This window comes from Prunus persica, chromosome G8, assembly GCF_000346465.2.
Source record: "Prunus persica cultivar Lovell chromosome G8, Prunus_persica_NCBIv2, whole genome shotgun sequence".
Taxonomy (NCBI): Eukaryota; Viridiplantae; Streptophyta; class Magnoliopsida; order Rosales; family Rosaceae; genus Prunus; species Prunus persica.
Genome location: NC_034016.1, coordinates 11317089 through 11378452, shown reverse-complemented (window position 1 = coordinate 11378452; position 61364 = coordinate 11317089). Strand labels below are relative to the sequence as shown.

At 42.4% G+C, this 61364-nt stretch overlaps 7 protein-coding genes across 7 annotated transcripts; 3 read left to right on the top strand and 4 right to left on the bottom strand.

The window, feature by feature from the left end:
* LOC18767433 (indole-3-acetic acid-induced protein ARG7) lies at window positions 9565-10041 on the top strand. Its single transcript, XM_007201716.2, has 2 exons — window positions 9565-9861; window positions 9931-10041. Exons 1-2 carry the CDS (start codon window positions 9565-9567, stop codon window positions 10039-10041), a joined length of 408 nt encoding a protein of 135 aa, XP_007201778.2.
* LOC109950859 lies at window positions 14140-15940 on the bottom strand. The gene is made up of 4 exons (XM_020571004.1): window positions 15721-15940; window positions 15580-15635; window positions 15274-15314; window positions 14140-14368 (listed from the first exon to the last, which is right to left on the bottom strand). Exons 1-4 carry the CDS (start codon window positions 15938-15940, stop codon window positions 14140-14142), a joined length of 546 nt encoding a protein of 181 aa, XP_020426593.1.
* LOC109950858 lies at window positions 32930-36961 on the top strand. The gene is made up of 4 exons (XM_020571003.1): window positions 32930-33287; window positions 33496-35225; window positions 35288-36365; window positions 36483-36961. The coding sequence occupies exons 1-4, from the start codon at window positions 32930-32932 to the stop codon at window positions 36959-36961; spliced, it is 3645 nt and encodes a 1214-aa protein (XP_020426592.1).
* On the bottom strand, window positions 46694-50075 carry LOC18766182 (putative disease resistance protein At1g50180). The gene is made up of 2 exons (XM_020570006.1): window positions 48972-50075; window positions 46694-48600 (listed from the first exon to the last, which is right to left on the bottom strand). Exons 1-2 carry the CDS (start codon window positions 50032-50034, stop codon window positions 48386-48388), a joined length of 1278 nt encoding a protein of 425 aa, XP_020425595.1. The 5' UTR covers window positions 50035-50075; the 3' UTR covers window positions 46694-48385.
* On the bottom strand, window positions 47218-48375 carry LOC109950857 (putative inactive disease susceptibility protein LOV1). Its single transcript, XM_020571002.1, has one exon. The coding sequence runs from the start codon at window positions 48373-48375 to the stop codon at window positions 47218-47220; it is 1158 nt and encodes a 385-aa protein (XP_020426591.1).
* LOC18766569 (indole-3-acetic acid-induced protein ARG7) lies at window positions 56182-56611 on the top strand. The gene has a single exon (XM_007199339.2). The coding sequence runs from the start codon at window positions 56251-56253 to the stop codon at window positions 56530-56532; it is 282 nt and encodes a 93-aa protein (XP_007199401.1). The 5' UTR covers window positions 56182-56250; the 3' UTR covers window positions 56533-56611.
* On the bottom strand, window positions 57544-58316 carry LOC18766962 (auxin-induced protein 15A). The gene has a single exon (XM_007199523.2). The coding sequence runs from the start codon at window positions 58204-58206 to the stop codon at window positions 57931-57933; it is 276 nt and encodes a 91-aa protein (XP_007199585.1). The 5' UTR covers window positions 58207-58316; the 3' UTR covers window positions 57544-57930.

Here is a 61364-nt window from a genome sequence, read left to right as displayed (position 1 = left end):
GCAAATCTCCCCAATTGATCGAGTTATCCAGTTTGCTGATAAGTTCCCTGATCAAATTCTTGATAAGAGTCAACTTCAGAGGTTTTTAGGATCCCTAAATTATATCTCTGACTTCTATCAGAATCTGAGAAAACAGTGTAAGCCCCTATTTGATAGGTTGCAGAGTAATCCTCCTCCTTGGTCGTCTACTCACACTGAAGTTGTTAAACAGATTAAATCCCATGTCAAGACACTTCCCTGTCTTGGTATTCCTTCAGTTGATTCATTCAAAATAGTTGAAACCGATGCCTCTGACATAGGTTATGGTGGCATTCTTAAGCAAAAAGTCAGTCCTAGTTCTCCAGAACAAATTGTTCGATTCCATTCTGGAACCTGGACTCAGTCGCAGCATAATTACAGTACTATTAAAAAAGAAATTTTAGCTATTGTATTATGCATTAGTAAATTTCAAGATGATTTGCTTAATCAAAAGTTTTTAATCCGAGTTGATTGTATGTCTGCAAAACATGTTTTAGAAAAAGATGTTCAAAACATTGCATCTAAACAGATTTTTGCACGATGGCAAAGTATATTAAGTATATTTGATTTTGAAATTGAATATTTGAAAGGCAGTGAGAATTCTGTTCCTGATTTTCTCACTCGAGAATTCTTGCAGGATGCACAATGGCTCCCAAGAAAGACAAACAAAAAGCAGTAGCCAGTCAACCCAAGTTGCCCAAGTCGCCCAAATCAACCCAGTCATCCCAGTCGCTCAGAATCCTTCCTTCCTCCATGAGTCAACCTAAGCCAGAGTTGCCCAAGCAAATAGTTCCATATCCGGGTCACCCCCCATTATCAGTTGCCACTCCAATTTCAGTTGCAAACAGATTTTCCTCTTTAGGATCCACAGTTGGCCAAATTCGCCCCAGTTATCAATCCACCTTAATTTCCAGTTATGACCCCTTTGCAGTTGAGATCCCTGCAGGGCCATCAGTTGTGCCATCAGTTGTCCACAAAAAATCGTCTCCTTATTTGCCTAAAAGTAATTCTCATTTATTTATCATTGAATCCATATATGATATTCATGCAAATCCAGTAGAAATTGCCAAACACTATTTCCCTCCTGGATTTCATTATATGCCCCAGAGTCCATATAAGTCCCTCAAGTACTATAGAGATATATTACTTGAGACACAATCAGTTGAAATTAAGCCGATAAAGGATCGGGATCATCCTGAAACCATTCTTTATCATTCTTTGTATATTCATAAAATTGTAAGCCAAGAATCTTTTAGTAGCCATCCTTATGAGTTGAAAACACTTAAGTCAAAATTACAATATAATTATTCTGATTATATTGAAGCCTGGTATACTATTTTCCTTCATCAATCTGAAGACTTTAGTCATTCCTGGTTTATTAATTTTGATAATAAGTTCAAAAGTCCTTTCCCCTACTGGTTTCTTCACTGGTGGGAAAAATATGGTCCTGCTGAGGAAATCTTGCCAGCCTCAGTTCTTGAGTTAATTCAACATTATGCCAAAAAAGCCAAGTTTTCTCAAGTTGACAGATTCTTCCAGTTGCAAATGCTTTTTATTGCCAGGTATAAGGTGCCTTGGATCCTCAAATGGGGTTACAGAGTCACCAAGGATACCCGAGTACTTGCCCGCCAGTTTTCAGTTAAGTGGTGGGACAAATTTGAAGTTGAACGAATTGCTAAAAATGTCTATAATGACCTCCCCCGGGAGCCAGTTCCTCGCCATGTATCCCCTACAGGTTCAGTCCGATCTTCCTTATCAGTTGAAGGAAAATCCAAGTCAGAACTTCAGGAGATTGCACGCCAGCTGATCATCCAGGCCTCTCAAATGGATGATGATGAGGACAATGATTCTCCCTCGTCATCTAGTTGCCAGCCCATGCAGAGCCCTGCCAAGCCAAAGACTTGGTATGATGACAGCCAGGATCCCTATGACGGCTATGACCTCGGGTCTGATTAGGGATTCCCTCCATAATTGCCCCACGTGAAAGCAGCAGACAAAGCCCTGTTTGCTTTTGCCGAAAGCAGCCATCACATGAAGCATTTTCTAAAGCAGCAGACAAAGCACTGTTTCGCTTTGGTCACTTCATCGAAAGTAGCCGAAAGCAGAAGATTCCCTGCCAGCTGACAAAGCCCAGCCGACAAGGTTGATTTCTGAATTCACCACAAGAAGACAAAATTGAAAGTTGAATCGGGTTGCATACCCGTGCTCCTACAGTTGCTTACCCGAGTTATTTGTTATCCTAAGTTATGTAAACCATAGTTGCTTTTCTCTTTATAAGCAGGCTTCGGCCTTAGAGGCACGGGTGTTCAACCTGATTCAACTTTAGCAACTGTAGAGGTAACTTTGACTCCTGCAGATGCTTTCGGCTATTTTCGGTGGATTGTCAAAAAGCAAACAGTGCTTTGTCTGCTACTTTTCGGTGATCTGACTAAAGTAAAAGCAGAGATGCTTTGTCCGCTGCTTTCACGTGATCTGGCGTCTTCTTTTGACAGAGTGGTCTGTCGGCAACTTCTTTTGACAAATTGGCAACTTCTTTGACGAGGCTTGTTTGTCGGCAACTGAGGCAATTATGGAGAGGATTCCCCTAGATCGTAGGCATCGTAGGGGTCCTGGCTGTCATCAAACCATGACTTTGTCTTGGCAGGACTCTGCACGGGCTGGCAACTAGACGATGGGGGAGAATCATTGTCCTCATCATCATCCATTTGAGAGGCCTGGATGATCAGCTGGCGTGCAATCTCCTGAAGTTCTGACTTGGATTTTCCTTCAACTGATAAGGAAGATCGGACTGAACCTGTAGGGGATACATGGCGAGGAACTGGCTCCCGGGGGAGGTCATTATAGACATTTTTAGCAATTCGTTCAACTTCAAATTTGTCCCACCACTTAACTGAAAACTGGCGGGCAAGTACTCGGGTATCCTTGGTGACTCTGTAACCCCATTTGAGGATCCAAGGCACCTTATACCTGGCAATAAAAAGCATTTGCAACTGGAAGAATCTGTCAACTTGAGAAAACTTGGCTTTTTTGGCATAATGTTGAATTAACTCAAGAACTGAGGCTGGCAAGATTTCCTCAGCAGGACCATATTTTTCCCACCAGTGAAGAAACCAGTAGGGGAAAGGACTTTTGAACTTATTATCAAAATTAATAAACCAGGAATGACTAAAGTCTTCAGATTGATGAAGGAAAATAGTATACCAGGCTTCAATATAATCAGAATAATTATATTGTAATTTTGACTTAAGTGTTTTCAACTCATAAGGATGGCTACTAAAAGATTCTTGGCTTACAATTTTATGAATATACAAAGAATGATAAAGAATGGTTTCAGGATGATCCCGATCCTTTATCGGCTTAATTTCAACTGATTGTGTCTCAAGTAATATATCTCTATAGTACTTGAGGGACTTATATGGACTCTGGGGCATATAATGAAATCCAGGAGGGAAATAGTGTTTGGCAATTTCTACTGGATTTGCATGAATATCATATGTGGACTCAATGACAAATAAATGAGAATTACTTTTAGGCAAATAAGGAGACGATTTTTTGTGGACAACTGATGGCACAACTGATGGCTCTGCAGGGATCTCAACTGCAAAGGGGTCATAACTGGAAATTAAGGTGGATTGATAACTGGGGCGAATTTGGCCAACTGTGGATCCTAAAGAGGAAAATCTGTTTGCAACTGAAATTGGAGTGGCAACTGATAATGGGGGGTGACCCGGATATGGAACTATTTGCCTGGGCAACTCTGGCTTAGGTTGACTCATGGAGGAAGGAAGGACTCTGAGCGACTGGGATGACTGGGTTGATTTGGGCGACTTGGGCAACTTGGGTTGACTGGCTACTGCTTTTTGTTTGTCTTTCTTGGGAGCCATTGTGCATCCTGCAAGAATTCTCGAGTGAGAAAATCAGGAACAGAATTCTCACTGCCTTTCAAATATTCAATTTCAAAATCAAATATACTTAATATACTTTGCCATCGTGCAAAAATCTGTTTAGATGCAATGTTTTGAACATCTTTTTCTAAAACATGTTTTGCAGACATACAATCAACTCGGATTAAAAACTTTTGATTAAGCAAATCATCTTGAAATTTACTAATGCATAATACAATAGCTAAAATTTCTTTTTTAATAGTACTGTAATTATGCTGCGACTGAGTCCAGGTTCCAGAATGGAATCGAACAATTTGTTCTGGAGAACTAGGACTGACTTTTTGCTTAAGAATGCCACCATAACCTATGTCAGAGGCATCGGTTTCAACTATTTTGAATGAATCAACTGAAGGAATACCAAGACAGGGAAGTGTCTTGACATGGGATTTAATCTGTTTAACAACTTCAGTGTGAGTAGACGACCAAGGAGGAGGATTACTCTGCAACCTATCAAATAGGGGCTTACACTGTTTTCTCAGATTCTGATAGAAGTCAGAGATATAATTTAGGGATCCTAAAAACCTCTGAAGTTGACTCTTATCAAGAATTTGATCAGGGAACTTATCAGCAAACTGGATAACTCGATCAATTGGGGAGATTTGCGACTGACAAATATTGAAACCAAGAAAACGAATATTGGTTTGAAACAACTTGATCTTTTTGGCAGAAACAACTAAACCATTTTGTTTGACAACTTGAAGGAACTTATGCAAATGTTTCCAATGTTGTTCTATTGACTCAGAAAAGATTAGAACATCATCAATATAAACAATCGAAAACTGACTGTAAGGATTGAATATATCATTCATGATATTCTGGAATTCACTAGGAGCATTTTTCAAACCAAAGGGCATTACATTCCACTCGTAATGACCAAAGGGAGTGACAAATGCAGTCTTATATCTGTCTGACTCATCTATTTGGATTTGCCAGAAACCACTTTTCAAATCAAACTTAGAATAGACAACTGCTTTTTCTAACCGATTAATGAGATCTCTTTTATTAGGTATGGGATACCTAATCCATTCTAGGACCGCATTAAGGGGCTTATAATTGATAACTAATCTGGGAACACCTCTTTCTAGTTCAGCATTTTTCTGGACATAAAAAGCAGGACATGACCAGGGGGACTTACTCTTGCGAATTATTTTCTTTTGAAGCAACTCTTCAATTTCTTTCTTACAGAACTCCATCATTTCTTGACTCATTTGGATTGGCCTGGCTTTAGTGGGGATATTTTTCTCACTAAAGGTTTTGATGTAGGGAAGACGGACGACATGCTGCTTCCTATACCAAAAGGCTGTGGGCAACTCAGAACAAATTTCTTCTTTTAATCTTTGTTCAAATTTTTGAATTTGCAACTGTAAGGACTGACTGGCAAGTTGTTGTTCAACTCTCTTAAACTTAATTTCTTCCTTAAGAAATTTCAACTGGTTAGTTTTTTGGACAACCTGAAGGGACCTAGAGACAGACTGTTTCTGTAAGGCTTTCAGATTATGCAACTCAGGTTTAGAAAGGAAACTAAACTTAACTTTCTCACCTAATTGGGTAGAAATGACACCGTCGTATTCTACCTGGAAGGGATAAAGCAGACTTATGAAGGGTAATCCTAAGATAACCTCATCAGTAATATTTTTAACTAAAACAAACGAAGTTTTAAAACAAACTCTGTTTTGGCAAATATGGGCTTTAGGCAACTCATAATTCAGCTGAAGAGATTTTCCTGAAGCAGTGCTTAGGGTTTCTCTAGACTTCTGGTAGTACTTAGTAGGAATTAGACCTTCCTGAATACAGTTAAGGTCGGCTCCTGAATCAAATAAGGCAACTGTGGTAAACTCAAAATCTTTGACAACTATTGTAACTTTCGAATACCATTTTCGGAAATTGACTTGTTTGATTAGGTTGACAACTGGGGTTTCTTCGTCAGAACCAGCAGGGCTGTCTGACTGGTTACTGGGCTCTAAAGGCATTTTGCCTTTTTGAAGACTTGTTAAGTCTTGCCTGATTGTATGGTTTTCAACCTGCAACTGGTTACTAATCTGTCTTAACTCGGCTAATTCTTGTTTGACTAATTTGACTTCTAACTGGAGGTCTTGTAAGGTAACTTCTTTCTTTTTCTGAGCGAACTTTTCTATAGTAGTGGCTAAACTGACTGGCTGCGGTTTAGGACTACTAGAGCTTTCTTGACTAATGACTTTTCGCAATTTTTTCAAATAATCGGACTTTAACTCAGGGTTTTCTACTCGGCTGATTAAGTCGATTAACAACTCTTCTTGTTCTTCCTGTTTGGTAAGAACAAAAATAGATTTTAATCTATTACAACACTTATCGGTGCAACCAAATTGGACATCAGGGGAACTAGGCTGGGAATCTGAAGCTTGTTCAGAATCATATCCAGAGCTGGCAACTAAGGTTTCGGGACTGCTAGTTTCAGAGTCTCGCAACTCTAAAACTTGGATCAACTTTTCTCTTTCAGCTTCTGAGATCTGCAACTGCTTAATGGCATCTTTAACTTTACACTCAGAGGCATAATGACCAAATTTTTGACATTTAAAACATTTAACTTTGGACTTATCGGTTTTGGGTCGACTCTTCTGGGCTTTTCTGGGGGCTTTAGACCAATTTTTTCTTTTAAAACTTTTTCTTTTCTTATAAAACTCATTATCACTTTTAACTGCAAAATGTTTTCTTTTAGAGGAAAACCGACGTTTCCTAAGGTGACTTGGCTTAGACTTATTTCTTCTAGAGGGCGGAATGCTACTGAGACCGTATTGTTCACAGAAGTTTCCTAACTCATATTTGGCTGATTTCCTATCGGACTGTATTTGTTTTCCGATTTTGTAATCAACACACATTTTCATGCCAACTTGATTAATTGTGCTTACAATGTTACCATAAGTTAAACTATCCCAATCAATATGACCTAATTCATTACTGAGGGTAGTTCTGATCTTATGGGCAAATAGGTTTGGCAAACCATTAACAAATTTCTCTTTCCAGAATGGTTGGTTACTATCGTCTCTAAGCATGACTCTAGAGATGAAGACATCCTTATACCATCTGAAATCGGACAACTTTGGGCATCTAAGATTACTTAACTGGTCATGGATCCTAGCAGTTTGATTACTAGGGGTTCCTATGAAGTGATCGATTATGGTGTAAAACAGGGTGTTGACACCGTCTTCTATACCTTGACCTATTCGTTCGTCAAAGATAGGGTGACCGTCATCATTCAGTTTTACAGCAAAGGTTATACGGCTTTTAGACTCAGGACTCAGGTGTTTATCCCACCAACTTCTGAGAGTACCGGTGAAACCTGTGACTAACAGAGGGACAATTTCAGACTGTCTGAAACTGTGATTGGTGATATAACTATTGGCAACCATGGACATATGTTGTAACTTATTGAGGATCTCTTGCTCAGAGAGACCATCAATATTCCATTCATACAATTTGTCGGAAGAAACAGAGAACTGGGTCTGCAGGTTTCTTTCTTCAAATTGAATGTCAGGAGGTGTTGGTCTGGGATACCAATTTTTGGTCAGACTACTGGGGCTGACAAACTTTTCTAATTTCTTAACTTTGGGTTCAACTTGGATTTCTAAAGTTTGAAAGGCTTTTTCAATTTTAGAAATATTGCTTACTTCTGAAGACTCAGACTCAGAGGTATTTTCTACTGCAAAGGCATCCAGTGTTTTAAGACCAGATTTCTCAGTTTTTTCAACTTTGGCAGGGGTCAACTGGGCTAACATGTCTTCTATTTTCTTTATTGTAGGTGTGATCTTAAGGGTCGGGCTAGACCTAAGATCCTGGAACTGGACAATTGGTTTTTCAATTTTCTTTTTAGACTCTACGTCTGTAGAACCTATCTTATCAATTTTAGTTTCAATTGTATCCAACTGTTTTCCTATAACAATTAGACTCTGGTTGGTATAATTATTTTGCTCAAGAATTCTTCTATTACTGTCACTGCTTTCAAATGTTTTGAAAGGAGTAGCAGGAATAAGAGTATCTTTATGCTCAATAATTATGGTTTCTACTGGAGGATGGCTAGACTCAACGACAGACTTATCTGCCATTTTCCATTTTTGCTGAGTTAAGGTTTTTAACTCATCATTTGACATATAACGGCTTTCAACAAAATCAAGGTAGAAAATTTCAACTTGGGCTGACCGCATGTAATCTTTCCATTCACTAAAGATTTCTAAGCGGCGGCTACTATCAGGAAAGGCTTGGTGATAACTATCTCGTCTAGACAGGTTCTCAGGGGCTTTGAGATGTTTGTTTAGACGTGACCAATCAATTTTAAATTTTCTATTAAGGGTTCTTAACTGGTTTTCAACTATGAAGTCAGACTGGGTAGGTGACTCAGGGGATTCTGACTTTTCTTCTACTGGAACCGTGCCGTAGCAGGGTTGGGTTACCTGAGAGGATCTTCTCAGGGACTCAAGCTTTAAATCTATCATGGTTTTTTCTAACTCTAGGTCTCGTTCTAGAGTTGAGGATGAGGCAGTAAAGGAGTGCCTAGCTGGGGCATGCCTTTGTGACTGACCTGGGGTTGGTAACTGGTGTAACTGGACTTTAGACTTATGTAGAGGCTGGCTATCGAATCTAATCTTAACCGTGCCATCTAAGTACTGCTGGATGTAGTCTAAATTGTTTAGACTACGTTGAATCGGAGCTGGTTGGCTCTCGGTAACTAAGGTCCAATCTGTTGGAAGGGCAACTTCTGACCATTTAATGGTCTGGGGAACTTGAATATGGGCGTCTGAGGTGTGACTCTGGATCAGGACTGTCTGATCCTTTGGGCTTTTGTTTAAGGCCTGGAAGTTCATATTGGTTCCTGTGACCTTATAGTAAATTCTGTAAACTAATGCTAAAGGTTGGGTTCCTGGGAGGACATTATAACCTTCAGTCTTAATATTGAGAGTTAGGGTTCTCAATATATGTGGATCACTAAGGCTTACAGTGAAGTCTGGGTAACAATCAAAATGAACTGGACCGTTACACAAACTGGACTCAATAACTCCTAGCGTACTGTCACTGAACGCGGTGAACCGGGCATCGCGTAAACAGAGCAGTATGGAGGCTTTCAAACCTAACCTGGTTAGGGGCTTAACGGCGACTTGAACAAGACCAATATGCAGGAAATTGTTTCCATCAGTCTTGTGCTTTTTGATTGACTCAAGATTAAGCAACTCTTCAATTTCTTTCTTACAGAACTCCATCATTTCTTGACTCATTTGATTGAGAATTGGCGGGCAAATACACGGGTGTCCTTGGTGATGGCATAGGACCATTTAAGGATCCAAGGTACCTTGTATCTGGCAATAAACAGCAACTGTTTGGGAAAGAATAAATCAACTAGGGAAAACTTGGCTCTTTTAGTAAAATGGCGGATCAACTCAAGAACTGATACTGGAAGAATTTCATCAACTGGACCATATTTTTCCCACCAGTGAAGAAACCAGTAGGGGAATGGGCTTTTGAACTTATTATCAAAATTAATAAACCAGGAATGACTAAAATCTTCAGATTGGTGAAGAAAGATAGTATACCAAGCTTCAATATAATCCGGTTGTCCTTTTGAGAATACTAAATCATGGGTTTCCGGTTGCCCGGAATTGTTAACGCCAAGAGAAGTCTCATTCGATCTCTATCTAGTTCAAGTCAGACAGCTGATTCAAAGACCTTAGATATCCCAAAAGGCTATTTTGCAGTCTATGTTGGGGGGAGCCAAAAGACGCAGTTTTTGATTCCAATATCTTACTTGAATGAGCCTTTGTTCCTGGATTTGCTGAGTCAAGCTGAAGAAGAATTTGGATATGATCATCCCATGGGTGGTATCACAATCCCCTGCAGTGAAGACACCTTCCTTCATCTCACTTCCCGCTTAAGTGTATGAGTGAACACTAAAGAAAAGAAACTATGATCCAAATTCATTCATGTATAAGCATCCTCATTTCAGAACTCACTAAGTAATGATGAGAACGGGGCTATTCTTGATCGTCCACTGAGTCGACTTACATCTTGTGCTGAGAGGAAGCAATCTGTAAGCCTGAGGCTGCTTGTGATCTGAGCATAAAGTTAAAAAGTTCATGAATCCGACAAACGAAGACACTATGGACGTTGAAAAACTTTAGTCCAAAATCATGATCGAAATTTTGAAATCATTGAGAGTACATTCGGAGCATTGTAGTATAAAAGATGTTGGTCCTCTCCATATTTGGGTTGGATGCTATGACTTTCTTGTATGTAAATTTAAATCCCGATCCACTTTCTTGTCTTATTTTTCATTATACTTGTAGCTCTGTCATAAAATAAAATCATCAATGGTTTACTATAAAAAAGAAAGTATAATGGTTTACTTAGTACTTCCTATATCCACGGTGCCTCATGCCAAATGGAACCATGAACTTGAAGTACACCACTTTTTAACATTCCTTCCAAAATAAAATATTATCAGTTCTATTGGGAATCTTTACCCTGAAAGAATAATGAGAAGGAGAGTCATCACGAGGGAATAGAACGAGGCACTGAGCCGAGCCACTAAGGTTCTTTGGTTAAAAAATTGCACAATATATGTGCAAGAATTCCCTGCACTAGTGAGTGAAAGCCAAGTTTACATCGGATCACAAATAATACACGACTATTTTCTTGATTTACTCCATATTTATGTATGTCACAAAGAATAGGTGTATGATACTAGCTCGATCGTGTCTTTCATAAAAAAGAATAGATGTATGATAAATATTAATCCTCTAAGATATCTTCAATTGTTGCCATAAGCAAAGGCAAGAAGAGATTAATTATCAACCTAGCAATGGAAAATGGTTTTTTAGTAGGCTCTTGGCCGAACTTGCCTAAACAAGACTGGCAATGGAAAATGGTTTTTTAAAAATTGAGTATAGAAAGAGTACCTTAAGTTCAATTTATTAACTTCAGTTTTCTTGATCAATTACTGTCAACTATTTAAATGAATACTGTTTTCTGGTTAAGTCCGGATTGGCCTAACAAAATGAAATAAATACCTCCTTTGTTTGCTGAGACTGAAGATCAGAGACGAAACTACAAAGCCACATGATAGGGTGCATTGCTGCTCCCACACAACACAATTGTATCAGTGTTGGGTAGGACCACGACATATGCAGTGTTGTTGGTCTTTTGATGAAGTGAGAGGGCAATTCATTAGCAGACCTAATCAAGAAAATTTGTAGTAAACTAGTCCGATTATGTGGTCAGTTGAATTAGTGTGAACAAAGAGAAGTGCATGTCTCAAGCATAAATGCTACTTACCTAACAGACATAATTCTTTTGGATTGAATCATCTCTGGTGGTCCTTTTGTTGTCTGTTACCTAGAGCAGGTAAGGAAGAGTTCCGGGAGAAATCTTTTGGGGACAAATTGCGTTAGACGGACGACAAACCCATGTGATTTCTCACAATCAAGTGTCCCTCATTGGAGCCCATCTCAGTGCCTCTTCACCAATTGTTTCATGTAGCTGTTGATTTTCTGGATACTCTTGATCTATATATACACATGACCAAGTTCATCATGAGCAACTCAAGTCTTCACCTTCTCAAGCATAGCTTTCTCTGCTTTCCAAATTCAGGTCCTTTGAATTCCTTTCTTCTTCTTTTGTACTTTGAGCATGTATAAGACCATGGGTTTCCGGTTGCCTGCAATTGTTAATGCAAAGAGAAGTCTCATTCGATCTCTATCTAGTTCAAGCCAGACAGCAGATTCAAAGACCTTAGATATCCCAAAAGGCTACTTTGCAGTCTATGTTGGGGAGAGCCAGAAGAAGCGATTTGTGATTCCAATATCATATTTGAATGAGCCTTTATTCCTGGATTTGTTGAGTCAAGCTGAAGAAGAATTCGGATATGATCATTCCATGGGAGGTATCACAATCCCCTGCAGTGAAAACGCCTTCCTTTATCTCACTTCCCACTTAAGTGTGTGAGTGTACATGAATCAGTCATCCAAGCCATCCGAACCATCCTCATTTCCCAGCTTACCGAGCCAAGATAAAAGAATTTAGATATGATCATATCCAAAGCATCCTCATTGCAGAACTCACTGAGTTGGGATGAAGAAGAGGCTACCACTGATAATCCACGGAATCAACTCACATCTTGTGGTGAAAGCAAACCTTCTCAAATCCTGAAGCTGCTTCATGAGCAGAAACATATAAATTTATGAAGCAGACAAGTGATGATATCATGAACTCCCTAGAACCATTGGTCCAAATATCATCCCCCCACCCAAAGGCAGTCAAATTCTGTCTTTTAAACATGTGTAAACTTCTTTGTTGTTCTCCAGGAGCATGTGGGAGTAATACAATATATTTCAAATCCTCATCCTTTCTAGTCTTATGGTTTGCATTATAGTATTATCTTCTTGTAGTTAATCCCCAAATGGCAGCAGATTTGCACAAGAATTTGACTAAAATGCTTACCATATAACTTTTTACATGGTTCCTCATACAGATTGGGACCTTGAGTTATATTGATATTCCAGTTTCTCAAAATTAAAATGATTAGGGGGTCCTTTCCCAATAAGATAGAGTCTTATAGGGGAAATATCATGCCCATTTCAGTGGCATTTAATGCTTTATTGATCCTAAGTTATCAAATTAAAGCAAATTTTGATGAAACACACATTCTTGCAAATCAACTCCTGACACAAAAATTTGTTTCATGACCTTAATTTTCATCTGTGATGCAACTAGCAACTAGCAACTAGCAAGTAGGCTGGTTTTATCTTTACAAATTACAATTACCTTAATTTTCATAATTGCCAAAGTCTATTTGGATAATTGCAGAGCCCTTAATTCTTTTTTGTTTTCGGGTGGTGGCTAAAGATAGCATGATCTCATATCCCTATTTAGATTTATAAGCCCACACATTCTTGCAAATCAACTCCTGACAGAAAAATTTGTTTCATGACCTTAATTTTCATCTGTGATGCAACTAAGTTGAGGTTCCACCCCAAAACCATTTGCCAATGAGAGGAGTGGCCCAACTCCTTATAAGTCCTTGCTAGGTTTCTCAACTTTCCAATGTGGGACTCTTTACCTTCACATTCTCACACGCCTCCACATGTGTGGCGAATTTTCAAGTCTAACACGTGGACAACACATTTTGGGTAACGTGGAGCACGTGTGGCTGTTGGGCTTTCACACGTGGGCAACCCGCTCTGATACCATGAAGGAAGTTGAGTTTCCACCCCAAAACCAATTGGTAATGGGGGGAGTAGCCCAACTCCTTATAAACCCAGGCTTGGTCCCTTAACTTTTCAATGTGGGACAAACACTCTCAACAGTGACACCCTAGAGCCATGATCAGTGTAAGATCAACTAGATAGCTAAATCAAGTTCTCACATTGTCCACTAGAAAAATCTTCTCAGCAACCCCACAATGATAAGTCACTACTACATTTTACTCTTTGCGCGACGAATAACAAAACGTCGCGCAAAGTCTCATTTAGTCGCACTAATTTCAGCGCGACAAAACATTCGTCGCGCACATTCCGTCGCGCGAAGATCGTGAAGAAAGCCTTTGCGCGACGAGGTACAACCCTTCGTCGCGCATAACCGTGCGATGGGTAAACCATCGTTGCACCAACGGTGTGGAGATGAAACAACTATTCGTCGCATAAATATTTGCGCGACGATCAAGTATTCGGCTCACGTATATTTGCGCGACGAAAGGAATAGCGCGACGAAATCTAATTCGTCGCGCAAAACTTGTTCGCGAGATGTATATGTTCGTCGCAGAACTATTCGGGCGATGAGAAAGTTTTCGTCGCTCATATATTTGCGCGACGAAAATCTCAGTCGTCGCGCAGTAAAATGTTGCGCGACGAAACATTTCGTCGCGAAAAACGTGTTTGCGAGACGTATGTATTCGTCGCGCAAGAATTAAAAGTAATAAAAAACTTGATTTTTTATTTTTTTTAACATGTGGGTTTGCGCGACGAAATGTTTTCCGTCGCACAAAAATAATATTACAATTTTTTTCGTTATTTTTTTTTATTTTTTTTAAATAAAATTAGTTTTTTTTAATTGATTAAACAATGAAATTGCAATAAAAATAAATTAGAACAAAATTTTGTTATAAAATAAAATAAATGTATTACAAATAAAATAAATGTTTGTGATGAAAATAAATACACTAATCAAATAATGAAGTAAAATCAACCGGTCGTCGCCAGTATGCGGCTCGGAGGTCTGGGCGTCCACCGGGGCAGTGGTCTGGGCGTCCACTGGGGCAGTGGTCTGGTGGGCATGCTCGGGGTGGACGGGCTGGGAGGTCGACGCACGAAACTGCGGGATTGGAAAGCCGCCCTGTGCAAGGGACTGTAGAATCACCGACATCTGACCCTGAAGCTCGGCCACCTGTGCTGTCAAAGCAATCACCTGACTGTTTGACTGCGCCAATGAACGAGGTCTAGGTTCCCTCCGCCGGGCATTCCCCATCCCTCGACAATATGTCCCCGGCCTCCTCCCGAGAGTTTGATCCAATGTCTCCGTCAAGATCTGAAATCCAGCATCCTGTGGAGGAGCCACAGACTCGATCGGAGTCTCGGGAGGAAGCTGGGAGGCGGACTCCTGAAGAACCAACTGGCTCCTCTCCACCATCGTCGTCTGTTGAACATAACATAAAATATAAATTAAAACATGCATATAAATTGAATGCGTAACATAAGAATTAAAATTAAATAATACTTACATGAAGGGACTCGGCCAACTCATTCCCGGGTCGAACATAAACGTCACCAAAGACGTCGATCTCTGGGAACTTGGACCCCTCCTAAATTGAACAAGAGAAGAAAAATATTAGTATGAAAAAAATAAATTAATAAAAATGACATTAAAAATGAAATATAAATTATGTGATTATTACCCGTCGCCGTGCATCCATCCTATACGAAAAGGGCCTGGAGCCGGAATAGTGGAGAAGGGTCTTCTTCTTCCTATTACCCTTATTCACTTGGGCTTTATTCTGTTATACAAAAAATGAAACGTATTAGTTAAAATATAACAAATTAAATAATAATGAAATAAAAAAATGAAATAAACATTAATAAGAAATAAGTAATAATTAAACAAATATTATTACAAAAATACCACATATTCGGGCGCTTGAAAATGAGCGCAGAGCCACTCCCAACTATCCTCCCGCCCCTCAAGCTCCTTCGGGCAACCCTCCTGAAGAGCGACTTGCAGATCATCAAAGGCCTGAAAATGATGGTGCAAGTCGCTCTTCCACTGCTTGTACCTCTCAGCGAAGAGTCTGTTGACGTACGCCAACGACTCTTCATCGAGGTCCTCCAAGTTATAGTTCGTCTGCAATCAATCAATTAGATACGTTAAGTAATAGAAATATACACAATTTTAAAGAAAAATAATGAAAATGTAAGGTACATACCGACAACTGGCCGCGAACCTCCACCTTGATCTTGTCAGGCATGACCCTCCAAGACTTCCATTGCATCGGGCAATGGGTCCGCACAACGTGGCCAATGTCGTGGGCCAAGGAGCTATGCAACTCCGGCGTCGGTGCAGCCCGATGGCGCTCGTCGTATCCGATGCTGATACGACTGTTGGTCACCCGGGTGACCTTCGCCGTCTTCAGCTGACGACACGGCCCTCGGGTGTTCTTCTTCGCTGCAAAGAAATAAGATATTAATGTTAAATAAACAACATTGTCAAATTTCAATATAAAATTAACAATACAAAATGGTAGTTATACCTGGCTGTGATCCCGATGCACCAGTACCGTCGGTCGATGTCGTGTCGGTGGTGTCGGCGGGCCGGTGCCGCCGCCTAGCACTAGCTGGCTGCGCGACGGATGACGCAGATGACGCATGCGCCTGGGACGCCCCGGGACCAACCAGCACGTGCTCCATCAAAGCTGGAGCAGTGGAAGCAGATGCCGACGGAGCCGGAGGATCCGAACTCGGTGCAGTCATCATCGACCTACCACGTCTAATCAAGTCTGACATCTGCACATATAATTTCATTAAGAATTTAAATTAATTAATTAAAAGCATAGCATGACCTAGGGTTTGGAATTTCGGAGTATCCGGGACTCCGATCAACGATCGGTCGAATCCTAAACGATCCTAGAAACACAAAGGTACAACTACGTGAGTTTGAGTTCGATCCAACGGTCCGAACATATCAAACCTGGAAATCGCACAATATGCGAAATCCGATCAAGACTCAAACGGTAATCAAATTCAAATCCGAGCAAACCTACGAGCTCGTGACAAACAGGGGATTGCTCTGGGACCCAATGCCCCACTGCCATAGCATCCCACGCGCCACCACACGCGTCGGCAGCGCGTGGGTGCCAAAGCGTTAACATTCGCCGGAAAATTCTAAAAACTAAGGGCCAAGGTTCCTACCCTAGGTTGAAAACATTAATTGGAGCCACTTTTGTTCTCGGACCTACCCCGAAAAATGGCCGGAAGTGGCCGGATTTGAAATTCCCAAACTGGCCAAAACCTAGGGTTTTAATTCCTATTTCCTATAGCGAAAATTCAAGAAATCCTAACCAACCATCAGCTAGAGCACAAAAAATAGTCGAGAAATCATACCTCAGGCGTTGGAAATGGTGGCCGGAGGAGAGAGAAATCGGCCGGCGACGAATCGGGAAAAACGGACTATGTGCGACGGCAGGCTCGACGGCGATGGCAGGGGAGGCTACGGAACGAGCGGAGGTGGCTGAGGTGACGGCGGAGAGAGAGAGCTGAGGTGACGGCGGAGAGAGAGGGAGAACGGAGGAAAACCAAGAAACTGGGGAAGAAGGAGGCATCGGGCCGTTTCTGCAAATTTATTCGACTTTGCGCGACGAAGAACAAAATGCGCCGCGCAAAATGGTATTAATGAATCTTGCGCGACGAAAAATTCGGCGCGCAAGGTCTCCCAGAACGCAAATTTTGAATGGGGATTAGGGTCTGTGCCTTTTGCGCGACGAAAAATCATGCTTCGTCGCGCAAAACGCTGTCGTTCCGCCAAAATTTTGGGATTTAGGGTTTAGCGGAAGGTTGAAACTGAAGAGTTTGTGCTTTTGCACGACGGAGGTAGTAAACGTCGCGCGAGGTTAACCTTGCGCGACGGAAAACAATATATTCGTCGCGCAAAACGCTGTCGTTCCGCCAAAATTTTGGGGTTTAGGGTTTAGCGGGAGGCTGGAACTGAAAGGTTTGTGCTTTTGCGCGACGAAGACAGTACACGTCGCGCGAGGTAAACTTTGCGCGACGGAAAACAATATATTCGTTGCGCAAAACGCTGTCGTTCCGCTAAAATTTTGGGATTTAGGGTTTAGCGGGAGGCTGAAACTGAAAGGTTTGTGCTTTTGCGCGACGGAGGCAGTAAACGTCGTGCGAGGTTAACCTTGCGCGACGGAAAATAATATATTCGTCGCGCAAAACGCTGTCCTTCCGCCAAAATTTTGGGGTTTATGGTTTAGCGGGAGGCTGAAACTGAAGGGTTTGTGCTTTTGCGCGACGAAGACAGTACACGTCGCGCGAGGTAAACTTTGCGCGACGGAAAACAATATATTCGTCGCACAAAACGCTTTCGTTCTGCCATAATTTTGGGGTTTAGGGTTTAGTGGGAGGCTGAAACTGAAGGGTCTTTGCCTTTTGCGCGACGAAGAGTTCAAACGTCGCACAAGGTTCGCTAACAAAAATGAAAGGTCTGTGCCTTTTGTGCAACGAATAGTTGTTATTCGTCGCGCGAGTTCAAGATTTTGCTTCGGTTGAAATTTCCACTAAGTGTTCAAAGGGGATGGAGGGGTGAAAAGTGTGGCCCAGATTGCGCGACGAATATAAGATTTATCCGTCGCGCAATCTTTTTCACTTCCACTTTGCGCGACGCATCTATGTTGTTCGTCGCGCGAGTTCAAGATTTTGATTCGGTTGAAATTTTCACTAAGTGTTCAAAGGGGATGGAGGGGTGAAATGTGTGGCCCAGATTGCGCGACGAACAGAAGATTTATCCGTCGCGCAATCTTTTTCACTTTCACTTTGCGCGACGGATATAGTTTATTTGTCGCGCAAAACCTAAAGCCTAAAATGTAAACCCTAAACCCTAAGCCCTAAACCCTAAACCCTAAACCCTAAAATAGTTTCAATGATCCAACCGGCAAACTTTCAGATATCAGGGAACGGGACAAAATATTTCGACGGTTATAAATGAAAAGTCATGATTTAACGGTTATTTTAACTCCGATTTTGATCATTTTTTACAGCAATATTTGTTGACCCTATATGAATACAATGACTGAATTTGATCTTCAATTTTAGATTTTTACACTAGGGGATACCACATAAACGTTAAGTTATATTTTCACAAATGTATGAACAAATTTTTGGGTTTTTGGTGAATATATGATTTTGATAGCACACGCAGTCTACGAAACTAGTTTCAGTCATCCAGCCGTCAAACTTGTTTTTTTATACTTCGAGATCATAGACAGCAAAAATCGGACAAAAAAAACATTCAGAGATTAAGTAACGGGGTAAAACTTTTCGACGGTTCTAAATAAAAAGTGATGATTGAACGGTTATTTTAACTCCGATGTTGAGGATTTTTTTGCAGCTACAGTCCTACACTCCATATGAATACAATGAACTAATTCGATCGCCAATTTTAAATATATATGTGTGTATATATTATACTATAACGTTACCCTAATATATATTTGCGCGACGAAGGGCTCCTTATCGTCGCGCAAAAAGACCGTACGGTACGCATATATATGCGTCGCGGAAACTATGCGCGACGAGGTATATTCGTCGTGGAAACTATGCGCGACGAGGTATATGCGTCGCGTATGGTCTTTTTGCGCGACGATAAGGAGCCCTTTGTCGCGCAAGGATTTGGCGCCATAAATCCTCATTTAGTTCAAATTGTGTATCCTTTGTATTTTTTGGAAAGGTTTTGTGTTCATCATTTTTTAACTTTGTATAAAGAGGGTTATATTATTTGTTTTACCGATCTTGTTTAACTAAATATTTTTTCATTTTTGATTTTGTTGTATGTTTTAACAATGTCTCACGCGAAGGAATAAACTTTAATAAACTCATGAAAACTTTAAGAAATTTTAACAATATTTTAACAATGTCCTTTTTGTTTTATAAAGTGAAGGAATAAACTTTCATAAACTCATGAAAACTCAATCAAATTTAGAATTGGCCCTAAACCTCATTACGTCAAATGTTTTGTCAATAAAATTTGGGACGCATTATTATTAAAAGGGTTTTATAAATAGATTTATTTAACAATGTTACATATGTTGACATATATAAGGATTGGATATAACAACTACATATATTCAAAGATTTGTATTACACAAAATGAATACACTAACATAATAAATTTACAAATAAATTCATTATTCATCATCTGAACTATAATAACTTTCGTTATCGTCGCTATCATCACTCTCGGTCTCCCAATCTTCTTCCTCCTCCTCCTCTATAACTGCATCATTGGCGTTGCTAGGGCCCACTGCAACATCGTATCGGGGAAGATCACCGAGGTAAATTGTAATTGACTGAATAGGTATTTCGACTGAAGACACTCCTTTTATTTGAAACGGTTCTTGTATAACATTTGTATCTCGAAGTGTTTCCGCATCATTTTCCATTGAAGATTCTAAACGTTGGTCAGCCACATTATCGACGTCGTTGTCACTTGGGTCTAGTTCTAGTATATCATACACGTTCCTATGATCCATCTTCTGCACAACTTTCCATCCGTTCCCGGCTTTAGGGTCATCTAGATACACAATTTGGGACGCCATGTTTGCCAAAATGTACGGGTCGTCATCATACCAAGTTCTGTTAATGTTCACAGACAGTACTCCATGGTCGATTTTAACACTTCCCGCCCTATTTGGGTTGGTATCGAACCATCGACACGTAAACATGATGACTTGGTATCGATCTTTGTAAAGCAATTGCACGACAGTTGTCAGTTTGCCATAGAAATCAATGTCCGTACTTTCGCCTCCACCTGGGACATGGACACCGTTGTTTTGCGTACACAACTTGTCATCTCGTGCGGCCCCCAAAAATTTGACGCCGTTAACATTACAACCCGAGAACAATTCAGCGCGAATTGGGCCGAACGCCAAGTTATATAACTCATCACTGTAAGTGGGGGAATTCGATGATTTCAATTTATTCACCTAATAGTATACAAAACCATTTACATGTTAGTCTGACAAAATTAAATACTACAATTTATATTTGTCAATTACAAAACACTTATAACTTACAGAATCCAAAAACCATTGTGGAAATAATTCACGGTGTTTCTGGCAACCAAATGTGATGGATGTTCTCGCTTCATCATCTGTTCATGCTCATCTAAGTAGGTCATTATCTCATCACAATTGTTCAGTACGAACCAATGCGCTACCTCCATGTCATTTCTAGAAAACGACTCTCCTCTTCCAGGATCTCCAAATGGTCGTGCGCTTTGGGCAAAAACAGAAAGTTTTTCATTTCTCATACCTCCGTCATTATTGCGTTGAGGACGATTGAAAACCGTCTCCACATCTTTTAAATACATTCCACAGAAAGTAAGCGACTCATATTGAACCCAAGCCTCTATAATTGATCCTTTGGGCTTTGCCCTGTTGCGTACACTTTTTTTTAGCTCTCCGAGAAGCCTGCCAAAATAAAACGATATGATACAAATTAGCAAAGTGTCGATAATGATGCATACACAAATGATAAAGATTATATACCTTTCTATTGGATGCATCCAGCGATAGTTGACAGGACCAGCAAGCAATGCCTCTTCTGGCAAGTGAACCATCACGTGCATCATACTTGTAAAGAAAGCTGGAGGAAATATCATCTCAAACTTGCATAGGACTTGGACAATGTCATGGCTCAACTGAAACATGTCTGTCCTTCGCAATGTTTTTGCCGTCAGTTGGGAAAAAAATCTGGATAACAACATGATTGGCTTCACCACATCTTCCAGCAGTAGGTGTCGAATACCCACAGGAAGTAGGCGTTGCATAAACACATGGCAGTCATGGCTCTTAAGTCCAGTAAATTTACCCCCATTGACATTCACGCAACGTGCGATATTAGAAGCATACCCATCGGGAAATTTGAGAGACGATACAAACTTTAGAAACTCTTTTTTGTCATTCGGTTTCATAGAAAAGAATGCAAGATCCCTTCTAGCTTTATCACTGTCCCTATTCATCCATAAACCCCTTCGTATGCCCATTCTTTCCAAATCAAGACTAGCTTTGATCGTGTCCTTCGTCTTCCCCTCGATATCTAGAATCGTGCCCACCAATGTGTCGAATACATTTTTCTCAACATGCATCACATCTAGATTGTGCCTCAATTTCAGTTTCGACCAATATGGGAGCTCAAAAAACATAGGCTTGTGCGTCCAGTTCAAATGTGTAGAAGGTCTGGTCCGACTAACTGTTTTCCCGAATGGAGCAAAATCCAAACGGTTCAGCTGTTCCAAGATCTCATCACCGGACCATTCTTTAGGTCTGAGGCGACGCTCTGTGTTCCCGTCGAACTCTTTATCTTTTTCTCGCCACTCGTGGTCCCATGGCAACCATCTCCGATGACCAAGGTAACAAACTTTTACCGCGTGCCAACCAGAAGTTACATCTTCCTTGCATACAGGACATGCCATATAACCGTTTGTGCTCCACCCAGAAACCATTGCATATGCTGGAAAATCATTCACAGTCCACATAACTGCTGCTCGCAAAGTGAACATCCTCCCAGTTGATTTATGTACGTGCGAACACTGTTTGTCCATAAATCCTTCAGCTCATCAACCAGAGGCCTTAAGTACACATCAATTGACCTGCCAGGATCCTCAGTTATCAAAACAGTCATCATCATGTATTCTTTTTTCATGCATTTCCAAGGCGGCAAATTATATGGGAATGCGAAAATCGGCCAAGTGCTGTGGTGTTGGTTTAGAACCCTATACGAATTGAATCCGTCAGTGGCAAGTCCCAATCTAACATTTCGGGGATCAGCAGCAAACTCGGGGAACATTCGATCGAACTCTTTCCATGCCTCCCCATCTGCAGGATGCCGCATCACATCATCGTCTACCTGTTTTTCCTTATGCCATCTCATGTCTGTGGCAGTATGCGTCGACATATACAATCGCTACAACCTAGGTTTAAGGGGCAGATAACGCATGACTTTTTATGGTATCTTAGTCGTTCTATTCTGGGATGTCATTTTGAACCTCGACTCATTGCATATAGGGCATGTATCCAACGTTTCATGCTCTTTGTAGAATAACATGCAATTGTTTTTGCAAGCATGGATTTTTTCATAACCCAATCCAAGACCAAGCAACACCTTCTGTGCATGTTTATGGTCTTTCAGCAAACAATTGTCCGTCGGAAGTATTCTCTTGAAAACCCCTAAAAAGTAATCGAAACACAAGTTCGACATACGATACTTTATTTTTCCGTGCATTAGCTCCACAATGGCAGTGAGAACGAAAAAGCTCTCGCACCCCGGGTATAACTCTTGGTTGGCATTTTTTAACAGTTTTTCATACTGTTCAAACTCCGCACTGTCTATTGGTGTAGGCACGTCATCTTCCCCTTCCTGATTGATGTTGGTCGATGCAAATGGAAAAGCATCCTGTATAATACCCATGACTTGATCATTAGGATCCACAATAGGTTCAACATTGTCCACTCTTGGGGCATTTGAAGACGAAGCATGGTCTACTTGTTCGCCGTGAAGGTTCCAAATGTAAGATCCCACATCAACCAACGGAGAGGGGGTGATGTGCCTTATATGTGCATATCCGCATCCATCTAGCACGAGGCCTTTTGGGAGCTCACTGGCTTCGAAGTCGTAAGAACTCCGAAGTTAAGCGAGTTGGGGGCTAGAGCAATCCCAGGATGGGTGACCCACTGGGAAGTTGCTCGTGAGCTCCCAGAAACAAAACTGTGAGGGCCAGATGGGGGGGCCCAAAGCGGCAATATCGTGCTACGGCGGAGTTGATCCCGGGATGTGACAATTTGGTATCAGAGCCACTCTGCCGTGTGGTGCGAGTGTGCCGACGAGGACGTCGGGCCCTTAAGGGGGGTGGATTGTAAGATCCCACATCAACCAACGGAGAGGGGGTGATGTACCTTATATGTGCACACCCGCATCCATCTAGCACGAGGCCTGTTGGGAGCTCACTAGCTTCGGAGTCGTAAGAACTCCGAAGTTAAGCGAGTTGGGGGCTAGAGCAATCCCAGGATGGGTGACCCACTGGGAAGTTGCTCATGAGCTCCCAGAAATAAAACCGTGAGGGCCAGATAGGGGGGCCCAAAGCGGACAATATCGTGCTACGGCGGAGTTGATCCCGGGATGTGACACCAAATGCTATATGTTTCAATCATTCCATTCCTTACTAAATGAAATCCAACATTTTCAATTGTCTCCCACAACGTGTTGTTACACCTCCTACAAGGACAACGGATTCTAGTTGCACCTGGGTTGTGTCTACGTGCAAACTCAATAAAATCCTCGATTCCATCCAAGTATTCGTCTGCGCATCTATTCACATGAGATTAGATTTCGACGTGGATTAATTTCGGCAGCATCTCGACACAGTTCTTGAAGTGGGCATAGGTATAAATACCTACGTACCACCCGAAGAACGTACCGAGATGACACCGAAATCTCCACAATCAAAACCTAATCCTGTAGCCGAAGATTATGTGACAACACTATGCATTACCAAACTGTCCAAATAATGGGACAATTCAAGAATTAATTGGACCGCAGTCATGCCTTACGCATCCATGCACGAAATCCAACTAATCTCGAACGGGAAACTACGTGTTACTAAACATAAAAATAAAAGTACGAAGTTAATTTCAATTAACCTCGTACATCACAACACATTGTGCTATGTCACGCACAATTTCACAACATTATACACATATAACTTCACAAAAAAATTACAAACATAACAAACAAATTTTCATGAAGAAGGACTTTGCGCGACGAATAACTGAATCCGTCGGGCAAAATGCCGTCGCGAAAACCCACTTTTCCGTCGCACAAAATAACATTTCCGTCGCGCAATTACGTGTCGACATCTGCTTTTTTGCGCGACGAAGTATATTATTCGTCGCACAAAATTTCGTCGCGCAAGGTTTAAATTCCGTCGCGCAAGAACGCAATGGCATTACACTTTACGCGACGAAGGTAATTCCGTCGCACAAATTTTTTTTTTATCCACCCTGCATTTTGGCGCCGAAAATAAGTATCCCTCGTTTTCCTACGCGACGGTACATTTTTCCGTCGCGCTAAGTTGTCTTTTGAGACGAAAACTCTCGTTGCGCAAATTTTTTTACCGCAAAAAAAAGGAGCCAATGTTCTGTACATCTTTACGCGACGAATGCTTTGAATTGTCGCGCAATATTGTCATGCGCGACGATTTTTGTCGTCGCGCAAGATTCTGGCGAAAAAAAAAACCGGGTTTTTATCCCCTACCTTTGCGCGACGAAAGTAATTTACGTCGCGCATAGATTTTTTGCGCGATGAAACTATTTGTCGCGCTAGTTTTCTGTTGTTTGCGCTACGGTATTTTTTTTTTCGTCGCAATAGTGCTTTTTGCGCGACGGAAAAATGTTCGTCGCGCAAACTTCCGTCGCGCAAATAGTAAATCGTAGTAGTGAGTATTGACAAAAATGATCAAATTTCATTATTATTCTATGAACCATTGTGTATATTTTATATTTTCCCTTTTCCTCTGTGATATATCTCGGCCTTTATTTTGATTTTTTAATCTTAAAAAAATCTAAATTAGGCCCATAGAAACTCAAAAATTCTCAATCTAGTAATAATTGAAAATTTGAACACAATGAATGAGGAATTATTCACTAGTTAAGAAACTAGATTTCATATCTAACATACCTGTAACTTTCATTTTAAGTTTCATGCAATTGAATTATTTAGTGGAGCAAAAACTGGTACTAATATCCCCAAAATCCAAAATCCAATTTTGGAAAACAAAAAACGTAACTTCCTCGCCAACCTGTCATGGTTTTGGATTCTTTTTTTTTCTGTTCATGGATGTTAGATATAACCGGTTTCTCTTTATCTCTCTCATCGCGTTCATCATGTGAACTAATAAAAGAAATGATTTATTAGATACATCACAACTGTATTTTACAACGCGTGGAATGCATGCAAGAATGCCAACCCAATTGTCTTTATCCTTCCTCATGAAAATTGCCAAAACATGTGGTTAAACAACTACAGTGGCACACAGATTCCTCACCATATGGAAACCATGGGCACTATAGGTTGTTTTCTTGAACTTATGTACCCTTGGCTTCCCTATAAATAAAGGGATCTCTAAATCTTGAGAGCATAACACACTCTTAGAATTGGCTGACTTGAAATGGGAGATAGGCCTCCCAGAGGCCAATGGAGATGGGTGGCTGGGAAGGATCCTCATAATTTCTCTACATTTTATTAATTGAAAACTAAGGAGGTGACAAAATAGGGGCTCCCTCCCATGCCACGCATTTCTATTGTTTCTGGGTTTCTCTCCCTTTTCCTTTCTTGCCGGCAGGTTGAAATTTCAATCTCTGCCTGTTCCATACCTATATATGCAGGTATTTCTAATTTTTTCCATTCATTTGTTATAATCTATTTGTCAACATATATTTCCTAATCACAAAGTATTTAACTACAATAATGACACTCAATTTTACCCTCATGCACTCCGAATTGGATATTTCCAGTGATAGGACATAGTGTAGGAAGTTAAAACTGAAGCCTTTTGGTAGTAACATTTTAGATCTACTAGGTGTACGAAACTGACCTAGCTTATTCTTACCGATGTATATTACATGGTTCATGTATTCATTAAACTTGTAATCTACAATTTTTTTTTAAAACCCTCCCAACGGTGGAAGAGATAGAAAAAGGATCTAAAAGATGACAACAACCAATTTGGAATCTCATTTGTTCACTTTTTAATGTGCTTATACGACGGAGACACGAGGGTAGGGGGTCCCGGAGCAAAAGAAGGTAACTGTTTCGCTTCTCCAATTCTTGCTTGTCACTTCTGTTGTCAAATTTGATGAGATCTATGCTTGTTCAACCTTCTTTCCATGTGGGACTCTAGCATCTGAATTTTAAGAGTCCGTGCTAGCTCTATATTCTTCCCATGACTATTGAAGTTGTACGCGCCATGTACATATGCCCTTGATCAAGATAGATCGTGCTTTGCGTTCAGATACAAATACAAGATAAAAGACAGAAGACTCATCACAAATTAAATATTTGGTTGTGAGCTATATCAGTTCAGTCACAAAATCTGTTAAGAACTGTTAGCACATGAGAGCTACATAAGAACTGGTAGCACATGAGAGCTACATAAGAACTCCTTAAATATTTGGTTGTGAGCTATATATTTCAGTTGGTTTTGCAACTAATAAAAATTGTGACAACAAAGATAAGTTCCTCAAGCATGCCCCTACTGGAAAGGAGTAGGAAGGCAAACCCCTGTGACCTCTTGAATTCTCACCAGCCAGATTGTCCCTCATTGGTGCCCACCTCAGTGTCTCCTTACCACTCATTGCATGTAGTTCATGATTTTCCGCAGGTCCTTTCATCCATATATAAGCACATGACCGGTCCATGAGCAACTCAAGTCTCTCCTTGCAAAGCATCAAAGCCTTCTCTGTTTCCCAACTCCATTGAATTCTTTTTTCTTTGATGTAGAACAGCCCGTAGGTTTAGAGTAAACAGCTCGTAAGTTTAGAGTACACGCTTTGAGCAATAGAACAGAGAAGAAATAAGGGATCGAGGAGAAGAATTAGAGATCGAAGAGACGAAGGGAAAGGGAAGGAATCAGAGAGTTTAAAGCAAGGAAATTTATCATTAATCAAGTCTGCCTTAAAAGATTACAAACAACTCTATTTATAGAGGCAAAACCCTTTTTAATCTAGGAAAAGGAAAAGTAAACTTTAAGAAATATGAAAGCAAATTGACTAATAAGAGATCCTTTTAACAAGAAGGAATCTTTAAGAATTAGGAAAACAAATTAACTAATAAGAGATGGGAAAACTAATCCAAGTAGAATTAGGAAAACTAATAATATGCATTCTGCATCATTCTCCCCCACTGAAAAGGAACTCGACACCGGCGAGTAAACCAAGATTAAGGATGACGACGATGTTTGTAAGGATGGATGATGGAAGGACGGGAGGCAGCCAAATCAAGACCATGAAGAGAATCCTGATAATTGTGTAGAAGAGTGGAATCCAACTGCCGAAATTCAACTTCTGTAATCCAAGTATTCGCAGTAACAGGCCTTCCAACCCAACGAACCAGAGAGCGGGTAGAATCTCCAGGAGACGAGGCCACAACTTCATGATCTGAGACGTCCTCAATCTGATATGTAGGGTCAGAACTAGGAGAAGGACTACGCGGCATCAAAGGAGGAATGAAACCTATAATATTATTTACGGTGCGGCTATCAACACACCTTCGCCAGGAACCATCCTTTTTGGGGGTAAGGAGAACTAGAACAACACAAGGGTTTAAACTATGATGAATAAAGCAATTATCCAGCAACATCCGAATTAGTCGATTCAATTCCGCTCGCGCAGACGGATTCATACGATAATAGGGAAGGTTAGGAATTTGCGAACCAGGAATAAGGTCAATGGCAAGCCAAATCTCTCTCGTTGGATGTAGTTCATCTGGTAAGTCATCATGTATGATATTAGAGAATTCATTGAGGAGTTGATGTAGAGGTTCAGGTTGTTGATAGGAAGGGGCCGCAGATATCTCTTTGATCATGAGAGCAAATACAACTCCTGTCTCCAAACTTTCTTTCTCAAATTTGTCATAAGATAATAGAGCCAACCGATGACCTGACACATTGCCTGTCTGCAATGGAGAGGAGGTGGTAATATTAGTCTTGGTAGGTTTGATCGCAGGATTAGTTGGGCGTAACGTAATACTTTTGCTTTCATGTTGAAAAGTGTATGTGTTTTCATGACCACAATTCTGCACTCGATGGTCATAGAGCCAAGGTCTGCCAAGTAATACATGTGCAACATTCATAGGCAGTAGGTCCAAATAAATGTCTTCATAGCAGGTCCCGAGCTTAAGGGAAACAAGACATCGCTCAGTGACTGGGAGTTTAGTTTTATCAACCCAAGCTACGTGAAAAAGGTGGGGATGTGGTTCGGGCTTAAGATTAAGACGAGTAACGACAGACTTGGAGATGACGTTCATGGTACTACCACTATCAATAACCAGTTTACATGTTTGGTTATTGCATGGAACGTAGGTATGGAAAATACTAGTGCGTTTCCAGGAATCAGGCAATGTGGGTGCAGAATAGATACAACACATAACAGAAACCTGATTGAGTATGTCATCATCAAAACAATCGTCAATTTCTGGGTCATACACACCCTCAAGAGGATCCACAATCTCTACATCACAATGGTCGTCTGTGCTAGCGCTGATAGTTAATGTGCGTTGTGGACAACGAGAGGCAATATGTCCTATAGCATGGCAATGGAAACATTCAATGTGGGAATTATTAGAGACGATCGGTCCTTTGGTAGGTGGCGCAGTAGGATTAGATGGTCCAGAAAATTCAGTCTTCAGACCCGGAGTGGTAGTGCGGGCTTCGTTGGTGGTCGTAGGCTGACCAGGATATCCTGGGTAATGACGTTGTGGACGTAGATAGGTCTCAGCTTCCAAGGCTTGGCAATAGGCATCTTCTAATACATCCGGACGTGACCTACTCACCTCGCATTTGATATCAATCCGAAGGCCATGAATAAAACGAGAAACTGTGACTGCCAACTCTTCTTGTAGGGCAGAACGCAATTTGTGCTCCACAAAGTGAGAATAATAGTCTTGGACTGTTGAAGTACCCTGGGAAAGAGTCCATAATTGATCTAACAATTGGTGACGATAAAAAGATGGAAGGTATTGTTCCCGGAGTTTCAATTTCATCTCATCCCATAAAATCACAGGGGTTTGTCCCAGTTGTTGGAGATGATGCTCAGTAGCCTTCCAGTACTGTTTTGCGGCTCTTACGAGTTTGAGTTTGGCGAACCGGATCCGTTGTGCATCGGACATGTCGTACCATTCAAAATAATCTTCCATAGCCGATATCCAATCAACAAAGAGAGTAGGATCCCCGCGACCATCGACGTCAGGGGCAGTAGGCTTGGCATGACGGGCGATCTCAAAATCCAAGTTTCGGTGGACGACGTGATGTTCGTGGGGTCGGGGTGGGATAGTGGCATCCACGAGAGGAGAAACCATCGTATGTTGGGTATAATAGGGTTTAGGTGCAGATCCTGCGGAAAAATTTGGTTCAGAGTGAACCAGAGATGTCCCCGCCGAAGATGATGGAAGGCCCAGGTGGCCTTGAAACTTGGAATCCTTAGATGGATTAGGAAGGAGACCAGCCTGGAGAGAAGGTGTGCACGAACTAGAGAGAACAACAGATGTGGAGGATGGTTCAAGAGTCACGGTTGAGAGGTGGGTGACGAGCAGCGTCACGGAGGCTTGTAATTTGGCAATATCTGTGGACATGGACGAAAATTCAATCTTTTGAGCAGCCATCAATTTGGTGAACTGAGTTTCCAAATTGGTGACATCTGTAGAAATTTTCGCCTTGAATTCCTGAAATTGGTCCGCCAAATTGGCAACGGTGATGTTGGGAGCCATGACGACTAGTAGAGGCAACGAAGCAGAGGAACAGCGGCGGAGCAAGAGGCTCTGAATACCAATTGATGTAGAACAGCCCGTAGGTTTAGAGTAAACAGCCCGTAAGTTTAGAGTACACGCTTTGAGCAATAGAACAGAGAAGAAATAAGGGATCGAGGAGAAGAATTAGAGATCGAAGAGACGAAGGGAAAGGGAAGGAATCAAAGAGTTTAAAGCAAGGAAATTTATCATTAATCAAGTCTGCCTTAAAAGATTACAAACAACTCTATTTATAGAGGCAAAACCCTTTTTAATCTAGAAAAAGGAAAAGTAAACTTTAAGAAATATGAAAGCAAATTGACTAATAAGAGATCCTTTTAACAAGAAGGAATCTTTAAGAATTAGGAAAACAAATTAACTAATAAGAGATGGGAAAACTAATCCAAGTAGAATTAGGAAAACTAATAATATGCATTCTGCATCATTCTTGTTTTGATTCCTCTTGAGAATTTAAACACCATGGGGTTCCGGTTGCCAGGAATTGTTAACGCCAAGAGAAGTCTAAGTCACATAGCTGCCTCAAAAACCTTAGATATCCCCAAAGGCTGTTTTGCAGTGTATGTTGGCGAGAGCCAGAAGAAGCGCTTTGTGATTCCGATATCATACTTGAATGAGCCTTTATTCCTGGATTTGCTGAATCAAGCAGAGGAAGAATTTGGAAATGATCATCCAATGGGTGGAATCACCATCCCCTGCAGTGAAGACTCTGTTTACACCATAATGAACCGAGCAGACCCAGCATCAAAGCGACTAGCACCAAGGCAGCCACGCCTTCTCCCATGCCGAAGGAAGACATACTTCCGAGGTGCCAGACACCTGCCGAAGCTCTCAGCTGCCAAACCTAATCTCCGGGACACGTGTCGCCACCACAACGGCTTGCACAAAGTCCCACATTGGAACTTTGTGCAAAGCTCCCACTTTCACTTCCCTATAAATAGGGAACAGTACCCAGGTAAAAGAGGAACTACTCTCCCACTTTTACTGTTACTCTGCCAGAATTACTACTCGTAACTGACTTAGGCATCGGAGAGCCTTCGGCCGGCACCACACCGGTGTCCGAAGCTTGACGATCGCTTCTCCTCTTTTTACCTTCTACAGGTCTCTCACCAACCCATTTCACCAAGGGCCTCAGCCCTCTTCTCTGCTGAAGACTCAGCACATCTAATCACTAAGTTGGACTCAATATTGGCCGGGCCATTTTGAGCATCAACAGTTTGGCGCCGTCTGTGGGAAATCGACACTTGAATCCCCTCTTTCTCTATCAGCCCAGCTGGCTCCTTCACCCCTCAGGCCCCGTCGCCTCTTCTTCACCCCACATTCTGCCATGCCGACCGAGGATAGCCGCGATACCCAGCATCATACCCCCCGCGATGGTACTTCTAGAAGGAGATCTTCGGAAGATGCCACTCTCCAGGCAGAAGTGGAGCGTCTCCGCGACAGTGTCACTAAAATGTCGGAAAAATACGACCACCTTCATTGCAAGAACATTGAGCTAGAACATGACTACCGTGTTTTAAAGCGGAACTGGGAAAGAACTCACACCCAGGATGCCCAGCAAGACCTCACCCAGAACGTTGGGCCTACTCAGCCGAACCAGCCGGTACATTCCAGCCACAGTGCCTCGGCCCAGGCTAGGCTCCGCAAGGGTAAAGACCACCTTCATCCGGAGATAGCCCAGTCACGACCCCTTTGCGTTCCCCCACCGAGGGACCGGCCCCATGAACCAGTCAGGATCTACCAAGATTGCAGGGATCGCCTCTCGGACCGCCAGCCAAGGCCGATCCCTATCCCTGTCAACCTCGAAGACCCACGGGTGACACACCTGGGCCCTTCGCCAGCCCCCGTCCGCATACCCGACGAGGAAGGTGTCGGGGACTCGGATACTTGGGACTTTTATAATTCGGAGACCTGGCCAAATTACCACACCGGGGCGCTGGAAAATTGGGAACAATCCCCAGTCCCTGTCTGCCCCGCCCCCAGGCCTTTGGCGCCTGAAACTCTTCCTCATGCCGACCCGGCCATGAGGCTTCTCTTCGAAAAGGTCCGGCGCCTGGAAAGCGAACAACAACGCAGCCATCAACCCCTCTGGGCAAAACCACGACCAGGGCCCTTTACCGAACGCATCCTCCACTACCACCAGGAGAAAGATATCCAGCCCCTCCGCATCGCTTTCTACACTGGCACGGAGGACCCTCTCACCCACATCCACTCCTTCCAGTCTGCCCTTGGGTGCAAAGGCCTCACTGATGAAGGCATGTGCCTCCTTTTCCCTTCCACCCTCAGCGGCGCGGCCCTGAATTGGTTCTACAGGCTCCACCCCTGCACCATCAACTCCTTCGATAGTCTCAAGCAGACGTTCCTGGACCATTTTATGATCCAAACTGATCGCCTATACTCTGCCGACGACTTGTATATGCTTAGGCAGGCTGAGGATGAACCCCTTCGGGAATATGCAGCTCGGTTCAGTCATGAATACTCTCGCTGCCCAGACACTGACGATCGCGCTGCCTTCGGCGCTTTTAAGAGCGGCCTCCGCGAGTCCAACTTCCGCTACCTGGTTCATAGCAACAGTTGGAACACATATGCAGAGCTGATGAAGCAGGCGGCGATCCACGCTAAGGCAGAATACTTCAACTCCAAGCGTGGCCCAGCCAACTTGGCGCGCAACACTTTCGCCGACCCTCCACCTGCTTCAGCACCCGCCCCAGCCCCACCTCAGCATTCTACCCCTGCCCCGAGTGCCCAGGACAACCAACCACATAAGCGGAAGGATAGCTACCAGCATCCCTTCGGCAATCGCAAACGTGGCAGACATGGCAACCCCCATCAATCTAGTGGAAGCAACCCTCCCAGGCCTGGTGATCGGGCCCCACTTCCATTCGCACCCAGGCCCAGGTTTGAGGTTTTTACGACCCTCAACACCACCTATGAGAACGTCCTGGCGCGTGAAGCCCCCATCATCCCCAAGCCACCCCCCCGGAGACCATCCAACAAGCCTATGCCAAACACGGGGGTTTCTGCCGCTTTCATCAATTCAGCGGCCATGACACCGAGTCTTGTGTTGCGTTGCGCAACATCATTGAAGGGCTCATCCGGGAGGGTAAGCTGGACAACTATGTGCGCAACATACCAGCTCCGCCTAACCCTCACCAACGACAAATCAACATGATCTCCACCATCAGCGGAGGTCCTACCCTGGCTGGCACCTCCAACAACTCCATCAAACATTATGTCCGCTCCACCTATGCGCACCAGGTCTTCAGCACCGAGCAGGGACGATTGCCAAAGACCCACAGGACTGGCTGGGCCCCCATTACCTTCTGCGAGGAGGAGGAGCGTGGTGTTATCCTCCCCCATGACGATCCACTCATTATCCGGGCTGACATTTCTAACTTCGACGTTGGGCGTATCCTGGTGGACACTGGTAGCTCGGTCAGTGTGATGTTCGCCGAGTGCTTCAATGAACTCCAGGTCCCGCCTCACCTACTCGACCGAAGCATCACACCCCTTGTGAGCTTCTCAGGTGATGTGGTCCAGCCCATCGGCAGCATTCATCTCCCCATCTTAATTGGGGCCGCACCCCAGCGGACGACGATCACCACCCCCTTCCTTATCGTCGATTGCCCCACGGCCTACAACGTCATCCTCGGCCGCCCAGCCTTGGCCCAAATGAAGGCTTTTATTTCCACGCATATGCTGCTGTTGAAGTTCCCCCACTCCTAATGGCCCAGGCACGGTGCGCGGCGACCAACTCGGAGCCCGAAGCTGCTATGCTTCAGCCGTCAAATCCACCAATCGCCAACATAGGAGTGAAGCCCTAGCAGTAACCCAGGCTCCCGCCCCTCCTCAAGCTGGCACAGACCCACCTGAAGACCCTAGGGAGGAGTCCATCGCACCACAGGCCGAACCTATGGAGGACCTGGAGCTGGTTACCCTCCATGACGATATCCCGGATCGACAAGTCCGGATCGGCACCTCCATCTCACCAGAGCTTCGCTCTGACCTGGTCGCCTTCCTCCGCCTCAACTCCGAAGTCTTCGCTTGGTCCTACAATGACATGCCTGGCATATCACCAGACATCATATCTCATAGGCTTAGCGTCAATCCTGCCGTCCGACCAGTCCGACAGAAGTGTCGAGCCTATGATCCCGAGCGCTATGAGGCCATGAAGGCGGAGGTGGATCGATTGAGTAGTATCCGATTCATCAGGGAGGTTGACTATCCCACATGGCTGGCCAATGTCGTGATGGTCCGCAAGCCAAGAAAGGGTTGGCGCATGTGTGTCGACTACACCAACCTTAATCGGGCATGCCCAAAGGACAGCTTCCTGCTACCCCGCATTGACCAGCTAGTCGACGCCACAGCCGGCCACGCCCTCCTTAGCTTCATGGATGCTTATTCAGGTTACAACCAGATCTTCATGCACCCCGAAGATCAGGCCCACACCTCTTTCATTACGGACCGCGGCCTCTACTGCTATAAGGTGATGCCCTTCGGCCTCAAAAACGCCGGGGCTACTTATCAGCGTCTGGTGAATCAGCTCTTTGCCCCCCTGATTGGCAATACCATGGAGGTCTATGTCGATGACATGCTAGTCAAGAGTCGCACGGCTGACCAGCACATCCCCAACCTCTCTACCATGTTCACCATCCTGAAGCAATACAAAATGAGGCTTAACCCCACCAAATGTGCATTCGGGGTGGCTTCCGGAAAATTCCTTGGCTTCATGATCAGCCAGAGGGGCATTGAGGCCAATCCAGAAAAGATCCAGGCCATCTTAGATATGACAATACCTAAGACGGTCAAGGATATCCAAAGCCTTACAGGGCGTGTCGCAGCCCTGACCAGATTTATCTCCAAAGCCACTGGCTTCATGATCAGCCCTGACCAGACAATCAAGGCCCTTAAAGGCACCAAAAGAAACATCACCTGGACTGCTGAATGCGACACGGCTTTCAGCGAGCTCAAAGAGTATATGGGCCGGGCCCCTTTATTGTCAACCCCTGAGCACGGAGACATCCTCGTGATTTATCTCTCCATCTCAGCTTCGGCTGTTAGCTCTGTGCTCATCCGATCAAAAGATCACGCGGAGCACCCAGTGCATTATGTTAGTAAAGCATTGCAAGATGCCGAAGTTCGTTACCCGGACATCGAAAAATTGGCATTCGCCCTGGTCGTCTCGGCAAGACGCCTCCGACCATATTTCCAAGCTCACACCATCCATGTCTTAACCAACCAACCGCTCCGACAGGTGTTGCAGAACCCAGAAACCTCTGGGAGGCTGGTCAAATGGGCCATTGAACTGGGCGAGTTTGATATTCACTACAAACCCCGCCCGGCTATGAGGGGCCAGGCCGTTGCTGACTTCCTATCCGAATTCACGGATCCCCAAGCTTCCGCAGCTACCCAGCTCATAACCGAACCCAACCCCCCTCCCAGCCAGGACCAAACCCCACCGAAGGCAATCTCGACCTAACCCAGCCCCTGTGGACCTTATTCGTAGACGGCTCTTCTAATGCCCAGGGCTGTGGGGCCGGCCTCGTTCTCATCTCCCCAGACAAGGTTGCCCTCGAGTACGCCCTTCGCTTCAAATTCCAAGCCTCCAACAATGAGGCCGAATATGAAGCACTCTTAGCTGGTCTTCGATTAGCCAAAGAGATGGACGCCAGGCAAATTCAGATATTCAGCGATTCACAACTTGTGGTCCACCAGGTCAACCAGGACTTCACGGCTAAGGATGCCTCTATGACGGCCTACCTCCAGCACGCTCGGCACTTGCTGGCAAACTTCCAAGCCCACTCTATCAGGCAGGTGCCGCGCTCCGAGAATAGCCATGCGGATGCACTAGCCAGGTTGGCATCAGCCTTGGAGCAAGGACTGGGCCGCCACATCCACATCGAGTTTTTGGCCCAGCCCAGCACACAAGCCCCACTCATCTGCACTATTGATCACAGCCCTACATGGATGGACCCCATCCTCCAATTCTTACAAAACCAAACACTACCGGCTAATCCGGCAGAAGCACGACGCGTTCGCCATCGCTCTGCCCGTTACCTGATCATTAACGGCTCCTTATACAAGCGGGGTTTCAGCCTTCCTTACCTCCGATGCGTGACTCCAGAGGAGGGTCACTATGTCCTCCGAGAAATCCATGAAGGCATCTGCGGCAACCACTCGGGCGCACGCTCGTTAGCTCATAAGGCAATCCGCCAAGGATACTTCTGGCCTTCACTCCACACTGACGCCCAGGCCTTCACCCAAAAATGCGACAAATGTCAGAGATTCGCCAACATTCCACAACTCCCGGCAGAACCACTGACGGCCATGGTCAGTCCTTGGCCATTTGCCCAATGGGGACTGGATCTCATCGGACCGATGCCAGAGGGCAAGGGCCAAGTCAAGTATGCTGTTGTGGCCGTAGACTACTTCACCAAGTGGGCTGAGGCCGAGGCCTTGGCCACCATCACTGCGGCTCGCATCGAATCCTTTGTGTGGCAAAACATTGTATGTCGCTTCGGCATCCCCAACTCCATCGTCACCGACAATGGCCGGCAATTTGACAACGCCAAATTCAAACAATTTTGTTCCAACCTCAAGATTCGTCTGTGTTTCGCCTCCCCAGCCCATCCTCAGTCCAATGGCCAGATCGAAGCCGTGAACAAAATTATCAAGAAGACCCTCAAGACAAAACTTGACAAAGCCAAGGGCTGCTGGCCAGAACTACTCCCAGAAGTACTCTGGTCCTACCGCACCACCTTCCGCACATCCACGGGTGAAACGCCGTTCTCCCTATCATTTGGAACCGAGGTCGTGGCTCCGGTAGAGATTGGCCAGCCCACATACCGAACCTCCACTTACGATGCCACGGCCAATGACGAGCAGTTGGCCCTCAACCTCGACTTCATTGACAAACTCCGGGACCAATCGAGCATGCGCAATGCCGCGTACAAGCAACGCATCGCCAAATACTATGACTCCCGAGTCAAGCCCCGTGCTTTCAAAATGGGGGACTGGGTCATGCGCAAGGTTTCCTTGGCTACCAAAAATCCCAACGAAGGTACCCTCGGCCCTACATGGGAAGGTCCTTACGAGATTATAAAAATCTGCCGCCCCGGCACTTATCAGCTTCGTGATTCCACAGGCAAGACGCTGCCTCACCCGTGGAATGCTGACCACCTCAAGTACTATTACAAGTAAACATATCTAGACCCTAGGACAATACTTTGGTCTTGATTATTTACTGTAAGTTAGACGTAAGGTATCTAGACCCTAGACCACTTGTACCTTCTGCCTTTCGGCATCTATTTCAATGAAATGCCTGACTCAGGCCCATTCTCATGAACTCACATTGTTATCATTCTTACCACAATTGATATCAAGCTAAGTTCATATCATAAATAAAAACAGCCTTGCTCCAGGCAAGGACAAATGTTCATACATAACCAAAATAAACAAACAAGTGTTCCAACACAATCACTAAAATACAAAATAGCTATAACACATCACGAAGGCAACGCCTTCAGGACTCGGTCGACGGAGCATCCTCAGTGGCTGGCTCAGCCTCTGGTGTCGGGGCGCTAGCATCAGCAGGAGGGGTCTGTGCAGGAGGCTCGCCACTGGTGTCAAAGTTAATCTCCAGTGAGGGGTTGAACCTAACCAACCTATCTTCCCAGCGAAGCTGCTCATCAACCAGTCGGTCCATGATATAGCTCTTCAGCTCCTCTGAGGATCGAAAGGACTCAATCGCCTCGGCTCGGGCAGCAGCCACCTCCTCGGCCTTAGATCTCTTCAGCTCCTCCACCTCCTTGGCCAGGGCCGCCTTCTGAACCAGCAAGGTGTTCTTCTCTCGGATGGCCTCCTGCGCCTCTGCCATTTTGCTCTTGGCTAGCTCATCCCGCCTATTCAGCCTCTGGATCTCCTTGTCAGCCTTGGCCATGCTGACGTACATCTCGCCAAAGGCCTGCAAAACCAAAACCATGTTAGTCAATCCACACAAAAATAATCCAACACAAATACATTCAAAAAGGGCCTAAACACTTACATAGGCAGAGGTGAGGATCGTCTTTTGGGCCCGGTTGATGAAGGAAGAAGCTGGAGTCCTCGCCAGAGCCTCAGGGTCGCTCTTCACGCCTTCCAGGAAGACGTTCACTAAGGGCACCTCCTGCCGGTGCATAGCCAGGTTGACCTCCTTCTTCTGCTGGCGTAGCCTGCCGAAGTCTACCTTCTCTACCCCTTCAGCGAACACGTCCTCCATGCCGAAGGGTAGCTTCGGCGGTGCCTGCAGATCAAAGGGCGGAAGCCTCGGCCCTGACCCCATCACATGCTGATGAGCCTCCTCCAAAGCCTTCCTCTTCCCCAGCACATCCGCGACCCGAGCGTTGAACTTTATCCCTGGGTCGTTTCCCAGCACTTTTCTCAGCTTTCTTGGCCCGAGACTCCCTCAGCCGCTTCTGCATCTCGGCCTCATCAATGTCTACGGCCACCTTCGTGCTCCCCCTTATGATGCCAGCCACTGTCAAAACAAACAAAGCAATTCTATTACTCAAACTTACAAAGGCTCAGCACACAACAAAAAGATAACCCAGGTACTTACTTCCTTGCAGCAGTCCGGACTCAAACAAATTCTTCTGCGTGACTAGGTTCCCGCACTCACGCTCAGTCTCTGATAGCTGCGCCCTCACCCACTCAACTTCGTCTTCTTGCTCCTTGGAGATAGGGCCCCACTTCACTGAACCTGCATCAAGAGTTAAAAACTACTTAGCCATTTACACTGGCACAGAGGAAGTACAGAACCAAAAATAGGAGCCAAAACAACACAATCAGGCATTGGACAATCTTAAGGGATGGGGCAAGGACCTATAGACTGGAAGTGGGTAGGAATGTGCTGGACAACGCTCTTCCCTGGAGGACATTCCCAGTCCCCATAGGCCAAGCACCACCTGTTCCTCCAGGACTTTTGCGTTGTGGGCTTGTGTCCAATAAAATAGCCCCTCTCCTTCGCCTTTCGGCAATTGGCCTGTACCCAGCCAAAATTCCCCTGTTGCTTCGAAATGGAGTACAGGTACATGAACTGCTCAAACGTTGGCTCCCCTAACCCAGCCAACCACCAGGCGATATACACCCCATGAAGAAGAATCCAAAAGTTGGGATTATACTGCCCCGGTGCATACCCCAACTTGGCCAACATCATCTGAACCCACGGATGAAACGGTAGTCTGAAACCATGCCGATACATATCTGTAAAAATCATCACGGAGCCATCCGAGGGATATCTGACTACATCAGCCTCCGTGGGTAACCTCAAGCCCATATAGGCTGGCACACAAAAATCTGTTCGTAGCTGGGCCAATTTCGCTTCTGTAAGTGTATTTCGCCTCGGCAACGGGACACCAACCCGGATGTCTAATCCCTCTGACACCGAAGCCACTGCTATACCCACAGACCCTGATGGTGATGCCTGGTTGCTCGAACCCACTTCTTGCGTCTGAGGCAAGGCTAGAACCCGATTTGCTATAGCCTCTAACTCTATATAATTTCTCTGCATCTCCCTATATGCAGCCGACCCAGAGTCTCCCGATGGCTCAGCCCTCTCACCCCCAGGCCCTATCATCCTACTTTCTATGGTTCCTTCCACCATACCCTCTGTCTCTGAACTTTCCTCTTCAGAACATATATATTGACTCGGCTCTTGACTCTCAGTATCATCCCCGCCGAAGGCAGGGGGGTCAAGACTTTCCCTATCAGAACTTTCAGACATCTACAAATATGGAAAAACAAGAAAAAGGAACTAAATGCACATGCAGAGAGGATCGAACCACAACAACAAAAATTTGCCAAATCTTCATGCCAGGCAAGAATTCTACATGTTCATACATATGTTCAACATGTTCATCATGTTCATGCTCATATTCAATGTGTTCTTCCTAACCTTCAACATGTTCATGCAAAACAAGACATTTCAATTCAAAAGTTCTAGCGAAATAAGGTCTAACCTTGTTCGTACCACCACGTACAAGTCGCCGGAAATCACCTCCGCCACAAGCACCACCACAAAACCTTCGCCGGAAATCTCTTCTCCTCCTCCTCAAATTCTCACAATTTTCTCAACTCAAGCCAAGTGTGATGCCTTCACCACCCAAGTTCCTATTAAATAGCCAACTAAGGGTACCACGCCTCGTTTCACGAGCAAACCCTAGCACCCTTTCATATTCCCTCCTAAATCCCTTGTACCTACACACAATTTGAAATTCAATTTTCAAATATACAAGCAAGAAACATAAACAATTGTGAGAAATTTAGGGGCCTTGCCGAACGGCAAGGCCCGTGCAAACACAAAATGGAGCCCTCAAAATTCCAAGTTTGCTAGCCTACCTCATAGGCCCAATCCTACTACAAGGCTAAGCCTAAATCGATCAAGACACCCAAGCCGTTACTACCACATATTATAGATGGGCTTGCCGAACGGCAAGGCCCGGAAAAAAACAAATGGGAGACTCACCTTTTCGGCCACAATACTCTACACACCCAGCTATTTTTCGATCCAAGCTCACAACGGCCCAACGGCGCCAAGGCCCCTACCGAACGGCAAGAGCTGTTGCAACTTCAACTTGATCTCGGCTGCCCCTTTGCCGAAACACCAAGCCCTGCCGAAGCACAGCTGCACCGCCAAGGTCCTCTTGCCGAAGCTGCTGCACCTGCTGAACCTGCAGAACCTGCCCAGAACAGTATTGCCGAAGCTGCTGAACCTGCCCAGAGACACCTGCCAGCCGAGGCCAAGTAACTTGCCGAACGGCAAGATCAGTCGGCTGCAATTTCACCCACTCGGACAGCAGCAGCCTGCCACAACCGCGCCGAAACCCTGCCAGCCACCTGCTGCCGAAGCACCTCCCCGCTGCACAGCCTAGCTGCTGCCTTGCCGAAGGCTCTAATCCCGTGCTGCTGTCTTGCCGAAACAGCTGCACAGCCTTGCTGCCGCCTTGCCGAAACAACTCCCAATCAACTGGCCGAACGGCAAGGTCTAGCCACACCCGTGTGCCCGTAGCAAAATCCCTCCCACCCAACTTGCCGAACGGCAAGACCTAGCAAACTCCAAGATCTTTCTACTCCAAAACTTGGCCTCACCCTTGCTCGCAACTACCTGCCGAAGGAGACTTCCCCTTGCATGACTACTCACTCAAACCTTGCTCAACTTTATACCTCACTCAAACCTGCCGAACGGCAAGAGCAACTAGATGATATTTTTACTCCTCACAATTCCAAACCCTAGCCCTTACACTTGCCAAAGCCCAGCTACTACTTTGAGCCCTTACCCTTGGCTGGCCTCAAGTACATGCCGAAGCCCACTTTGAGCCCAATCCCAGCCCCTTGCCGAAGACCCAATCCAAAATGGCCTAGCTCCCAAGCCATCCAACAACACAAAAACAATTGTGGCTAGACCCTTGCCGAACGGCAAGGGCCATGAAATTTTTGCGGAGAGGGCCAAAATTTCCAAATGGCCCGGCCATTCAAAAAAAAAAAAAAAAAAAAAAAAGGGAGCTAGACCCTTGCCGAACGGCAAGGGCCATGGAGCATTTGTGGGGAAGTCCAAAATTTCCAGATGGCCCGGCCATTTCAAAAAAAAAAAAAAAAAAAAAAAAAAAAAAAAAAAGGGAGCTAGACCCTTGCCGAACGGCAAGGGCCATGGACACATTGTGGAAGAATCCGTTTCTCTCCAAAATTTTCAAAGGACCCGGCTCCTTCGAAGGCCTTGCTCCCCTAGGGACCCAGCTCCCATCCTATCTGCAACATGCCCAAGTACCCAGGTACCCAGCTACCATGTGTTGACGCAACTCCTAGCTTGCCAACTTGGGGGACTAGGGAGTGCCCTGCGGCTCCCAATGAAGCTGGAATGCTCGGTTACAATTACAAAAACTCACAAGTTCCCAACCCAGAAGTTACTTCTCGACCGCGAACTTGGGGGACTACTGTTTACACCATAATGAACCGAGCAGACCCAGCATCAAAGCGACTAGCACCAAGGCAGCCACGCCTTCTCCCATGCCGAAGGAAGACATACTTCCGAGGTGCCAGACACCTGCCGAAGCTCTCAGCTGCCAAACCTAATCTCCGGGACACGTGTCGCCACCACAACGGCTTGCACAAAGTCCCACATTGGAAATTTGTGCAAAGCTCCCACTTTCACTTCCCTATAAATAGGGAACAGTACCCAGGTAAAAGAGGAACTACTCTCCCACTTTTACTGTTACTCTGCCAGAATTACTACTCGTAACTGACTTAGGCATCGGAGAGCCTTCGGCCGGCACCACACCGGTGTCCGAAGCTTGACGATCGCTTCTCCTCTTTTTACCTTCTACAGGTCTCTCACCAACCCATTTCACCAAGGGCCTCAGCCCTCTTCTCTGCTGAAGACTCAGCACATCTAATCACTAAGTTGGACTCAATATTGGCCGGGCCATTTTGAGCATCAACAGACTCCTTCCTTGATGTCACTTCCCGTTTACGTGTATGAATAAACACTAGTGAAGTTAATCTGGGAAGCCTTCTTCTGTATCCGAAGTATTCCTCCACTCGACCACAACTCACTAAGTCGAGATGAAGAAGAACATGCATGATCACACTCACATCTTGTGTTGCTTGTGACTCTGGCAAGCCTTCGGAAATCATCAAGATGCTTGTGAGCCGGGATCCAAAGTTAAGAAACCTTGTAATACAGTCGAATTACGTATCTTGACTCCAATTTTAATTCCTCGTCCACTTTCTTGTCTTATTATCTAATTGTAGCTCTGTTTTATAATCATCAAATGGCAGTGAAGATTTTCTCAAGATCAATAAAGTATAGTGGCATACTTTGCCTCATGTTAACATTACAGTCTCCCAAAGTTTACAAAAATCAAATAGTTTCTTTGTTACAGCTGGTTGAGAGTGGCGTAAGTTATGACAACTTCCCACTTTTTCTCTTGACCTATATCATAACAGTACCTGCAGGAATCATTAATTTGGGAGACTGGCATGTCAAAATGTGCTCTATTTGAAGACATCATTAATTTGGGAGACTGGCATGGCTTAATGGATACAAACTAGACTAACCATCATGCTTCGTTCATTATGAAAATCTGCTGCCATATGGCATATAACAGATCCGGTGGAAGATAACCCTATAATGCAAAATCTAAGACAAGAATTAATGAATGGAGAAGCAAAATGTCTTATATACTCCCATTGTTCCTGGAGAGATAAAAAAAATTTACATGGGGGTACAAAGACAAAATTTGACTGTTTTTTAGTTCAAAATTGAAGTCATCGTCTTGGGGCTATTGGTCTTAGAGAGTTCATGATATCTATCGTGTTTCGACTGCCTCACAAATTTTGTATCTTTGTGCTCAGCTCATGCAGCTTGACGGTTGCAGACGTTGTCCCAGATTCACAACAACAGAAGAAGCAAGTATGATCCATCATAATCTTGACATTCCAAAAAGAGGATGCTTTTGATATGAAGTTGGATCCCAGCTTACCTTCATTAGTGTTCACTCATACACTTAAGCAGGAAGTCAGATGAACAAAACTGTCTTCACTGCAGGGTACCACCCATGGGATGATCGTATCCAAATTCTTCTTCAGCTTGATTAAGCAAATCCAGGAATAAAGGCTCATTCAAGTATGATACTGGAATTACAAATCTCTTCTTCTGGTTCTTCCCAACATACGCTGCAAAATGGCCTTTTGGGATCTCTAAGGTCTTTGAAGAAGCTGAATGGTTTAGACTTTTCTTGGCGTTGACAATTCCTGGAATCCAGAACCCCATTGTTTTTAAATTGGAGTTGGAAGAAGAAAAAGAATTCAAAGGAGTTAGGAAGCAGAGAGAGTTTTGATGCTTGGCAAGGAGATACTTGATGCTTGTGAACTTGATCATTTGTGTATATATAGATGAAATGGGATGAGAAAATTCATCTGTTACATCAAATAAGTGGCGCAGAGGCATGAGGTGGGCAAAAATGAGGGACAATGGCTTGTGAGAAATCAAGGGATCACATGGTGTTGTCTTCCTACTCACCTAGGACATTGCACATGGAAATGACGAAACGTATTCATATGTTGAAATATTATTCCCTACCTCTTTTCCAGTAGGGGCAGGCCCGAGACATTTACTTCTCTTGGCACTCACTAGCTAACACAAATTACCAGATTGGACTTCTTAGTATTTTCTCGGAGATATGCTATGCTTGAATTTCATGGTTACTATTTAATTTGGACTAACTCTACTGCGTATGTTGGTGTCTCAATTAATGCTGCTTTACAAACAAGAACTGGTGGTGTTATGAAACTTTTGCATTTGGCCCGGATACAAAGGGAAGTATAGCTTGAGAGAACCATGAATAACCATAGAATTTGTGGCTTTGGAGTTTTTCATCCCTTACCATAGTCAACAGCTAAGAAACTATCTACCTTGCAAACCCTCCAAGCCTTCTTTGTTTCCCAACTCCATTGAATTTGTTTTCTTGTTCTAGTTCCAGTTAAAAATCTAGCACCATGGGGTTCCGGTTGCCAGGAATTGTTAACGCAAAGAGAAGTCTAAACCACGTACTTGCCTCAAAGATCTTAGACATCCCAAAAGGCTATTTTGCGGTGTATGTTGGGGGAAGCCAGAAGAAGCGATCTATGATTCCGATATCATATTTGATATGATAATCCCATGGGTGAAATCACTATCCCCCGCAGTGCAGACTCCTTCCTTGATCTCACTTCGCGTTTACGTGTATGTGAGTGAAATTGTTAAATTTAATGTACACTTGTCTTGAAGAATTTAGAAAAATCTAGAAAAAAGTAGAAACCTCAAGAAATGTCCACCAACTTTGACAAAGTCAAGCTTTAAGACATAATTATTGTAGGCATTCTAGGAAAGTCCTAATAAAAATCTTGTAATAAGGTAATACTATTATATTGTAAACTAGTAGTAAGAGAGAAGAGACCAATAAGTCAGAAAATAGGAAGGAGGCCAATCTAGTAAACATTTTAGAAAGGCCAATAAGCCTAGTCCTCTATAAAGCCTTGTACTTATCTATTGTTGAATAAATAAAATCACTCTATTGTTCTCCCATAAACCAACAGTGGTATTAGAGCAAAGTTCGGTCACCTAGGGTGTAAGGGTTCGATATAGTCCTCCATCATGTCTATCACTAGCCAAACTTCTATCCCATTTCCAATTTTTACAGGAGAAAATTATGATTTCTGGAGCATCAAGATGAAGTCCTATTTTATGTCTCAAGATTTATGGGACATAGTTGATAGTGGCTTCAATAATCCAGAAAATCCTACCGTGCAGTAGCTGAGGAGGCTAAAGAAAGATCAGTAGAAGGATGCAAAGGCTCTATTTGCCCTGCAACAAGCTTTGGATGACACTATTTTTCCACGGATTATGGGAGCCACAACATCTAAGGAAGCATGGGATACTTTGAAGGAGGAGTCTCAAGGAAACGCCAAGGTACGTGTAGTTAAACTACAAACTTTGAGAAGAGATTTTGAAAAGATTAAAATGAAAGATTCTGAGATCACACAAGAGTACTATGCTAGAGTAAAAGAAATAGTCAATCAATTGAGAGCCTATGGAGAAAAAGTTTAATTCAAGAATTGTAGAAAAAATACTTATCAGTCTCATTGATAAGTATGATCCACTAGTAACTGTCATTGAACAGACAAAAGATATAACTAGTCTGTCAGTGACAGAATTAATGGGTTCTCTGGAAGCATATGAAAAAAGACTGAGTATGCAAAATGAAAGTCCAGTAGAAAGTGCCTTCCAGTTGAAACTAAATTTAAGGTCTTAGAAGTCTAAAGATGATGAAAGAAAATTTGAAGACAATTCTAGAGAAGTAGAAAATGAACCTAACAATAATTGGGAAAATAAAAGAGAAATTGTGGAGAGGAAAGACTATTCTCTGTGTCGGGTATGCAAAAAGAGAAGCCACCAAGAGAAAGATTGTTGGTACCGAGGCATACCAAAATGCTGGTACTGCAAGCAAAAGATTTGGGCATATAGAAAAAGATTGCCGATTTAAGAAAAACTATCAAGCTAACTATACCGAAGAAAATGATAAGTAGGAGCATGTGTTCTATGCATGTTCCGGAAGACAAAGAGACAAAGAGACTGTAGCTCAATTATAGTAAGAAAACTGTAGCTCAATTATCAGCTGGAGCAAAGAATATGGCATCAACAAGATCAGAATATCTAGCAATATAGGTCCAATTGTGCATTAGGGAGGAGTGTTAAATTTAATGCACATTTGTTTTGAAGAATTTAGAAAAATCTAGAAAAAAGTAGAAACCTCAAGAAATGTCTACTAACTTTGACAAAGTCAAGCTTTAAGACATAATTGTTGTAGGCATTCTAGAAAAGTCCTAATAAAAATCTTGTAATAAGGTAATACTATTATATTGTAAACTAGCTAGTAGCAAGAGAGAAGAGGCCAATAAGCCCGAAAATAGGAAGGAGGCCAATAAGCCTAGTAAACATTTTCTAGTTGTAGAAGGCCAAAAGCCTAGTCCTCATCTAAAAGCCTTGTACTCGTATATTGTTGAATAAATAAAATCACTTTATTGTTCTTCTAAAAACCCAACAGAAATGCTAATGAAGTTAATCTGGGAAGCCTTCTGCATACGAAGGATTCGTCATTTCGATCAAACTCACATCTTGTGTTGCTTCTTAATCTGGGAAGCCTTAGGTAATCATCAAGCCGCTTCTGAGTGGAGCTCAAAGTTATGACACTTGATGAAGCCATTATCATCGAGTCTCTAAATTCATTGGCCTGGAAATCATGACTCCAACTTTGATCTCAAAAGACAATCAAATTTTGTGTTCATATCCACTTTTTTGCTCTTCCGGAGCATATGGGAAATTATGATATACTTTAATTCCTCATCTACTTTATTGTCTTATTATCCAATATGCACTGGAGATTTTCATAAGATAATTGAAGTTTAATAGCATTACAGTCATCCACTTTTGGCTCATAGAAATGGAATCTTGAAGTAGACCACATTTTAGCATTACATTCTACAAAAGTTAACAATGGCCTACTTTCCCAATAAAAAAACAGAACATGAAACATTGCCACATAAAAAACAGAACATGAAACATTGACAGACAAATAAGGATGACCATCCAACGTTAAACAAACCAACACAAAAAAATAACACAAAAACAAACAACAGAAAAACCACAGCAGTCCCATAGACAAATCCTAACCACATATATATATAGAGAACAAATAAAAGTAGCTCGAGCAAATTCGATTGATCAACAAATGGGCATGAGTAGACGATTGTTAAGCTTAGGCAGGCAGCTTCCTGGGAGTGGGCATGATCAGTCTTCCTCATTTTTCAGGTACAAAAGCATCGAAAAGGTGATGTTCAAAATAAAATCTAGTAATACTTCTGGAAGCTTCACGCTAAGATGTAGGCTATTGGAGAGTGTTCTGGTACTTCAGGAAGATTTTCCTTCTATTTTGTTTCAGCTTCTCAAGGCGAGGACAGCATGATCTGACTTTTGCAACATCTATATTTGTTCTAGCATTCATCCGAGTATCTACTGACAACGATCTTAGATAGTTAAATGTGAATGGTGGTTGGAAGATTGCCATGAACTCATCGAGCTTGCTGTCATCAGGTATTTGTACTACCAATTTTCTGAGATTAGGCAGTGTGGTCAGATCCTTCACATCTGCTATCTTTGCTGGAAAGTTTTTTAAGGTCTGCAGGTCATTGAGATTAGCAAACTGTAACTTCTTGGTACGCCTGCCATACTGCACTGGAAGATACAAATGCCTCAATCTTTTCATCTTCCAAATCACATCTGGAACTAGTTCTGCTGATCCGAATGGATCTATGTATAGGGCCAACAAGAATCTCCAGTTGCCTATAGATGACAAAAGCACTCCTGTCCAACAGGAATTTACTGTCAAAAGCCTTAAATGGATCAAATTCCCTATTCCTTTTGGTATTGCGAATCCTTGAATATCTTCAAGATCTAGGACTCTAAGGAATTTGAACCTGCTGACTATGGATTCAATCAGCTCCTGACCTATTACACTATGTATCTTGTTGTTGCTGCATCCCAATACAGACCTGACCGGAGGACATTCTTCAGTTCCCAAAGAGATAAACCCACTAAAATCTTTTAAATAAATGGAAACTCTCCGCATCCTACCTGTTGAAACTGGTCTGTTAACCATTGGGGAAGAGAACAACTCCATTTTCCTGTTACTGTCACGAAGTTCTATGATTTGGAAGAAATCATTCTCCTTGGCCTTCATCAAACATAGTTCTCGTATAAGATCATGCATGCGGCAACTTTTAATCCTTCCGGTTGCACTTCTTCTCTCCACTTGAACCAAATACCTTTCTGCCAACATTGTCAAGTAACGATATGCAACATCCTCTAATGTTTCCTCGTTCTCTCTTTCATTTGATGATTGAGTTGGTATCATGGCTTCTGCAACCCACAGATTGATTAGTCTCCGTGTAGGCATTTCAAAATCCTCTGGGAATTGGCCTAAATGAAGAAAGCATGGTTTCAACTGATATGGCAAATCATCATAACTTAGTGCTAACGCCTCCATAATTCCAAGTTCAGCACTTCTGTGGGCTCAGGTGTGATTTGATAGTTTTATGTACTGTCACCCATTCATCAATGAAATGTTTTGTTGCCAAAACACCTCCAAGCACAATAATGGCCAGCGGCAGACCACGACAATGTGTTACCATTTCTTTCCCAAGTTTTTCCATGCTTTCCACTGTCATCAAAGGATTTTCAGAATTTTTTGCCCCTGTAGCTGGTGGGTGATCTACAATACAACAAAGATCAAACTATAAACACAAACTAGGGATTATAATATAGCATTCTTTGTTGTTATGAGATGTATATTTGATTAGAAGATTTATTATTTAATTGGTATAGTTGACCTATATTAGGGACTAAGGTTTTAATTACTTTACTTGTACTATACTTCTTAAACCCCTTCACACCCAATCCAACAAGGAATCAATCTAGTGGGCAACGTACTAAAGCATTATTAGATTGGTTGAAATGCTACTGATTTTGTGAATGCACAAAAATGTAACACTTTTATATGCACAGGAGATGATTACAATCTATTACTAAAATTTAAATGACAATCTAGAAATTATTAAGCATGAGATGAGACGTTGATGTTACCTCCATATGCTTGCACTCTTTGAACAATTGCTACCTTATGGAACAGTTCCCAGCTATCTTCATCATTTAGACACGATGGTTCATAGAGGAAACCTCTCGGATCTGCTCGATACGCTACGCATTTGTTGCGCGATGTAAGTAGCACTTTGGTTTCTGTGTCCTCGTGAGTTGGAAATCCAGCACTTAGCAATGACCACGCATTCGCATCCCAGATGTCATCAAGAACCACCAAGCTTCTCATATTCTTAAGTAGCACAAAAAGTTCTTTAGCTACCTCATCATCTTTCATCTTTGCGATCTTCTTTCTCTCCTTTTTGTCAGGGGACGAAAGTTTAAACAGAATTTGCTCCCAAATGTCCCTTGTTTGATATTGTTGAGATACGCACACCCAAATGAAGTGAGAAAAATGATCCCTAACTTCATCATGATGGTAAACCTTCCTAGCCAGAGTGGTCTTGCCTAACCCTCCCATTCCACATATTGAAACCACTCGACTGCCGGAGTTTCCTGGTTTCACAAGCTCAGTCGCTAATGTCTTGGCAGCTTCCACCAAACCAACAACATTATGGTTGACGGAGTGAGAGAAACTGCGGCGTAAGTTGGGCACAACCCTGTCAGAATAGCTCGGCCCCTCTCCTTCCTTCAATATCCTTATGCCATATGTTTCTAGGTTCACCCTCAGTTGAGAGATGCGGCCCTTGATCTCCTCAATCTTTGACCCAACGTTGTACAGCACTTTTACTTTTCTGCCGCGTTTAAAAAATCTGTAAGACAGAGAGATCTTGTACCTCCGACGGTTGCGTTTGGTGGACTCTATTTCGTGGACAAATTTTTCGATGACATATTCCGCGTCATAAGCAGCATCTCTGATTTGTGCAACGAACTCTCGTACAGCTGCTTCTTTTTCTTGTCTTGAATCTGCATCTCTTAGGAAGCTGCGCATAATCTGTAACTCTTGCTGCAACAGCTGAATTTGGTTACGGACATCCATCAAGAAGTTGGCTTTTTCTGTGAGCAAATCATGGATCCTTTCCAACAGAAAAGAGACGACGTTCTCAGCCATTTCACTTCGCTCAAAGCAATACCACTCGGTGCTTTGTTCTCTCTATTAATGTTGAAATTTAAGTGTTAGTTTAAGTGTGAAGGGGTTGATGGATATGTTGTGGAAAGTCCACAGATGAGAGACAAGTGAAAAGAAAGACGAAGACTTTCGGTGCATGCGTTATTCACGTGTGTACACTTTCCTGCCACTTTCCTGCCACACGGGAAGCAATGGTTGTGGACTTGGAACACGAAGAATAATTCAAAGGAGGGCCATGCACTGTGTGTGCGTGTATCGATACCCCAAAATATAAAAAATAATAGTAAAACCCATAAAATTCATTTTAAATTACCTACAACCCTTCTCTTTATTTTTCTATTTAAAATACCCAATTTTTTAAAATAATACCCGATGACTAGGATCCAATTAAGAGTATCCACAATGGACTCCCTAAACCACCTCTTTAGACAAATTTTAGGGATGATTTAGAAAAATACAACTCCAACCATGCTCCCTATATGTTGAAGGAAAATGTGATCCTCCCAACATAATTTCACTATCACTAATTAAATAACGGGATTTTATTATTTTAGATTCGACCTATTCGAGACGCAAGTCTCTTAATTACAATCTTTTACTTCAAGGGAACACCCTTTGATTCCATCATAAAAAAAACAGAATATGTGTGTTTGATTTTGCAGCTACTCCCAAGTCCAACCTCAGGATGCCTACGTATCCGTCGCGAGAAACAAGCCACTCGTAGTTCAAAGATTTGCAACGAATAAATGACTCATTGCAAAAGGGGGAATTTGATTATAAAAAAAATGTTTGAGCGAATTTAGCTGAATAAACCAGGGATTCAATTTTGATGTGTTTGGGGTCAATTTGGTTAAGAATAAACCAAGGATTCAAATTTGGTTGTGGTTGTGTCTATTGAGATGCTAGATTGCTTACGTACCTTTGATGGAATCAAACCAAAGTAGTTCAGAAATTTGAAAATTAATGGGTAAGTGTGGCCCAGTAATTTAGAATTTGTGTCTTTGAGACAATTTGGAGATTTTCATAGGTAGAAGACCCATGAGAAAAATTGGAGATTAATGGGTAAGTGTGGCCCACTAATTTAGAATTTGTGTTTGAGGAATTTGGAATTAACCCCATTGAAATTTGCATGAGTAGATGACCCATGAAAAACTGGATGGTTTTGTACCCTTTTTTTTCCTTTTTGTCAATGTTCAAGAAAATTAACATTTACACTTGAGAAAGTGTTTTGGCAAATTTGGTTGGGATAAACCAAGGATGCTAGACTATTTACGTACCCTTGACGGGATCAAACCGACATAGTTTCAAATTGATTGGTTTGAAGGTGGATATTTGATTTGTGGGAATCAAATTTGGTTGCGATTGCATCTATTGGGATGCTAGACTGCCTACGTACCCTTGATAAAATCAAACCGGCGTAGTTCCAAAATTTGGTAATTAATGGGTAAGTTTGGCCCACTAATTGAGAATTTGTGTCTTTGGGACAATTTGGAGATTTTCATGGGTAGATAACCTATGGGAAAGATTGGAAATTAATGAGTAAGTGTGGCCCACTAATTGAGAATTTGTGTATGAGAGATTTGAATTTAATCTCATTGGAATTTCCATGGGTAGATGACCCATGAGGAAAATTGGGAGTTAATGGGTGCGTGTGGCCCATTAATTGAGAATTTCTGTTTGAGATATTTGAATTTAATCTCACTGGAATTTTCATGGGTAGATGACCCATGAGAAAAATTGGAAATTAGTGGGTGAGTGTGGCCCATTAATTGAGAATTTCTGTTTGAGAGATTTGAATTTAATCTCACTGGAATTTTCATGGGTAGATGACCCATGAGAAAAATTGGAAATTAATGGGTGAGTATGGCCCATTAATTGAGAATTTGTTTGAGAGATTTGAATTTAATCTCACTGAAATTTGCATGGGCAGATGACCCATGGGCAAAATTGGATGGTTTTGTACCATTTTTCATTTTGTCACTGTCCAATAAAAATAATGAGTTTTTTTATTAACTCACTAACTTTCTAAAATTGACATTTGCATTTGCACTTAGATATGGCTATGAGGATTTTTAAAATTGATCCATGACTCATATAATAGGCAATTTGGGCCTCTATAAATTTAATGAGTAATTTGGATCACCCATTAAATACTATGGGCTTTTGAGAGTTAATGGGCAATTATTTTGGACAACCCATTATTCTATTTCGGGCATTTGATATTTGTTGTCAGTTAGCCCACGAGCAAGGAGTCCACGAAAAGCTTTGGTCCAGCAGGCAATTGAAGCAACCAGATAGCTATCACAATTGGTACAGAACCTTTGCAAGCAAAAAGAGAAAACTGCCGCAAGCTATGAAGGAGTACTAGCCCTTTTTTATATATTTTTTTTTTGTACTTATTTTTCTTTTGGCTGACATCTTTCCTTTCTTCTTTGATGGCCTATCAGTCTTCAACCTTTTAGCCAAACAAAGTGGCGTACAGTGATATAACCATTATTTCGTACATTTTTATTATCCTTCTCTTAGATTCTTGTTGTGTTCTTGAGTGAGTTTAGTCCTTTTTTATTTAGTTTTGTGTTTTACTAGGTTTGAAGAATAAAGATGGAAAAGCAAGCAAAAGTAGCAATTTTGGAATTGAAATATAATGTGCAATCCTAGGAGCAGAATTTCCTGTGCAGATCAGTCAACTTGATAGAATATACTATACTTCCTCAGAGCGAACCAGATGTTGAGCCTTATATTGTTGGAAATATACAGATGTTAGCTTTTTGTAAAATTTTACAGTTCGTGATTCGAACTTGTGTGGAGAGAGTTGTGGCCTTTTTAGTACAAACAGTTCAGGCAGAATGTGTTCTGCGGGTTTTGCAAAATAATCATTTTCAAGTTCAATCCTTGGAGTTTAATCTGTATCAATTACATTTGGGAAGTGTCTACAAGGATGCAAGGTTATTTTCTAAGGTCTGATCCTATATATAGTAGGATTTTGGATGCCAACTCATCAAAGACAATTGAAGCCAAACTAGGAAAGCATAGTTACCAAGTCAAAAAAGGATTTGTTCCTTATTTAAAGACAACCAGAAAATAGAGTACTCTTATGCTGGAATTTGAAGGAGAGTCAAAGAGCCGCTGCCATCGTCAAGTTCTCAATCATTGTCACAATCCATAAGTTTTATTTTATGTTTTCTAGTTTTTCAATTATGTTTCCTTTGAACATGAGTAACTAAATTATTCTCTAGGGCGAGGATGACGCCCGAGCATGGATAGTTATGATTTCTAATGTTATTTAATGGATTCTAAGTTTCTTTTAGATGAATGTTTAATCACTATTTTAACTGTTGCTATTTGTTTAAGTTATTTGATTATCACCTTAGGACTTTGCATCTAGTAAATTAGAAGATGAATTTGAGGCAGAACTCGCAATATAATTCAATTAGCTTCTTGGGATTAAGTGTGGTGAATTACATTATTGCTTGATGAAGAATAATGGTTTGCTTGGTTCTCTCGTTTTCTAGAACGTAATGAATCCAACTTGTTAAATTTATGCCTTAATCAGGATAGATTGCAAGATTGGGTATATGATCTTTGTCTGAACTAGAAAAGAATCTTATACTTAAGGAAAACTATGGTTTGAGTGCCTAAAAAGGGTTTAGATACATGTAACGACCCGGTCCTAAATAAATGTTTAATTATTAATTAAACATGATAAAAGACCATTTTGCCCCTAGAATATTTTATTAGTATTCAAGTTGACTTTTGACCGGAAAAAAATTTGGGAATTTTGATTGTACCGTTGCGTAGAGCGCGGCGAGATGAGTCTGTAGACACGTAGTGGGCCCGACATCGGGGTGATGTTGGGAATTCCACAGGATTCGTCTCGGGTTCCGAGGAATTCGGGGCGGGTCCTGTCAATTGATATCAGAGCCTAGTTAGAATATATATTAATTTCTAATATTGTGTAAAGGTATAAAAAGAGTTTAGAATGTCAGTTTGAAGTGCTATACGCACTACCCTATGTACCTCTCCGGATATTGATTACACTGTAAGTACCACCCTGTGATTGTGAGGTCTCACGTGGCGTAGGATTTTCCTGTGTTGAGACAGACCCCATACGTGGCGTTGGATGTTCCGGCGTATGGGGAGATTATGTGATATTATGTAGAGGTCGCACATGGCGTAGGTTATCCGGCGTGTTGACAAATCCCATATGTGGCGTTGGATGTTCCGGCGTATGGGGAGATTATGTGATATTATGTTGAGGTCGCATGTGGCGTAGGTTATCCGGCGTGTTGACAGACCCCATACGTGGCGTTGGATGATCCCGCATATGGGAAGATTATGTGATATTATGTTAAGTCACACGTGACGTAGGTTATCCGGCGTGTTGATATACCCCATACGTGGCTTTGGATGTTCTGGCGTATGGGGAGATTATGTGATATTATGTTGAGGTCTCATGTGGCGTAAGATTTTCCGGCGTTGAGACAGACCCCATATGTGGCGTTAGATGTTCCGGTGTATGGGGAGACTTTGTGGTTGTTAGGTCACACGTGGCGTAAGTTATCCGGCATGTTGACATACTCCATACGTGGCATTGGATGTTCCGGCGTATGGGGAGATTATGTGATATTATGTTGAGGTCGCATGTGGCGTAGGTTATCCGGCGTGTTGACAGACCCCATACGTGGCGTTGGATGTTCCGGCGTATGGGGAGATTATGTGATTATTAGGGAGATAAATTAAAGATTGTGTTTGGTGAGTTGTGAGATAAAGTAAAGGGTTTTAGTGAAAGAACTACGTGTGGCTTGATCCCTCAGTAAGGGTACGTAGGCAGCCTAGGGTAGTGCCTAGGTGCAGCCGCGGGTTAAACTTTACTTATGTGTTTTATTGAGTGTGGTGCGGACCTTGTCGTTGGTCTTGAAATTCAGATTGTTTGAAGGCCGAAGGCCGATTAAATGAATTGCATCAGACTATATTGTGCTTGCTGCCTGTTGGGATATTAAATTGTGTTTTGTGCAGGTTGAAATTTTTGGGGAATGTTCAACAGGGGAGACTGCCAAAATTTCGGTAGAAAGTCTCGGAGCAAAAGAAGGTAACTTTTTCGCTTCTCCAATTCTTGCTTGTTACTTTTGTTGTCAAATTTGATGAGATCTATGCTTGTTCAACCTTTTTTCCATGTGGGACTCTAGCATCTGAATTTTAAGAGCCAGTGCTAGCTCTATATTCTTCCCATGCCTGTTGAAGTTGTACGCGCCATGTACATATGCCCTTGATCAAGATAGATCGTGCTTTGCGCTCAGATACAAATACAAGATAAAACGAAGACTCATCATAAATTAAATATTAGGTTGTGAGCTATATTAGTTCAGTCACAAAATCTGTTAAGAACTGTTAGCACATGAGAGCTACATAAGAACTCCTTTCTATTGTAATCAGGAATCAGTTTTGTTTCTCTCTAAAACCCAAAAAGATTTTAGAAAAACACAAACTGTAGATTTCATGTTTGTAAAGACTGAGGATTTGAATTGTTCAGTGTGTATTTGTGTGTATAGATGAAAGGGTGTGTAGAGGAAAATATCTGAAATGTGGACAGAGTTTAATGGAGACAATTGGGTGGGGATTGGAAAGAGGCATAAGCATTTGAGGGATCACATGGTCTGTTTTCCATCAGTCTGTATGTTTGTTGGAGAACATGATGCACAACAATTGTTTGGACAACTACAAACTTTTGGACTTCTTTTTCAATACAAAACAGGCTTCAGACATATCTGTCCATAGATTAGTAATGTTTAGACCACATCAATCTTGTAATTATATATTGCTTACATATGTATGCATTACCTGATAAGTGCCTAGTAATCAATCTCTAAACCAAATTACTAGATGAAATAAGACGTAGGGAACAGTGTTTGTACATAAGGATACAGTTTGGTCACTTGCATGTGGAGTGAGTAGGAAGACAACCCATGTTCTGTTTTGATTTCTCACAAGCTAGTATCCTTCAATGGAACCCATCTCTGCTCCTCGAGACCACTCATTTCATGTAGCAGGCCATACTCTTTCATCTATATATACACGAGATCAGGTTCATAACCAGCAACTCAAGTCTCTCTCCTTGCCAAGCATCAAAGTCTTCTCTGTTTCCCAAGTCCTCTGAATTCTTTTTCTTGTTCTAATTTTCCACTTGAGAATATAAAAACCATGGGATTCCGGTTGCCAGGAATTGTTAACTCCAAGAAGGGTCTAAACAAGGCTGCTACTTCAAAGACCTTAGACATCCCAAAAGGCTATTTTGCAGTGTATGTTGGGGAGAGCCAGAAGAAGCGATTTGTGGTTCCAATATCATACTTGAATGAGCCTTTGTTCTTGGATTTGCTGAGTCAAGCAGAAGAAGAATTTGGATATGATCATCCAATGGGTGGTATCACAATCCCCTGCAGTGATGAAACCTTCATTCATCTCACTTCCCGCTTAAGTGTATGAATGAAGGCAAATGAAGTGAATCTGGTTCATATCCAAATCAGCCTCAGTTCGATCAGAAGAACTCGCCATGTCAAGATGAAGTAGGGGCTGTGAATGATCATATGCACATTTTTCTGTTGCTTATGAATCTGGAAGCCTTCTTTGATGGTCAAACTGCTTGTGAGCTGAGCACGAAGATACAAAATTTGTGAAGCAGTCTAATGACGATATCACGAACTCTCGAAGACTATTGAGCCCAAAATCATAACTCCAATTTTGAACTGGATGACAAGAAGATTTGTCTTTTAAGCCATGTACAATTCTAAATGTTTTGTTCTCCAGGATACATGAGAAAATATAATATATTTTGATTCCTCATACTTTATTGTCTCATTTTTCAGTAAGCTATTATCTAATGGTAGCTTGTTGCCTCATACAAAAATGGAATCTGGAAGTACACCAAATTTGAACATCTCACAATCCCAAAGTTGAAGATGGCCTCCTTTCCCAATGAAGCTGAAGATGGATTGTATTAGGACTTTTGTAGACAAGATTGCTTGTTCCAATTATTGGAACTTCTATACTAAATGAGAACATTAAGTGGTTCACACTTAACAGGTCTCTTAATTTTGACAAAAAAAAATGGTATCTTACAATCCCAATAGTTTCTCGGTCCTAATCGATATCAGTAGATTAAGTGGTTGTTCCAGAGGAATCCCATTTCTCTTGTCCTAATCCATTGGATTCTGCAGGAAGGCATAGATCATGAAGTCTTTGTCTTGAACATCAACAAGAAGAGTTAGTACCATCACAACTCAGACAGCACCTGGTACTTGCTAAATACACGGTGAACAACACAAAAAGAACCCATAAATACTTTGGCATAGGATAAAACATTCCACAATAATTTTTATAGTAAGCCATTATACTTCAGTTCTTGTGCAAATCTGCTGCTATTTGGTGGTTAATTATATCAGAGAGCCAGAAGAAGATAGTAAATATATATAGTGCTAAATATAAGATAAGAATGGATGAGGATCTAAATTGTCTTATATATTCCCATATTCTCTTCTCCTCAGAGAAACAACAACGTTTACATGGGGTTCAAAGAGAAAACTTGACTCTCTTTTAGTTCAAAATTGGGTCCATGTTTTCGGGGCCAATGGTCATCAAGAGTTCATGACATTGTCATTCGACTGCTTCAAAAATTTCGGATCTTTCTGCTCAGCTCATGCAGCTTGCGATTACCAAAGGTGCCGTGTCGGTTGATTACCGAAGGCTTCCCAGACTCACAAGCAACACAAGATGTGAGTGTGATCAATTATAGCCTCTTCTTCATCTTGACTTAGTGAGTTGTGGTCGAAATGAGGAAAGATTCGGATGCAGAGGGCTTCCCACATTAACTTCCTTAGCGTTCACTCAAACACGTAAATGGGAAGTGAGATCAAGGAAGGTGTCTTCACTGCAGGGGATAGTAATTCCACCCATTGGATGATCATATCCAAATTCTTCCTCTGCTTGATTCAGCAGATCCAGGAATAAAGGCTCATTCAAATATGATATCGGAATCACAAATCGCTTCTTCTGGCTCTCCCCAACATACACTGCAAAATAGCCCTTTGGGAGGGCCTTTGAAGCAGCTGCCTGGTTTAGACTTCTCTTGGTGTTAACAGTTCCTGGCAACCAGAAGCCCATGGTTTTTAAATTCTCAAGTTGAATCAGAACAAGAAAAAGAATTCAAAGGACTTGGAAAACAAAGAAAGCTTTGATGGTTGGCAAGTAAGCGAATTTGAGTTGTTGATGAACCTGATCATGAGTGTATATATAGATGAAAGCACTGTGAAAACTTATCTGCTACATGAAATGAGTGGTGAAGACAATGGATTGTGAGAAATCAAGAGATCACATGGGTTGTCTTTCTAGTCACATAAATCATCTCCCCACAGATTTCACATGCAAATGACCGAACTGTATCCCTATGTCGAAACATCATTCCCTACATCCTTCAGATAACAGACAGAATCAGAAGAGAAATATCAACCTAGTAATTTGTTATGAAACATAAACTGACAAGAACTGGTGGGCCTGGATATGAAATGGGTGCTGTATAACTTGTTTGGGAGCACCAAACCACCCGAGCATGTGGCTTTCTTGTTTCAAATCAGTCCACCAGTCACCAAACCACCCTAGCATGACCATCAATGTCCCCTGTCTCCAGTTGTAAATAAAAAGCTTGAAACTGATTGATGACCGAATATATAAATCAGTTGGTTTTGCAACTAATAAAAATTGTGACAACAAAGATAAGTTCCTCAAGCATGCCCCTACAGGAAAGGAGTAGGAAGGCAAACCCATGTGACCTCTTGAATTCTCACCAGCCAGATTGTCCCTCATTGGTGCCCACCTCAGTGTCTCCTTACCACTCATTTCATGTAGTTCATGATTTTCCGCAGGTCCTTTCATCCATATATAAACACATGACCGGCCATGAGCAACTCAAGTCTCTCCTTCGAAAGCATCAAAGCCTTCTCTATCTGTTTCCCAACTCCATTGAATTCTTTTTCTTGTTTTGATTCCTCTTGAGAGTTTAAACACCATGGGGTTCCGGTTGCCAGGAATTGTTAACGCCAAGAGAAGTCTAAGTCACATAGCTGCCTCAAAAACCTTAGATATCCCCAAAGGCTGTTTTGCAGTGTATGTTGGGGAGAGCCAGAAGAAGCGCTTTGTGATTCCGATATCATACTTGAATGAGCCTTTATTCCTGGATTTGCTGAATCAAGCAGAGGAAGAATTTGGATATGATCATCCAATGGGTGGAATCACCATCCCCTGCAGTGAAGACTCCTTCCTTGATCTCACTTCCCGTTTACGTGTATGAATAAACACTAGTGAAGTTAATCTGGGAAGCCTTCTGTATCCGAAGTATTCCTCATTTAGACCACAACTCACTAAGTCGAGATGAAGAAGAACATGCATGATCACTCTCACATCTTATGTTGCTTGTGAATCTGGCAAGCCTTCGGAAATCATCAAGATGCTTGTGAGCAGGGATCCAAAGTTAAGAAACTTTGTAATACAGTCGAATTACGTATCTTGACTCCAATTTTGATCTCAAAGAGGACATTATTTTGTGCTTATAACCCATGTACAGTTCTTAATTTTTTGCTCTTCTGGAACATATGGGAAGTTATGAATATAGTTTAATTCCTCATCCACTTTCTTGTCTTATTATCTAATTGTAGCTCAGTTTTATAATCATCAAATGGCAGTGAAGATTTTCTCAACAGTAAAGTATAATGGCATACTTTGCCTCATGTTAACATTACAGTCTCCCAAAGTTTATAAAAATCAAATAGTTTCTTTGTTATAGGTTTGGTAAAATCTGGTTGAGAGAGGTGTAAGTTATCATAACACTACCTGCAGGAAATTAATGGATACAAACAAGAGTAACCATCATGCTTCGTTCATTATGAAAATCTGCTGCCATATGGCATATAACAGATCCGGTGGAAGATAACCCTATAATGCAAAATCTAAGACAAGAATTAATGAATGGAGAAGCTAAATGTCTTATATACTCAAATTGTTCCTGGAAAGATAAAAAAAATTTACATGGAGGTACAAAGACAAAATTTGACTGTTTTTTAGTTCAAAATTGAAGTCATCGTCTTGGGGCTATTGGTCTTAGAGAGTTCATGATATCTATCGTGTTTCGACTGCCTCACAACTTTTGTATCTTTGTGCTCAGCTCATGCAGCTTGACGGTTGCAGACGTTGTCCCAGATTCACAACAACAGAAGAAGCAAGTATGATCCATCATAATCTTGACATTCCAAAAAGAGGATGCTTTTGATATGAAGTTGGATCCCAGATTACCTTCATTAGTGTTCACTCATACACTTAAGCAGGAAGTCAGATGAACAAAGCTGTCTTCACTGCAGGGTATTGTGATACCAACCATGGGATGATCGTATCCAAATTCTTCTTCAGCTTGATTAAGCAAATCCAGGAATAAAGGCTCATTCAAGTATGATACTGGAATTACAAATCTCTTCTTCTGGTTCTTCCCAACATACACTGCAAAATGGCCTTTTGGGATCTCTAAGGTCTTTGAAGAAGCTGAATGTTTTAGACTTTTCTTGGCGTTGACAATTCCTGGAAACCGGAACCCCATTGTTTTTAAATTGGAGTTGGAAGAAGAAAAAGAATTCAAAGGAGTTAGGAAACAGAGAGAGTTTTGATGCTTGGCAAGGAGATACTTGCTGCTTGTGAACTTGATCATTTGTGTCTATATAGATGAAATGGGATGAGAAAATTCATCTGTTACATGAAATAAGTGGCGCAGAGGCATGAGGTGGGCAACAATGAGGGACAATGGCATGTGAGAAATCAAGGGATTACATGGCACATGCAAATGACGAAACCTATTCATATGTTGAAACATTATTCCCTACCTCTTTTCCAGTAGGGGCAGGCCCGAGACATTTACTTCTCTTGGCGCTCACTACCTAACACAAATTACCAAATTGGACTTCTTAGTATTTTCTCGGGGATATGCTATGCTTGAATTTCATGGTTACTATTTGTTTTGGACTAACTCTACTGCGTATGTTGGTGTCTCAGTTAATGCTGCTTTACAAACAAGAACTGGTGGTGTTATGAAACTTTTGCATTTGGCCGGGATACGAAGGGATACTTATAGTTTGAGAGAACCATGAATAACCATAGAATTTGTGGCTTTGGAGTTTTTCATCCCTTATTTCCATGGTCAACAGCTAAGAAACTATCTTGTTTTGTTTATTTGGTCAAGCTTTTTTGTATTAGTTCTGAATGGGACCACAACAGACGCAGTA

Coding starts and splice junctions, on each gene's coding strand:
- LOC18767433 (XM_007201716.2), top strand. CDS start 9,565: ATGGGTTTCCGGTTGCCCGGAATTGTTAACGCCAAGAGAAGTCTCATT. Junction 9,862..9,930: donor ATCTCACTTCCCGCTTAAGT/GTATGAGTGAAC, acceptor TCCTCATTTCAG/AACTCACTAAGTAATGATGA.
- LOC109950857 (XM_020571002.1), bottom strand. CDS start 48,375: ATGGAGGCGTTAGCACTAAGTTATGATGATTTGCCATATCAGTTGAAA.
- LOC18766182 (XM_020570006.1), bottom strand. CDS start 50,034: ATGGCTGAGAACGTCGTCTCTTTTCTGTTGGAAAGGATCCATGATTTG. Junction 48,601..48,971: donor AAGAGTGCAAGCATATGGAG/GTAACATCAACG, acceptor GTTGTATTGTAG/ATCACCCACCAGCTACAGGG.
- LOC18766569 (XM_007199339.2), top strand. CDS start 56,251: ATGGGATTCCGGTTGCCAGGAATTGTTAACTCCAAGAAGGGTCTAAAC.
- LOC109950859 (XM_020571004.1), bottom strand. CDS start 15,940: ATGACTGCACCGAGTTCGGATCCTCCGGCTCCGTCGGCATCTGCTTCC. Junction 15,636..15,720: donor TGCATCGGGATCACAGCCAG/GTATAACTACCA, acceptor ATTTCTTTGCAG/CGAAGAAGAACACCCGAGGG. Junction 15,315..15,579: donor AGACGGCGAAGGTCACCCGG/GTGACCAACAGT, acceptor GATTGATTGCAG/ACGAACTATAACTTGGAGGA.
- LOC109950858 (XM_020571003.1), top strand. CDS start 32,930: ATGATCTCCACCATCAGCGGAGGTCCTACCCTGGCTGGCACCTCCAAC. Junction 33,288..33,495: donor ACCCCTTGTGAGCTTCTCAG/GTGATGTGGTCC, acceptor CTAATGGCCCAG/GCACGGTGCGCGGCGACCAA. Junction 35,226..35,287: donor AGGACCAAACCCCACCGAAG/GCAATCTCGACC, acceptor TCTAATGCCCAG/GGCTGTGGGGCCGGCCTCGT.
- LOC18766962 (XM_007199523.2), bottom strand. CDS start 58,206: ATGGGCTTCTGGTTGCCAGGAACTGTTAACACCAAGAGAAGTCTAAAC.